Source organism: Adiantum capillus-veneris, chromosome 11 (genome assembly GCF_014529385.1).
Source record: "Adiantum capillus-veneris isolate H3 chromosome 11, ASM1452938v2, whole genome shotgun sequence".
NCBI lineage: Eukaryota > Viridiplantae > Streptophyta > Polypodiopsida > Polypodiales > Pteridaceae > Adiantum > Adiantum capillus-veneris.
The window spans coordinates 136,127,998-136,200,086 of record NC_140941.1 but is presented as its reverse complement, the minus strand read 5'-3'; the positions used below and the strand labels follow the sequence as shown (position 1 = coordinate 136,200,086).

General features: G+C 41.6%; 1 protein-coding gene across 1 annotated transcript; it reads left to right on the top strand.

The window, feature by feature from the left end:
* The first annotated feature begins 55,207 nt into the window (after positions 1-55,207).
* LOC147448075 (uncharacterized) lies at positions 55,208-57,999 on the top strand. Its single transcript, XM_086523948.1, has 2 exons — positions 55,208-55,629; positions 55,711-57,999. Exon 2 carries the CDS (start codon positions 55,843-55,845, stop codon positions 57,466-57,468), a length of 1,626 nt encoding a protein of 541 aa, XP_086380074.1. The 5' UTR covers positions 55,208-55,629; positions 55,711-55,842; the 3' UTR covers positions 57,469-57,999.
* Positions 58,000-72,089: the final 14,090 nt, after the last annotated feature.

Sequence of the window (72,089 nt, the reverse complement as noted above, 5' to 3'; positions counted from 1 at the left end):
GTCACCACAGGATCAATAGAGTTAATATTTGGCTCTGACTGCTCTTCACTTGCATCCATAAAAAAGTTATATATCTGCTATCTCTTGCCACCTTTTTTGGAAAGCTCTTCTCTCAAACGCTTTGCAATTGGAGGCGTCTGAGGATGTTCACATTTCTTACAACTCTTTTTAACGCTACCCAGAAAATGGTCCCTAATACGTGGTGCACTGCCTGATTTTGTTGTGAAGAAAATTTTATTGCCACTCCATATATTGACCGCATATGTTGTGAGCATAATCCCACTCTTTGCTAGGTGCTTTTTTATTCTTTGGCTTCTTCGTACCACTTGTGCTGACATTTTACTCCATTGCTTTTAAACTAAAACTTAAGACAAAAAAACTAGATGTTCAGCTTTTAAAACATTTTTCTTCTTCTCAATGTATATTAAAAAACCAATCAATAAGAAAATAATCAAATTTGCACTATATGAGATTTGCAATGCACGCTAGTCAATGCACATATCGATCACCTATGTTGTGAGCAAAAATACACATTGCAATGCACTCTCTGTACGGCATAATAAATACAACAATGCTATGAATTTCTCAATGCCATTATTATTATGATGATTATGTATACGTCCTCTTTGATTTGCAAACCATAATTTGCACAACATAAAATTTTTCCATGCATTGATTGTGTATGCATAATAGGGCTACATTACAAGTCTTGCATTGGCACAATTTTTAATTGCCCAAGCACAACACATACCCTTGACAATATTTTGTCATCTAGGAGGACTCCAAATAGGAGAGGGGAAGGCATTCTAAATGTAGACCTAATATTATGAATATTAGAAGGTAATGGGCCAAGAGTAAACGTACCGCATGTACTAAAGTGGTGTGCTACTGAAAAAAAATGGACAAACCATGAGACCCACGAATGTTTCTATAATAGAATCTATATTAGAGAAAGAAAATACGGGCCACATTGAGGGCAACAATCACACCCCCCTCAAGGGTACCAAGTAGGACAAGATAACGCAGTCCAAGGGCAAGAAAAACCTCAACCTTTGTTGGGGCATCAGCCTCCTTTACCCCAGGAGAACAGGGCCATGGTAAGAATTTCACAACCTATAGAAGCGTCTTCTAATTAGAGTATGATTCAGGTAGTTTCATATTAAGAAGATTTAGAAAATACTTATGAGAGAGGGTTTGACGGAAATGCATATGCTTCGGAGGGACAAATTCCATGGATGGTTTTTTAGGAGATTCCAGAATTGGCATACATAGCACAACCAACAAAAAACCATTACTTGAGATGAAAATATTCTTATCTTCATGGCAACCCAGAACTACAAACCTAGGGGATATTCTCCTAGAACAAGACAACCGATGGGGGACTCCACAAGCTTCTCCACCACAAGTAGGACCATGCTATGAATGCGGTGATGATCATTGGGCAAGAACTTTTCCACACAAAGGAGAGTGTATCAAACTCTTTGGGTTCTATGAGGGATGTACAAATGACCATCTCATTCCACATTGTCCAAAAAACCCTGATAACAAAGGAAAAGCAACCATGAACAAATTTGGAATTGTGCCAAGCTCAAGTGGATCAAAAACAAAACCAACCATTCCAATAAATGCGGTAACGAGAGCCCAAGCACATGAGGCTACAAGGAATGTCCCAGCCAGCCAAACTGAGATAGAAAAATTTGATGTTAGAACCCTTAGGAAATCTTGGAAGGCAAAATAAGACAAGATAAATTCTAGAAGAGAGAAAGAAAAAATGGCTTTGGGAATCAAATTACTGCAAATAGAGGAACAATTGAGAATGGAAAGAGACTTTAAGGAAAAGGACAATGTAAAAAAACCATCAATAATACGTGAGGAGGATCTATGTTGGTGGACAATGTATTTGAACCCTTGGATGTGATCTTGAAAGCTTATGAAGCTAGATTAAATCCCAACCAAACCCAGGATAATAGGTGGCTAACGTGCCCTCACCTGGGGTATGAAAAAGAGGAGTTAAATATGTGCAAGGAGCTCATCCAGGCCGCTCAAGCCCTTATGGAACCACCAGTTCCGACTGCTCCAAGGACTAAGGTATTAATAAGTGAAAAAATTCAAGAGTTAAAGGAGAAAGGGATCAAAGAAAGAGGCCAAAAAGATTTGAGTTCCTGAAGTGGAAGAACAATGGCCACAAGATATATGGGAGGATATTTGAAACAGAAAAGAGGAAGTGCAACACTTCAGTCAGCCCCTATCACGGATATCCACCTCGAACATGAACTCTACCCAAATATTATTCGATCACTATATGGTGATGTAGGTACGGAAATGTCGGGAGACAACAAACCTCAATCATTGAAGACATTACCTTCGTTCATTGGCAACCATGAAACCAGACCAGAAGTTAAAAAAGTACCATCTCAATGGAAAGCTAATCCTAAGATGATGGATACCAAAACTCTTCATGAGCTGATGTCATCCCCTATCTATTGTACACTAACTCTATCAGAGTTACTGCATATAAGAACTCATCTTTGAGAAGAGGTGGGGAAAATTTTGGAGAAAATAGGGCCGATAATTTTTCCATCAATTGTTTCTCCAAAAACAAAAGTTAATAACCAAACCTAAAAACAAACTAAACATGAGTCAGTGCCAATGAACAAGGTAGGAGACTATTGTGAAGGAGAAGAAGGGAGCGCGACCTTGCCTGTGGAGTACAAAGCAGTAAAATCGGTAGCGATATTGGATAGTGGAGGCGAAATTTCCATAGCCACCAAAGCAATGTGGGAAAAATGGGAAAAGCTTGCTCTAAGGAAAACTAGAATGAAACTTCAATTAGCGGATGGGTACCTAGAGAGACCTATTGGCGTTTTGGAGCAAATCGTAGTAATCTCTTGGGGGATTGCATATGAACACATTTACTATCATGAATTTTGACGAGAGTAGCAATTTTGATATCATATTGGACATACCATTTATGCATCAACTCAAAATGGTACAAGATTGGGGTTACGACTATATCTACCTAAGACACAAGGATGTCACTACTAAGATCAATGTCACGGACCATAGTTATAGAGATGTGGAACAAACCCTTGGAGAGGAATTAAACTCCACAACTGACCAAGAAGGAGAAATACATGCTTGGCTACAGAACAAAGCTCACAATTGGGCATGTGGAGCTTTTGAGGGTGGTAGTTTCAAAAAAGAGGATTTCATTCATGATAGGTCAGTAAAAGACGAGGCATATGTACCAGAGCCTTCTTCAGAAGAGATGTTTGAACCTTTTGGTTGGCAGCAAATACTAGCCACTCTTGATGTGTGTGTGAATGAGGTAACCCTGACCAAATTCTATGATAAGGAAGGATATGATATCATTCCATCCCAGATGATGAGTATCAACCTAAGTCCAAAATCAGAATTGGAAGTCCCTGATAGGGAGGGGTTGCAGATTGCCAACGCATAGTGGATGAGATCTCAGTAAGGGACCTTGACCAAACTGAAGAGGAAGCATTCCAGGACTCCATGGATAAGCTTTTAGAAGATGATGTGGACAACGAGCTTTCTAATAGTTTAGATCAAGACGTCAAATGGGAGAATCGACAAGTGATCTACTATGATTTTCCAAACCAAAATCCTCAAAGACATCGTAGATATCTGAATAAATGCATTAACAAACAAAACAAGACAAAAGAATATTCACTACCTCTATTAACCAACAAAACACAGTATTTAAGGCTGGTTGAAGCAACTAATTTCCTTAAGGATGGGATATCGAAGAGGTACATGAAATTTGATTCAACCAAAACAGAATTGAAGAAGAAGAACAAACAAAAGCCACATACGGAAAGTATTTCTAAAAAGGCAATGAAGTTATCCAAAACTGAGAGCAAACAAAAAAACAATGAATTGAAATGAACTTTGAAAGAATTTTGGACAACAGAGTTGGAAACTAATGATTAATCAAACTAAGTTTGATGCACCTTTCCACTACAAAAAGTACACTATTCAAGATAGAAAAATTGTAGTACAGAAACCCAAAAGAGCTTGGAACTTCATATGATGGGCCTGAAAAAGCCAAATGCATAAACTTAGCAGAACCAAGCGAGGAACCTAAACCGGCATACATCACCACGGACCTCACAAAAGAAGAAGAGTGGCTTCTTATAGATACACTCAGACGGTATAAAGATGTGTTTGCTTGGTCATACAAGGACCTGAAGGGGATAGATCTAGAGATTTGTGAGCACACGATACCCCTTAAAAGTGATGCCAGACCACACAGACAGCGTCCTTATACTTACAATGAGACTTTTGCAAAGAAAATTAAGGAGGAGATAGATAAACTGAAGGATGTGAAGTTAATCTACGAGATTGAACACACCGATTGGGTGTCCCCAATTGTGCTAGTACCCAAAAAGAATGGTAAATTGTGAGTCTATGTGAACCTCAAATAGGTAAATGATGCCATCATCAGGGACAACTATCCACTACCAATAACAGACCATGTAATTGAGAGAGCTGTTGGGAAGGAGGCCTATAGTTTTCTAGATGGGTACTCAGGCTACAACCAGTTGACCATAAAACCAGAAGATCAGCATAAGACAGCTTTTGAAAACAGAGTGGGCATATTTGCATACAGGGTAATGCCTTTCGGCCTGAACAATGCACCTGCCACTTTTCAAAGATTAATGAGTCATGCATTCAAGAAATATCTCAGAAAATCTTTAGAGATATACATGGATGATCTTTGTGTTCATTCTCACTTGAGAAGTGATCACATAATGCACCTAGAGAAAGTCTGCAAAAAGTGCAGAACTTATCGTATTCGCTTAGACCCTGAAAAATGTGTCTTCATGGTAAGACAAGGTAAAATTTTGGGCCGCATTGTGTCCAAAAATGGGATTTCCAATGATCAAGAAAAGATACAAATAATTTTCACACTATCGAGACCAACAAAAATAAAAGAAGTGCAGGCATTATGGGTCATTGTTGGTACTATAGGTGCTTCATATATGTGTATGTTGTAATAGCTAAGCCTTTGTATGCCCTCACTGCTAAGTTTGAGTGGACGGAAGAATGTGCTAGCTTTTCACAAATTGAAATAGAGATTAATTTTTGCTCCAATTTTGCAAACCCCTGATTGGATCAAGATCTTTCACGTTCATGTTGATGCATTGAAGCCTATGCCATAGGGTGCATATTAGCCCAGCCAAGAGAGAAAAAAATGAATTTCTCCATTTGCTACTCTAGTAGGCAGCTGAACAACACGGAGAAAAATTATACCACTACAGAGAGAGAAGGTCTAGGAATGATATATGCTTACCTTCTTGTAAACAAGTTCGTTTTGTTCATGGATCACCAAGCACTGTTATGTCTAGTAAAAAAAACCTTGCAACACTAGAAGGATTGTTCGTTGGTTTATCCTATTGCTTGAGTTTGAGTTCATAGTAGTTGTAAAAAAGGGAACTACACACACATGAGCAGATTATCTTTCGAGACTATTCCATGGGGAAGCACCTGAAGGTATTGATGATGATCTTCTAGATACGTACCTATTTGACATTGAAATGGTTCCAAGGTGAATCCCATCCACCGTTTGGCTTATTTTGAGGGGTATTGGCTTTTTGGAAGTTTGGATTTTCCAAGTAGGAAGATTGATTGAAAAGCATGGCTTTGGGTTCCATATCTGCTTTGGCTTGGTTTCCATGATGGTTGTCTTTATCCAAACTTGCTTGACCTTTCTCCCATGGATGCTTGTAGATTGTTGCGGTTGGATGGCGTTCTTCGGCTCCTCTTGCTTGAACTATACATTCCAGGATGTAATTTTTTTGTGCCAAGGGTGTAACATATGATGTACCCTTGAGATTGTATTTCAGGATGTCATCCTATCAGTCTGGAATTGCTTTGTAAATGCACATCCATGAAATTCCCAAGACACAGGTGCCTGAAATTACATCTACAAAAGTTGAGGCAAGGACCTCAACAGTGCTCAACTTAAGTAGCCTAGCATAATTAGAGCTCAAGACTATGGTGTCAGAGGCAACCGAGCAAATCTGGAAGGAAACCATGCAATGGGAAGAGAGAGTTCTACATTCTCTTGGTGTCACCCTAATCACTCCCAATATGATTAATGAAGAGTGGCATCAACAATCTCTCCCATACTCACTGATAAAGTTTGAGCTACTCTCAGTCAAAGAAAGACTGGTATAGGAGCAGGAAGCCGATTCAGCATTGACACATCCTAACTGGCAAAGAATATGCCTATCAAAGTATTTGAGGTACCTCATACTTCACACCAATGCTCCAAAATATATCAAGGAAGATCCTTCATAGCGCCCTACTACGTTGTCGAGGGATTAAGGGTTCGAAGGTGAGCCGGGTCAACGTCGGGTTGCTAGCTGTGGGAAAGAGAGTAGAAGAAGAAGCACCACACCGTACAGTAGACCAATAGCTTCTTTGAAATGAGATTAAGCACGAAAACAAATGGATTTGCTTACATGAACAAGATAAGTCGCACGTTGCCCAAGCGGCATTGTTAATGGCACCATAATGTAATTTAGTTGTAGATTATGGAGTTTAAACTCCCTTACAACGGGTTGACCCGACTAAAAAATGATACATAGGGAAAATAGTTGAAAGAACTATGTAGAAGAAGTGTAAGCAGATGGGGGCCGATGCGATCTCAGTGACAGCAACGTATGCCACTGTATCGACCTTCCAAAAAATCCCTCCTCTTGATCTCATTGCTCTCCCAAAGCTCTCTGTTTCTTCCTTCCCAAAAGAAACTCTCTTCACAATAAAAACTCTCAACAACACTTCAAAAAATGTCCAAAAATTTGGGTTTTATAGCCTAGCCGCTCCTTTTTTAGTAAACCCAGGAGCACCGAACACTTGTCCTCTTGAACTTCAAGTTTTTTCATGTGGGACTGCCCCTTATAGGGGAGTGTACTCTCTCTCTCATTGCTTTGTGCACCACATGGAGGGGCCCTTAGCACTAGCGATATTGCTAGTGGGGCTCTCATTTTCCGTTCAAAAGAAGTGGCGGGCTTGGGACTGGACCCCACTGGGCACCACGTCATCAACCTGTCGCACAGCCAAAAACCATCATCAAAAGTGGCAACACCACTCAGCACCACCACAGCTCGCCGCACCACCCAGCATAACACCATCACAACGCCCAGTGGGCAGACCCCATGGCCATGGAGCTCCCTGAGCGCCTCTCACCTTCATGCCTTCAAATGGTGCACCCTCTGGCTCTTCTACCCCGCTCCCTTTACCCCGCTCCCTTCATGCCTTCAAATGGTGCACCCTTTCGCTCTTCTACCCCGCTCCCTTTGCCTCGCTACTTGCATGTGGGTTTATCCCCCCCCCATCCTGCCACATGGTGCTCTCGGATCTCTTAGCCTCTTAAGGCTCCACAAATTCACCAAAAACATTTCAAAAAAAAATTACTTTTTGCTCGACTTCATACTCTTGCTAATTGTTGCCTAGTGCTCAGATAGCTGAGTCGTAACATCCCACTAGTAACCTACCATGTCAACTCCAATTTGGGAGAACCCCATTGCCTTCCGAATTCTCCGGGCCCACCAACCAAGCTGCAAAAAAAAACTGAGCAAGACATTTGAGATTGTTTCACCCGCAACTACCGCCACACTTCGAACCGGCATATCTTCCTCACCAAGACTCTGATTCATGAGCTGTCAACTCCCACTGACTCTACACATCACATGCTATCCTTTGAAACCTATTCAAACCTTCAAAATCATCGGATGGCACTATTTCCAATGCAGTCAATTGGGTACATACCCGGCCCCCGGCAAAACTGCAAACCTTTGTATCCTGTCATCTGCAACTCCGATTGATGATCTAGAAAGACCGATGCTCTCTATAAGATGAGCACTTTAAGCCCATGCATTCACTTAAGTCCTAGACCTTCATCTACAATTTCCCAATCTTGCACGGATCTGCAATCTATCCCAACTTCAAACTGCCATAACTTCTTAATCGTAGCTCCAATTACGAGCCGTAAAGACAGGCCTATAGAGAACTTCAAGTACTGCAATTCTAATCAATAAACTCCCAGTTATGACCACTTTGTGCATACTCTCTTTTAGCATTAATAAGAAAACTTTTGGCCCTTTAATCCACATAGCTTTTTATCAAGCCTTGACCACTGATCAATAAATACATAGCCTTCAAAGAAGCTTAATCTGCATCCCTAAATCCCAAACCATCTGAAGTCTCAACATGAATTCAAAGAGTATTTTAATTGAGCAAACTCACTTATACTGCTACCTATAAATGGCAATGGAATAAAATTGAGAATTTATTGGAGGAGAAAATCTCTCATCATTAATGTAATCAACCAATGCATGCCTACCACGTCAATTAAGAATACTAATTTCCCAAGGCAAGAATGAATTGGTGTCTTAATGGCTAGAATAAGAACCACTATACAAAGGGAACACCTCTGCAGCCATGTAGTCTTTCCACACAACATCATCTAGTCACCTTCTTCAACAAACCCGTAGCAGCTCACATTTTTCACCGCCTTGCTTTCAACCACCAGTAGTTCAAGTCATTCGTCATCCTCTCATCAAGCTACACACCAAACTCCATCTATGGCTAAGGGAAAACCTTCCAAGGCTGTCAAGTCTAACACATGGAAAGAAGGATCTATCCTATAAGCCCATTGGTAAATATGTACTAAAAGATGAGGAGAAAGCTTTTCTAACAATATGGGGCATGATTAAGCTGATGGAAGTTTCTAAAGTACCCATAGAGATGCCTATGATCCAACAAGTGGTAGACACATCTGAAGCAAAAACAACAACTATAACCATCAACAACCATCTATTACAATTAAACATGTAACTTATTACTATTGTATTTAAGCTACCCAATCAGAAAAACCCTAAGGTCTCAACTACTCTAGAAGTGAGATTCCTACAAGAAATTGCAAACATGAAGCAAAAGAGGAAGGATGGGGGACAAGGTATTCTAGTAGGAGCTTTACCCCACAAGGAAACATACAAATTTTTTGCAGAGGCCTTAGTATTAAAAAAAATCCACTTATGTGTCTGAGAAAGTATTCAATATGTTGCTTTACACAGGTTAAGGATGAAGCATGTCCTGTTGATTTGAGTACTATCATGTATTTGAGTGTTAAGCACATACAAGAAAAATAAAACATCAAAATTTGTTCAAAGCATTTTACATTTGATAGTTTGCATATTGATAGATGTTTGAACCAATCCACACCAAGGTACTGGCACTATCCCCTTGAAGAGAAAAAAAGACTAAGAGGGTTCTTCTGGGTCAGCTATAAAGAGAAGGGCACATCAGATAAGGATTATTGACCTTAATTTTGGTAGCTTTCATATTGGCAGATGTTTGAACCAATTCACACCGAGGTTCTGACACTATCCCTGAAGAGAAAAGAAGAATAAGACGGTTCTTCTAAGTCAGCTAAAACGGGAAGGGCACATCAAATCAATCTTAAGGACTAGTGATCTAAGGGTTATCAAAACTAGTGGGGAGTTTATGAGACATCAATTTCTTGTCCCATTGATTGGTCATAATGTGGATAACACCAAAACAACAACAAAAAATAGATAAGGACTCTAGAAAACAATTTCAGACTAAAGACACACTGCAAAGAGGAAGCAACTCAAGGAGAAACCAATACTTCCACCACTCTGTTCATAAGATTACCCTAATAAATTACAAGATTTACAGAGAAAGCAGTAGCCTCAAGGAAAATTCACATTGACACTTGTGGTGGACCATATGATTTATTTTTTTATTTTTTATTTTTTATTTTTATTTTTTTTGGGGGGGGGGGGGGGGGGGGGGGGGGGGGGGGGGGGGGGGGGGGGTGGGTCACTATATGTAAACTCTATATACCGCACGCATTCAAGGAATATTTATAAAACCCCTTAGCTGTTAATTTTTCACCAATAAAAGAGGCCCTTTACCAATTCAATCTGGAAAATTTTCACAATATCATTTTTTGAGCACTCTTAAAATCCCTTTTGCTAAACCCACATGATAGGCATTTTATATTGTAGTGATCCCCTCTGAGCTGATGATGCACCTATAATGCAGTTTAATAGTGATATGAATGATGTCGATTCAACAACAGCCAGTTACATTGCTACCATCTAGACAAGGTGGAATACTGTAGTTAATGTTGTAGCCCAACTAACTAAGGCTCAAACCCATTGAGACTTTTGGTGGGATTAATCGCTTGAAAAAATATCTAGAAAAAGAGATCAAGTATATCTCTTAGTCATTGGTGGACATTATTGACTTAGAAGGAAATATGATTTTGAATTTGGAATATGTACAATAGTTAGTGGATAACATGAAGGATAGTCTAGAAATTTTTGCTTCAAAATACATCATTGTGCTAGCCAATTGGTAGATCATTGAGCACCTCCAAACACGACAAGACATTGACAATTTGTTAAATTAGGAGGAGGATAAAGATGACGAGGACAACAATGACAAAGAGTTGATACCGCTGATCTGGGCCTAGATTCCTTCCATAGAAAAGACAACAACAACGTGATGATGATGATAATGATAATCCTGATCAAAGAAGAGCAACTGGTCATACTAAGGAGACTTCAGATCAACCAAAGAACCAACAACAAAAATAACATGTAGACATTGGACAATCAAGCATACCAACCAAATCCGACTCAAAAGCAAAACCAGTTGATTTTAGCAAAGGTAGACATGGGTAAAGCTATTCAGATTGAGAAAGACTCAAATACCTACTCCACCTCATTAATTTTAGATCAATTCCTAAGTCTAATTACTCAGTTGAGGAAGGAAAACAAGCTCCAAATTCAGGCATATTTGAAGTATGATGATGCGTATATAGATCTAGAAAGACATAAGATGTTATATGGAGAGTCAAAAGGATGGTAGCACAATGGAAGGCTCAAATTTTCATGATCAATGAGAATTCCAGCTACCTCCTCATCCCAATTCCATACAAGTTCTGATCAGAGTACCAAAATATGTTCTGCCCAAGGCAGATGTGGATGATAGTCCCCAAATCAAAAAGTTGATCGTTTAAATATGCAAAGATTGTGGCTATAGATAGAATTCATACTAAGAAATAGACTAGCTAACAAATGTATGAAGGTAGTTAGAGATCAAATGAAGACTACTCTTCTAGATGGCTAGGAGAATAATCACAAAGTAGCTACCTTGCTAGAGAAGAGAGCCTCAAGTAGTAAGGGGAAGACTAGAAGGATCACGTCAAGAGAGAAAAAATAGTCCCTCAAACGACTGTTTCATCTGTTCAGAATTACAAGGAAGATGATGATGGCCGAAAATGATATATTCATGCAATATATCAAAACTATTTCAGACTCACGCGTATCAATGTATGCTATAAAAATGCAAGAGGATGAATTGCCCAGATTTTACCATTCTATTTATTCTATGTATAATGAGCCTACTAACAAAATGATATACATAACCATTGCTGACTAGCTTCGCAAGTAGCATGAACACACAAATGCCTTATGAGTGGCCTGGAACACTATGCTAGACATGACTGAGAAGAAGGACAATATCTTTGAACTAAAAGAAGATCTTGTGCATTTTAGAGATTTGATGGGCCAGTGGAAGGATCAACTAGGAAAGCTAGTATGATATGCTAATGATCCTCATCAGCTGTCATCCAATTTAGAGAGATTGTTGAAATTTTGTTTGAGGCCAAAGAACCAACTAGTTGGATGACCATTGCATCTACATGGCATAAGCTGGTAGAGCCAGATTGTCCAGAGGCAAGAAGACAATCTATGATCAAGACACAAGAAAGTATTATTAGCTAACACCTTATGAAAAAGAAATGCTTACCTCCAAAAAAGAGGAATGGGAGCAAGAGGTGGTCTATAGACTGATGATGCAGAGGTGGTCTATAACTTTGGACCAACTACACAAATATGTGGCTCTTTGACAATCTGATTAAGTCCATCATTCATTAGGAAATTTTGGAGGTCATTTGGAGGGCCTTATTGAAGAGAGAGAAAAGAAGGTGCAACCAATGAGCAGCAACCTTACGTAACATAGAAATGCATGGAAGATATCACAAAAATGAAAGAAAGCATTTTAAAATATTGAGATTTGTCCCATTTTCGTAAGGTAACTTCCTCGTCTCACAAAGTAGGGCCCACTGCCGGTAGCCGTCAAGTTGCTGAGATCTGACTACTAATTGATAGCTTTCAAAACTCATTCTCCCTCCATTATAGCTATGGCTTTGTCTTCTTCCCGCCCAAGAAGTTCTAGAGGTTGCTCTACACTATCCCCAACTAACCTCACCATTAGTGTGCCAAGAAGACCATGTAGTAGCATAAGCACTATCTCAATTTCAAAAACTCTCACTACAGATAATAGGTGGCAAGAGTAGAGGATAAGCAAAGGTTCTTGGGTTCTTATGCTGCCAACAAGGAGAAAAAGCTCGAAGGCAACAAATATGTTTCATTCTGCATGGAAAGCAAGAGTTCAAGATTTCAAAGTCGAGGTTGGTAAGAAAACTCGCTTTGATGTGATTGCTAATGGCGGCGATGTCTCCATGGTACATAATCCATGGTGCAACTGTGAGTTAATTATTTAGCACTCCTCTATAAATGTTATCTTACATTTCAAATGTGAATCTGCTTTTTTCTTCTCTTATTACAGATATTTAATTAGGTTATCCAGATGTTTGTATTTATTTATATTCTTTTACATTCACAGATGTTTATCCTTCCTCATATGAGGAATGGGAGCCACTGGAGTGCATTATAGGTCTCATCTCTGTGACCCATGCTCATATTGGGGTCTTGCAGTATGTGGGAAGAACTAGCAAAAGCCTTGCAGATGAGGGTATTTTCTTCTATGACCATTTCTACCAACTCAATCAAAGGAATCAGAGAGGAGTGTTGGTGAAGGTTTCACTACCAACCAACTGAAATTGCATGGATTGGCCCATTCCAAACACAACAATGAGTGAGGCATTGAGGAGCAGGCTCAATAGGGATGTTCAGAGGTCTCTCCGAAACTCTACACCCACTAAATTGGTGAAACTTGCAAATTTCTGTCATGTTGGTCTCTTTGTTGAGTTATTTCATACCTGCAATGTACATGTTGCTAAAATTATGCTTCTCTGCAAATCATTTGATTCCCTCTTGTGTGATAAGCTTCTTGATTAAGGGTGGTATGTGAAAGAAACAGGTGGCATATGTTGCGAGATTGCTCTTCACACTTTCATCATCAAGTATATGCTTCTGACATAGACATTAATAATCTCCTTTTGGTACAAGCGTTCTCACATTGTTGAAGGTTGCTATGTGCCTATGGATCAAGAGGCAGCAAGTTTGGCAAACAATGATGTCATACACGTGGAAGTGTTGGACAAAGACCTAAATCTTATGACAGTAATTAAAATAAGGCAGAAATGCAATCTTTTGCAACTTTGACATGACATAGTGAAGGAGACTACCGACATTGACTCCGTAAACTTTTATTTCTTGTTGGGCGGACGAAGAATAATGCAAAAAAAGGACAAGCATTTTCTGTGTGGCGATCTTTCTGGCCGTATTCAAATTGTGCCCATGTAATCTAGCATGAATGGCTTCAACAAAATGTAACATTTTTGTTAGTTTAATCTTAATATCCAGTGTTTGCTCACATCTCTCTCTCTCTCTCTCTCTCTCTCTCTCTCTCTCTCTCTCTCTCTCTCTCTCTCTCTCTCTCTCTCTCTCTCTCTCTCTCGCTAAGCATTCAAAACACATAGACAGGTAGACAGTATTAATTTAATGTATAAACAATGAGTTATCAAGTACATTTGTAAGTACAAATTTTCATGTGCTCAATGGGTTTAAGTACCTTCCTTGCAAGTATGGGACCAAAATGTCCTCTAGGTAAAAATTGTGAACATGCCCTTCAAATGAAGGTGGGGCTATAGTAGTGTCGGGTGGATTAAGTAAACCCTTATGTGGTGTGTCATCAATCAACAAAGTATTGAGAGCATCATAAAGCACATTAATTTGTTCAAAGGGCTTGTAGAAAAGTGGTACATTAGCTTTAGTTAAGTAGAAATGTCTCGCAATGGTATTACAATTTCTCTTTGACTATACACAAAATAAAAATCCGATTTCTGAATTTTATCCAAACTGCAAACTATGGAAACAAGGGGATTCAAGTTTTGGGGTTGCATTGAAGACCAGATAGCAACCCTAAACCGTGGAATCAAAAAATTCAAAAATTCCTTTGTGCCTGGTCAAATTACTACTCTGAGATTTCCCAAGCGGAAACTACGTAAATCGGAGATCTCTGTGTGTACATTGTACAGCTGTCATAGCAGTAACAATCCATTGAGATCCAAAATAATTAGTCTCTGCAATCATTGTGTGCATTCATATAAGTAGTTAGAAACAAAACAGAGTATATTATTTAAGTACAATGGATATTACCGGAACAACCATATCTACTTGAAGCAAGAGTCCATACTGGTCATTTCTAATATTGACATTCTGTTGTTGAGTGTCGATGTTCCCACCTCTATTGCCAAGGGTATCCACCTCTATGGTTGTGCAATACAGGAATCTTGTGTTTCCATAGCCGAATGGTTAACTTGTTATGTTGTCTGTTCCTGGCTTTGATTTGCAACGTTGGCCTCCTCCTCTACATGGTTTAGACACTCTGTATCTTCTCTCGGCTCTGAAGAGCTCTTCACATCAGCAATTACTAGAGCTTGGACTCCCTCATATTGATCATGTGCCTCATCCTGTGCCACAATAATAGGCACTCCCTTATCCTCCTCTACTTGGCCTAGACCCTCTGTTTCATTCCTTGGCTCTAAAGAGCATTTTACATCAGCATTTTCAAGAGCTTGGTCTACTTCAGATTGATCAACCCCAATTTCCGTTTCAACCGCTCCAACTGCAAAGCAAACCGGTGTCTGTTCCTCTAATATGGGGTCAGTTTTAGGAATTTGGTTTCCAGTGGTGGAAACTGGCATGACTTCCTCATTGCCGGTCATTGTTAAAGTTATTATATGGTCGTCGATAAAACTGTCTTCTGCATCTAAAACTCTTGGAGTTGAAATAGATAGTAGATGTTGAATAATTGATGTGCAGTACCTTTTTAAATATTCCAAGGTATAATTTTTCACAGCATTCTGCAAAATTAGGTTAACTTGTGGTCAATATTTCAATTAATAATAGCACCAAGTTGGTCCAAACCATAGCATGGAAACACCTTAGACATAAATGGATTTAAAGCAAAAAAACTATGTAGTATGTACTCTGCGTGAAGAAGACATCTCTCACCACGGGAATTTAGATATGTTTGATTAGGCACTTTGACAACTTTAAAGGTTTCCCTGTAGAGTTCATGATTTCCACAAAGCCTTCCATAGACGTGAAGTAATATTTTTACACATCTATGAATAGTGAAATTTATTTGTTATTAACAATATTGAGGTCATCATCCATAGCCCAAATAAACACTCAAGGTTATATCAACACTCACACTCTTATCTCTGAATGTGTTCCTCGTATGGAGTTGATAGTCCATACCACTTGTTTGTCTAGTTCAATGCATACAAGGCTCCAATGATTACCAGAGTTGTGACCTGAACCATTGGACAGTGGACAAACCATCTCTCCAATGTGCCATGAGGGGTGTTTTCTATTCAGAGTGGCGCAGACAATTGTGGATCTAAAACATGTATTTCATTATGGGTTTGTTGAGGGAGTTAGCTCTTTATTAAGCTACAATCAATAACAAGGATTTAATTAGAGACCAAATATAAAAGTAAAGGATCTTAAAGGTAGAGAAGGGCACTTACTTTAGACATAAATAAACAATAGAGTCTATAATTTGTGCATTGGGATCTTTCAAAATCCCAATATCAACAGAATCCAGAGCTAATTGCCCAGTACCATCAGCAAGGGGAATGGTTGCTAATAGTCCTTCTTTCATGGAATGTAAAATATCGTTGTTTCTTTCATTTAAGCATGTGGTAACTAGCCAATAATTTCTCCTATGTGCCTCTTCATCAGCATCAAAACAGTTTGTATCCTCTTTAATTTCTCTGCTTCTTGCTCAGCTCTGGCTCTGGTGTTCACATCATGTGTAACCTCATGAATCTTAACCCGTTGCTCCCGTTGGCCTGGTGGTATTAGCAATATATCCTTCATTTTAGGGTCAATAAACTCATTAGGAATGAGGAGCTTATCGTATCTCCAACGTACTCTCTTGAGTGTCTCACTGTCCTTGTCTATTATTGTGACCTGGTGAGCATGAGTAGCAACAATGGTGATATCATTAAAGTACTGTAGTAAATAATCTTCTACTGCTTCTTGAAGACAGAGCAGGGCAACAGGCTTCCATCTCATTGTACCAGCACATGCTTCCTCGCAAATTTGCCTTACTGCTCTTTGGAAAGGAAGTTTAGGGACACAAAGCTCAATACATTTTGAGCTTTTCTGATCTCTCTAAATAAACCCATGTTTCTTTAAATATTCTTCATTCTTGGTCCATTCAATATCTTCATTGGTTTATCTAGTCATTTCTTCTTACTAGCAGACCTTCCACATGCTTTCTTTGCAAGCCCTAGTCCTTTCCCTGCCTACCTTGCTGCACAGCCTTTGTTTTTGCCATTCCACTGTAAGAGAAAAATGTAAGGGATCTCTCTCTCTCTCTCTCTCTCTCTCTCTCTCTCTCTCTCTCTCTCTCTCTCTCTCTCTCTCTCTCTCTCTCTCTCTCTCTCTGTAAGGATCACGGCGCAGGCTGAAAATTGAGAAGGGAACATAGCCTCTCGTGCGCCGTACTCCAATTCTTGTACTCTCTCTCTCTCTCTCTCTCTCTCTCTCTCTCTCTCTCTCTCTCTCTCTCTCTCTCTCTCTCTCTCTCTCTCTCTCTCTCTCTCTCTCTCTCTGTGTGTGTGTGTGTGTGTGTGTGTGTGTGTGTGTGTGTGTGTGTGTGGATCACCTCGTGTGGGCTCAACATTGAGACAGGATAATAGCCTATTGTGCACCGTGCTCCAATTCTTGTATTCTCTCTCTCTCTCTCTCTCTCTCTCTCTCTCTCTCTCTCTCTCTCTCTCTCTCTCTCTCTCTCTCTCTCTCTCTCTCTCTCTCTCTCTCTCTCTCTTCTTTGTATGGATCACGGCGCGCGGGCTCAAAGTTGAGTAAAGAACATAGTCTATCGCGCGCCGTGCTCCAATTCATGTATTCCCCCCCCCCCCCCCCCCCCCTGTGTGTGTGTGTGTGTGTGTGTGTGTGTGTGTGTGTGTGTGTGTGTGTGTGTGTGTGTGTGTGTGTGTGTGTGTGTGTGTGTGTTTCCCTCTTTCAAACACAACAAACACTCAAAAACACTATCTCTCTCTCTCTCTCTCTCTCTCTCTCTCTCTCTCTCTCTCTCTCTCTCTCTCTCTCTCTCTCTCTCTCTCTCTTCTACATCAACAAACACTCTGGAAATACCTCTCTTGGTGGATAGAAGTGGTTTGAAATGAGTATACGAGGCGGATTACCCTATGTGCTGCTTTCAATTGGTTGAAAACGCTTGAAGGATTTCGTTTGCTCTTGACTCTGTGTCTTCGGCAATATCAGCTTTGCGCCTTGGTTGCGGAGGTCATCTCGGAGATTGAGAGATCGTCTCTCTCTCTCTCTCTCTCTCTCTCTCTCTCTCTCTCTCTCTCTCTCTCTCTCTCTCTCTCTCTCTCTTATCATGAATCCGTGTGCATTTGTTACCATAAATAGTACACGTATTATTCGATTGTAAAAAAAAATATTGTGGTCGTACCAGCCATTTATTGCATGTCTTGCTAGCATGTGTAGAATAATATTCAGCGTGCTTTATGAAAAATGCTAACGATAATGTCTATTATTGTATGAAAAGGAGGGAGAGAGAGAGAGAGAGAGAGAGAGAGAATAACTTAGTAAAGGGGAGAAGAGAAATCATTTGCAGAATAAAATACAGACATTCGAGATATATATATATATATATATATATATAGAGAGAGAGAGAGAGAGAGAGAGAGAGAGAGTTAAAAAGGCCTCTGCCTCCTTCAAGGTGCAGGAATCAGAAGTGTGAAGACCAACAACAACATTCCTAGTCATGAATCTCTATTCCAAGAGCAATGTCTAGTCCTAGCAAAGGTAAAGGCAATCTCTTCACGCCTATTGGGTCCATAGTTTAGTTGTGTCTACCAGTTGTGCTACAAAATATGAAAGGCCATTTAACATTGAACCTAGCAAAATTGGATCACGGCGCACAAGTAGTTTTGTGGAGGTTTGTTTATGTACTCCACGCGTCGTGATCCACTTTTTAAAGTATACAAGGTTTTTTTTTCTGGAGCATAAAACTCTTTGTTGTTTTGGTAGCTACTACTGTGTATAAAAGCCAATCAAGTGGATATCACGGCGTCCCAGTACTTTTGTGGAGTTTTGTTTATGTACTCCGTGTGTCGTGATCCACTTGGTTGGCTTTTTCCCTTCACAACTATAGAGCAATTTTGCATTTGATCAATCATTTTGAAGGACAAAAGTTTAGTGACCCTTCACACAAACCATCAAAGGATGCACATATGCTAATCAGCTTGTGTTATTGTCTATATGATTAGTTGGAAATAAATGTGAGATATTGTTTGTTGAAAACTTATATGTGGTGCTCTTCTTTTATTTATGTTTGAAGAAACTTATATTTCTCAATATGAAATAAATGGCAGGATTAAGATCTCATAGGAGGAAGAGGCATAAAATAGATCCCGAGCGCATTGTTGGCCAAGAAAACGTTCCAAGAAGACTTCCGGAACTGTTAAAAACATCAATGAAGAGAAATGTAGACTTCACAGAACCCATTGACATATCTGGTATAGAGCCTTCCATGAGTTTGAGGAGCTTGATACTGATCCATCTGTCGAAATGGAGTCCCCTTCTACTCCAAAATTTACTTTACTGAACTCACTTAAGAAAAATGTGGATTTTTCAGCACCTACTTTGCAGAGTGTCCAACGTGTTGCAACAATCCCAAAGAAAAAAGAGGAAGATATTTATGAAGACCCTACAATGATTGATGAAAGGCTTTTAGATTTTGCAATTTCTTCAAGGCTGGGGATAATTTTAACTTGGTCTCTTGCATTTTTAATGCTCCATTTAATCGTGATGTGTTTATAGATAACAGAGTGAACACTAGAAGCTGGAATGAGGGGAGGTAAGGAAAAGGGGGAGGGGGGTTCCTATCTGAGAGAAGATTGCCCAGATTAGGTGCATTAAGCCAACAAATGACCGGTTTGGAAATAGGGGGGAGTTCGGAGTTTTTTACAAGAAGCTTAGAAAGAGGTTGGTTAATGGAGCGAGCTAGGTTGAGTTTGCGGGTGAAGGGTGAAAAGGGGATTTTGACAATGGAAGGTGGGGCATTCTTGTGGTTATCCTTAAGAAGGAGATTGCACCTCGATGCATAGGTTACATATGGAAAACACGCTTTCAAAAAAGGCGTCGGGTATTCTTTGGCCCTCAGTCGATGGAATAAAAGGTTGCGAATGGAAATAAAGCCCTCAAGCGAGTTTTCCCTAATGATCTACCTCTTGAGCTCTGATAAGATAAAGGAAATTTTCTGGTGGGTGGGGTGCCAAGATTGCCATGGGATGTAGTTGTAGGAGTTAAGAGGTTTTTGGTGACAATGCATGTTTAAAATCCCCTGAGAGAAAAAGGAGGGCCCTTCAAAAAAAATGTATGTCCAAGATAAAAGCTTCCTGCGAAGAGATGAAGGGGGTGATATTTATATGCTCTTGGAGGTGATGCCCATATTCAAGGAGTTGTTTTTCTAGGATGGCGGGGGAGCCTTCCCACACCCCAAAAGCGTCGTCTATGAACCTCTTAAAGTATAGGAGAGAAGGGGAAGAGAAAAGTTTCCCACCTTCTTCCAAAGAGCACACTACCGCAAAATTAGACCCCATAGCGGTTCCTTTGATCTGATGCCAGAATTTACCTTTAAAAGAAATGTAGTGATGGTTGAGAATGAGAGAGGCAAGGGAAGAATGAAGTGGATCTTGGGATAGGGAAAGAAGCCAAGGATAGAGCTTTTCCAAGCGTTAAGCCCCTCCTGGATAGGAATGCTAGGGTACAAGGATTCAACATCAAAGGTAAAGAGAGTAACATGGGGGAGAAGGGGATAGAGGCTAAGTCTAAGATGAGAGAATGAGAGTCCTTGAGGTGCTACTTTTTGGCTAAGAGAATGGGGAAGAGTTGTACATGTAGCCACTTTGAGGCATTTTCTAAGATATAACCCTTGTAGGAACAAATGGGGCGGCCTACAAGGACCGGTTTATGAATTTTAGGTAGAAGGAAGAAGGGACAAGGTTTGGGAGGGGCATGACAAGAGGAGAGGATGAACGCTCTCTCTTTGGAAGGTAGGAGATGAAAGTTCGTAACAATGGCTAAAAGAGTGGATTGCACAAAGGGCAAAGGAGGGGTAGCAATGGGAGAGTAGGTGAGAGGGTCTGAGAGATGGCGTAGTGCCTCTTTAGTGTACCAAGATTGTGAGAGAATGACGGGGCCAAGGTTTTTGTCGGCCGGTTTAATCAAAATTTTATGATCATTTTTTAGAGAAGAGATGGCGTTCAACAAGAGGGTTTTGGGAAGGAAAGGAGAAAGATGACTAAGGAGGGGTTTCAAACGAGAGAAAGTACAATCAAAGGCAAGCCTCAAGGTGGTGGAGTGAGAGGGAGGGTTCCAAGAGGGGTTAGGGAGAGAAAAGGAAGGAGAGAGACGGAGCCCTTCTTTGAAAAAAAGTTTGAGTTGTAAGCTTCTCTCGAGGTTGGAGTATGCCCCGAAGATAGAAGAAGGAGGAGGGGAGGGGGGAATGTAATTTAGTCCTAGGCCTAAAACTCTACGCTCCGAGGATGAGATAGAGCGATTGGCTAGGTTGTGAAAGGAGAGGTTAGTAATCTTATGCTCTAAGGTAAAAAGTGTTTGCTTACCCAAAGCTAAGATTTTGTAGAGACGGGGGTTGGTGAGGGGGAGCCAATATTTAGACCTTTCTCTATAATTATGGCAAGAGAGGGGGAGAAAAGAGAAGTTACATGGAGGAGGGGTCCAAGGATAAGGATAGAGAGGGGTATGGGAGAAGAGCAAGTGGACCCAAGAGGAAGGGTGCTCAAAGCCTATTTCTTCCTCCTCCATTGCAAGTTTTTTGACCGTCTAGGTTTACAAGGGAGACTATGCTTTGGGTGGGGATGTGGAGGGTGAGGGAAAGGGGTGGAGGAGTAATAAGGGCCCAAGGGATAGTTAGGTGTTTTCAAAAGGGGAGGGATATAGGTGGGGTTGGGAGAGGGGGGAGGAGAAAAAAGGGTTTGCTTGGAGGAGGAGCTCAATGGTGGTTTACAAGGGGTGTAGGGGGAAGGGAGGATTCCCGGGGAGGAGGGTTTAGGTTTTTTGAAGGGTTGATGAAAACCCTCTTCATGAGAGGCTCTTGCCAAAGGGAGGGTTTTCTTATTGTGGACTACACGATGGGAGTTTTTAGGGTTAGGAGGCCTCTTTGGCAGACGTGAGAGAAGATTCTTCATTTGAGTGGTCACCTCATAATGCACCAATTCACCAACCGTTTCCTCCTTGGGAAGAGACTCTGCTTCCTCCAAAATGGTAGCTTGAGCCCTCTTCCTTGCATTATGGGCCGCCGTGTTCCTTGAAGAGGCCAAATGGGTTTGGAGGATAGCATTTTGAAGTTGAGCATCAAACTCATGTAGCGAGGAAAGCTTCCAATTAAGGAGTTGATTGGCCCAAGCCGAGGGTTGGACTCTTGGAAAGGAGATGCAGGCAAGTTTCTTGGTGAGGTCAAGAAGCTTCTCTTCAACTATGTCACGGTAAGAATCAAAGTTTTTTTGAAGGTTGGTGACAAGAATACCTTGGGCGTAAATGTAGGCTTGGGTGCAATCCAATTGGAATTGGATGTTGAGCGCTTCTATTTTGGCACTCAAAAGTGCTTGTGCTTGAGAGTCCTCTAGGGAGAGGCGGGGAGGCTTCATACAAAGACTAAGGGGGGCTTTTTGGTTGGCGAGAAGATTTTGCAAATGAGTGAGGTGTGAAGAGGCTTTGTGGAGCTTATGGTTAAGGGTTTTGAACTCCGCTAAAGAAAGGGCAACAATTTTGTCAAATTCCAAGGGTTTGTTGATGGCGGGAAGAATGGGTAGGGTATCAATAGGCGGGTTCAAGGCTAGGGATGGGGCAAAGGCGAAGGAGGAGGAGTTTGTCGAGAGGGAGCCGAAGGTGGTCGGGAAAGTGAGGGAGTGGCTTGATAGAATACCGCTTTGGTTAGACTTGGAGAAGGCATTATTCCGCGATACAAAAGCCACATTAGCGGAGCCAAAGGCTTTGGACAAGGGAAGGGAGAGTTGATCAAGGTCTTCAGGGGTAGGTTGGCCGTGAGGCCTCGTAGTTCCTCCGGGCCAAAAAGAGACTTCTTGGAGGAGGTTAGGGTAGAGAAGGCGGGTAAGCTGGGGGCGTGTTGGCCCCAAGCGGACGGGTTGAGGAGGGCCGCCCCTGAGGTGAATCCCGGGAGAGAAACGGCCCCAGTGGGAGGGCACAAGGATGCGCGGGTGCTCGCGGGGAAAAGAGTTGAAGAAGAAGTAGTATTGGCGGCGGATTGCAAGAAAAGGGAACTTAGCCCGCTCCCGACGAATAGAGGACCAACCAAAGGGGTGGCGGGGGCAGCCTTGTTTGCAATCGTATGCTTGGATTGATCGTTGGGAGAAGCCGTGGCCCTCGCAATTTCCATTGCCAAGGGTTGGAAGGAGCCGGCCGTCGTAGAAGACATGGGAAGGGAGCCCAAAGTATTAGCCTCACCTAATTAGTGAAAGGCAATACCCTGTGTAGCAATTACGCTGGGGTGCTTCAGAGCTGTCGTAGCTGTAGGCTTGGAGGAGTGGCCGGTTGCTTGACTTCGTGGAGTGGTTGTCGTAGCTGTAGGCTTGGTGGAGTGGCTATAGTCGCTGCGGGCGAGAGGCGGATATTGTTATTGCAGTGACATCCACTGCTCATGAGAATATGAAGAAAATGCCTCGCCGAGCCTCCGACCGCAGTAGCTACCTGGCCGTGGTGTTACAGAGCCGTTGCGCGTGAAGGCCGTTGTGTCGCTAAACGCCTTCGGGTATGAAGGCGCCACCCCGTCTCACTTCCAGCTCCGTGGTTACGTGCTGCGAGTTGAATGAGTCGGTGTCAGTAGGGCCTGGTCGGTTCCAGAGCTAAAGCCAGGGGGACGTCGTAGGGGTATACAGCCGGCAGAACCTTCTTGGAGCGTGCAGGCCGGTTCCAGATGCCACAACCAGGGGAACGTCGCAGGGGTGTGCAGCCGGCATAATCCTCTTGGAGTGGAACGCCACGGGTTGGGAGGTGCACCTTGGAGATGAACGTGCGAGCTGGGGGGTGTGCTCTACACAATGAGGTGTCGCTCGCAGTATGACAAAGTAGCTATGGAAAGCTAGGTGCAGTGGGAATGAGAACGCATGTGGCAGTCGGCATCCTAGTAGGCCGCTGCAGCTAGCATGCAACTGTTCTGTGTGTGCAGCCTACTTCGTGGGCTGTGTGTAGAATGTTATGCAGAGATGCAGTGGGTGCAGCACAGAAAAATCGTCAAGAGCTCGGGGCTCGCAAGGGGAAGAGGAGCAGAGGCGCGTTTCGCTGGGAGGAGCTCGGGCAAAAAGCGGAGGTACAAACGTCTACCAAGTACCGCCGCTTGTTTCTGAAAGAGAGAGACCCGTCAAAGTAAATGAAGGTTTACTTCTAAGTAAGGGCGAGCTCCCATGTGTACCGGCGGGGCAGGTAGTGAGGGGAATGTAAGCTTCCAAGGGAAGGGAAGAGAAAGGTAATGATGGGGGATTGGAAAAATTAAGTTGCGCTGTACATTAGAGAATGTGAAGCATTCTTGAAAATCTTTATGAAAGCCAAAAAAGAACTTGACTAGCTAGAAAACTAAGCGAGCGATATGTAAACTTTTCCAAATTAAGAAAGGTGAGAGAGAGGAGAGAGAAGAAATTCTCTAGCGTGTAGAGAAGTGGGGAAGGGGGAGAAGATCTTGCAAACTAGGTTAAACACCAAACGCGTTTCGCAATTAGCTCTTCAGTGGTGTCAACCATACAAGAGGAGTAGCAGGGTTTAAATAGGTATCCACTTGAGAGAAGAGGGGTTCCCAAGGTAGGTACATGGTTTAAAGAGTAGGAGGCCACTTAAATAGAGGGGGATTCGCTCTTTAACTGGGGTAGGAAAAGGAGGGAAAGAGGGAGGTTTAAAGAGTGTTAATTGGGAAGGTACAAAGAGAAAGGGACTTGGACCAAAACTTTATGGAGTAAGAGGAGGGTGGTATGGGGGGATTCTGACCAAAATTTATGGAGTAAGAGGAGGGTGGTATGGGAGGAACAATGACCAAAAGTATGGAGTAAGAGGAGTGTGGTATGGTGGGAACTATGCTCAAAAAAAATGGGGGGGGTGGGGTAGGAAAGTTTTAAGGAATAGAGGGGAGGTAAGGAAAAGGGGGAGGGGGGTTCCTATCTGAGAGAAGATTGCCCAGATTAGGTGCATAAGGCCAACAAATGACCGGTTTGGAAATAGAGGGGAGTTCGGAGTTTTTTACAAGAAGCTCAGAAAGAGGTTGGTTAATGGAGCGGGCTAGGTTGAGTTTGGGGGTGAAGGGTGAAAAGGGGATTTTGACAATGGAAGGTGGGGCATTCTTGTGGTTATCCTTAAGAAGGAGATTGGACCTCGATGCATAGGTTACATACAGAAAACACGCTTTCAAAAAAGGCGTCGGGTATTCTTTGGCCCTCAGTCGATGGAATAAAAGGTTGCGAATGGAAATAAAGCCCTCAAACGAGTTTTCCCTAATGATATACCTCTTGAGCTCTGATAAGATAAAGGAAATTTTCTGCTGGGTGGGGTGCCAAGATTGCCACGGGATGTAGTTGTAGGAGTTAAGAGGTTTTTGGTGACAGTGCGTGTCTAAAATCCCCTTGGAGAAAAAGGAGGGCCCTTTAAAAAAATGTATGTCCAAGATAAAAGCTTCCTCCAAAGAGATGAAGGGGACACAAAGCTCAATAAATTTTTGAGCTTTTGTGATCTCTCTAAATAAACCCATGTTTCTTTGAATATTCTTCATTCTTGGTCCCTTCAATATCTTCATTGGTTTATCTGGTCATTTCTTCTTACTAGCAGACCTTCCACATGCTTTCTTTGCAAGCCCTGGTCCTTTCCCTGCCTTCCTTGCTTTGTTTTTGCCATTCCACTCTAAGAGAAAAATGCAAGGGATCTCTCTCTCTCTCTCTCTCTCTCTCTCTCTCTCTCTCTCTCTCTCTCTCTCTCTCTCTCTCTCTCTCTCTCTCTCTCTCTCTCTGTGTGTGTGTGTGTGTGTGTGTGTGTGTGTGTGTGTGTGTGTGTGTGTGTGTATCACGATGTGCGGGCTAAAAATTGAGAAGGGAACATAGCCTATCGCACGTCGTGGTCCAAATCTTGTATCTTCCCTCTCTCTCTCTCCCTCTCTCTCTCTCTCTCTCTCTCTCTCTCTCTCTCTCTCTGTGTGTCGATCACCTCGCATGGGCTCAACATTGAGATGGGATAATAGCCTATCGCGCACCGTGCTCCAATTCTTGTATAATCTCTCAATCTCTCTCTCTCTCTCTCTCTCTCTCTCTCTCTCTCTCTCTCTCTCTCTCTCTCTCATATTGGGGTCTTGCACTATGAGGGCAGAACTAGCAAAAGCCTTGCAGATGAGGATATTTTCTTCTATGACCATTTCTACCAACTCAATCAAAGGAATCAGAGAGGAGTGTTGGTGAAGGTTTCACTACCAACCAACTGAAACTGCATGGATTGGCCCATTCCCAACACAACAATGAGTGAGGCATTGAGGAGCAGGCTCTATAGGGATGTCCAGAGGTCTCTCCGAAACTCTGCACCCACTAAATTGGTGAAACTTGCAAATTTCTGTCATGTTGGTCTCTTTGTTGAGTTATTTCATACCTGCAATGTACATGTTGCTAAAATTATGCTTCTCTGCAAATCATTTGATTCCCTCTTGTGTGATAAGCTTCTTGATTGAGGGTGGTATGTGAAAGAAACAGGTGGCATATGTTGCGAGATTGCTCTTGACACTTTCATTGTCAAGTATATGCCTGCGACATCGACATTAATAATCTCCTTTTGGTACAAGCGTTCTCACATTGTTGAAGGTTGCTATGTGCCTATGGATCAAGAGGCAGCAAGTTTGGTAAACAATGATGTCATACACGTGGAAGTGGTGGACAAAGACCTAAATCTTATGACAAATTAAAACAAGGCAGCAATGCAATCTTTTGCGACTTTGACATGACATAGTTAAGGAAACTACCGACATTGACTCCGTAAACTTTTATTTCTTGTTGGGCGGACGAAGAATAATGCAAAAAAAGGACAAGCATTTTCTGTGTGGCGATCTTTCTGGCCGTATTCAAATTGTGCCCATGTAATCTAGCATGAATGGCTTCAACAAAATGTAACATTTTTGTTAGTTTAATCTTAATATCCAGTGTTTGCTCACATCTCTCTCTCTCTCTCTCTCTCTCTCTCTCTCTCTCTCTCTCTCTCTCTCTCTCTCTCTCTCTCTCTCGCTAAGCATTCAAAACACATAGACAGGTAGACAGTATTAATTTAATGTATAAACAATGAGTTATCAAGTACATTTGTAAGTACAAATTTTCATGTGCTCAATGGGTTTAAGTACCTTCCTTGCAAGTATGGGACCAAAATGTCCTCTAGGTAAAAATTGTGAACATGCCCTTCAAATGAAGGTGGGGCTATAGTAGTGTCGGGTGGATTAAGTAAACCCTTATGTGGTGTGTCATCAATCAACAAAGTATTGAGAGCATCATAAAGCACATTAATTTGTTCAAAGGGCTTGTAGAAAAGTGGTACATTAGCTTTAGTTAAGTAGAAATGTCTCGCAATGGTATTACAATTTCTCTTTGACTATACACAAAATAAAAATCCGATTTCTGAATTTTATCCAAACTGCAAACTATGGAAACAAGGGGATTCAAGTTTTGGGGTTGCATTGAAGACCAGATAGCAACCCTAAACCGTGGAATCAAAAAATTCAAAAATTCCTTTGTGCCTGGTCAAATTACTACTCTGAGATTTCCCAAGCGGAAACTACGTAAATCGGAGATCTCTGTGTGTACATTGTACAGCTGTCATAGCAGTAACAATCCATTGAGATCCAAAATAATTAGTCTCTGCAATCATTGTGTGCATTCATATAAGTAGTTAGAAACAAAACAGAGTATATTATTTAAGTACAATGGATATTACCGGAACAACCATATCTACTTGAAGCAAGAGTCCATACTGGTCATTTCTAATATTGACATTCTGTTGTTGAGTGTCGATGTTCCCACCTCTATTGCCAAGGGTATCCACCTCTATGGTTGTGCAATACAGGAATCTTGTGTTTCCATAGCCGAATGGTTAACTTGTTATGTTGTCTGTTCCTGGCTTTGATTTGCAACGTTGGCCTCCTCCTCTACATGGTTTAGACACTCTGTATCTTCTCTCGGCTCTGAAGAGCTCTTCACATCAGCAATTACTAGAGCTTGGACTCCCTCATATTGATCATGTGCCTCATCCTGTGCCACAATAATAGGCACTCCCTTATCCTCCTCTACTTGGCCTAGACCCTCTGTTTCATTCCTTGGCTCTAAAGAGCATTTTACATCAGCATTTTCAAGAGCTTGGTCTACTTCAGATTGATCAACCCCAATTTCCGTTTCAACCGCTCCAACTGCAAAGCAAACCGGTGTCTGTTCCTCTAATATGGGGTCAGTTTTAGGAATTTGGTTTCCAGTGGTGGAAACTGGCATGACTTCCTCATTGCCGGTCATTGTTAAAGTTATTATATGGTCGTCGATAAAACTGTCTTCTGCATCTAAAACTCTTGGAGTTGAAATAGATAGTAGATGTTGAATAATTGATGTGCAGTACCTTTTTAAATATTCCAAGGTATAATTTTCCACAGCATTCTGCAAAATTAGGTTAACTTGTGGTCAATATTTCAATTAATAATAGCACCAAGTTGGTCCAAACCATAGCATGGAAACACCTTAGACATAAATGGATTTAAAGCAAAAAAACTATGTAGTATGTACTCTGCGTGAAGAAGACATCTCTCACCACGGGAATTTAGATATGTTTGATTAGGCACTTTGACAACTTTAAAGGTTTCCCTGTAGAGTTCATGATTTCCACAAAGCCTTCCATAGACGTGAAGTAATATTTTTACACATCTATGAATAGTGAAATTTATTTGTTATTAACAATATTGAGGTCATCATCCATAGCCCAAATAAACACTCAAGGTTATATCAACACTCACACTCTTATCTCTGAATGTGTTCCTCGTATGGAGTTGATAGTCCATACCACTTGTTTGTCTAGTTCAATGCATACAAGGCTCCAATGATTACCAGAGTTGTGACCTGAACCATTGGACAGTGGACAAACCATCTCTCCAATGTGCCATGAGGGGTGTTTTCTATTCAGAGTGGCGCAGACAATTGTGGATCTAAAACATGTATTTCAGTATGGGTTTGTTGAGGGAGTTATCTCTTTATTAAGCTACAATCAATAACAAGTATTTAATTAGAGACCAAATATAAAAGTAAAGGATCTTAAAGGTAGAAAAGGGCACTTACTTTAGACATAAATAAACAATAGAGTCTATAATTTGTGCATTGGGATCTTTCAAAATCCCAATATCAACAGAATCCAGAGCTAATTGTCGAGTACCATCAGCAAGGGGAATGGTTGCTAATAGTCCTTCTTTCATGGAATGTAAAATATCGTTGTTTCTTTCATTTAAGCATGTGGTAACTAGCCAATAATTTCTCCTATGTGCCTCTTCATCAGCAGCAACAATTTGTATCCTCTTTAATTTCTCTGCTTCCACGTAACGTCTTTCTTCTTGCTCAGCTCTGGCTCTTGTGTTCACATCATGAGTAACCTCATGAATCTTAACCCCTTGCTCTCGTCGGCCTGGTGGTATTAGCAATATATCCTTCATATTAGGGTCAATAAACTCATTAGGAATGAGGAGCGTATCGTATCTCCAACGTACTCTCTTGAGCGTCTCACTGTCCTTGTCTATTATTGTGACCTGGTGAGCATGAGCAGCAACAATGGTGATATCATTAAAGTACTTTAGTAAATAATCTTCTACTGCTTCTTCAAGACAGAGTAGGGCAACAGCCTTCCATCTCATTGTACCAGCACATGCTTCCTCGCAAATTTGCCGTACTGCTCTTTGGAAAGGAAGTTTAGGGACACAAAGCTCAATATTTTGAGCTTTTTTTATCTCTCTAAATAAACCCATGTTTCTTTAAATATTCTTCATTCTTGGTCCTTCAATATCTTCATTAGTTTATCTGGTCATTTCTTCTTACTAGCAGACCTTCCACATGCTTTCTTTGCAAGCCCTAGTCCTTTCCCTGCCTTCCTTGCTGGTTCCTTTGTTTTTGCCATTCCACTGTAAGAGAAAATTGCAAGGGATCTCTCTCTCTCTCTCTCTCTCTCTCTCTCTCTCTCTCTCTCTCTCTCTCTCTCTCTCTCTCTCTCTCTCTCTCTCTCTCTCTCTCTTTTTCTGTGGATCACGGCGCGGGCTGAAAATTGAGAAGGGAACATAGCCTCTCATGCGCCGTGCTCCAATTCTTGTACTCTGTGTGTGTGTGTGTGTGTGTGTGTGTGTGTGGTGTGTGTGTGTGTGTGTGGTTGTGTGTGTGTGTGTGTGTGTGTGTGTGTGGCTGTGACAAGGGGCCTATCTGCACGTCGTGCTCCCAAAATCTTGTATCCCTCCCCCTCCCCTCTCTCTCTCTCTCTCTCTCTGGATCACCTCGCGTGGGCTCAACATTGAGATGGGATAATAGCCTATTGCGCACCGTGCTCCAATTCTTATATTCCCTCTCTCTCTCTCTCTCTCTCTCTCTCTCTCTCTCTCTCTCTCTCTCTCTCTCTCTCTCTCTCTCTCTCTCTCTCTCTCTCTCTCTCTTCTTTGTATGGATTACGGCGCGCGGGCTCAAAGTTGAGTAAAGAACATAGTCTATCGCGCGCCGTGCTCCAATTCATTTATCCCCCCCCCCCCCTGTGTGTGTGTGTGTGTGTGTGTGTGTGTGTGTGTGTGTGTATGTTTTCCTCTTTCAAACACAACAAACCTCAAAAACACTACCTGTCTCTCTCTCTCTCTCTCTCTCTCTCTCTCTCTCTCTCTCTCTCTCTCTCTCTCTCTCTCTCTCTCTCTCTCTCTCTCGTACATCAACAACCACTCTGGAAATACCTCTCTTGGTGGATAGAAGTGGTTTGAAATGAGTATAGGAGGCGGATTACCCTATGTGCTGCTTTCAATTGGTTGAAAACGCTTGGAGGAGTTCGTTTGCTCTTCACTTTGTGTCTTCGGCAATATCAGCTTTGCGCCTTGGTTGCAGAGGTCGTCTCTCTCTCTCTCTATCTATCTCTATCTCTCTCTCTCTCTCTCTCTCTTATCATGAATCCGTGTGCATTTCTTACCATAAATAGTACACGTATTATTTGATTGTAAAAAAAAAATATTGTGGTCGTACCAGCCATTTATTGCATGTCTTGCTAGCACGTGTAGAATAATATTTGGCGTGCTTTATGAAAAATGCTAACGATAATGTCTATTATTGTATGAAAAGGAGGAGAGAGAGAGAGAGAGAGAGACGAGAGAGAGAGAGAGAGAGAGAGAGAGAGAGAGAGAGAGAGAGAGAGAGAGAGAGAGAGAGATAATATAACTATAGTAAAGGGGATAATATAATCAATTTGCATAAGCAAATACATATATTAGATATATATATATATATATATATATATATATAGAGAGAGAGAGAGAGAGAGAGAGAGAGAGAGAGAGTTAAAAAGGCCTCTCCCTCCTTCAAGGTGTAGGAAGTAGAAGTGTTAAGACCAACAACAACATTCCTAGTCCTGAATCTCTATTCCAAGAGCAATGTCTAGTCCTAGCAAAGGTAAAGGCAATCTCTTCACGCCTATTTGGTCCATAGTTTAGTTGTGTCTACAAATTGTGCTACAAAATATGAAAGGCCATTTAACATTGAACCTAGCAAAATTGGATCACGGCACGCCAATAGTTTTGTGGAGGTTTGTTTATGTACTCCACGCGTCGTGATCCACTTTTTAAAGCGTACAAGGTTTTTTTTTCTGGAGGATAAAGTTCTTTGTTGTTTTGGTAGCTATTACTGTGTATAAAAGCCAATCAAGTGGATATCACGGCGTGCCAGTACTTTTGTGGAGTTTTGTTTATGTACTCCCCGCATCGTGATCCACTTGGTTGGCTTTTTCTCTTCACAACTATAGAGCAATTTTGCATTTGATCAATCATTTTGAAGGACAAAAGTTTAGTGACCCTTCGATCACACAAACCATCAGAGGATGCACATATGCTAATCATCTTGTGTTATTGTCTATATGATTAGTTGGAAATAAATGTGAGATATTGCTTGTTGAAAACTTATATGATCATGTGGTGCTCTTCTTTTTATTTATGTTTGAAGAAACTTATATTTCTCAGTATGAAATAAATGGCACGATTAAGATCTCATAGGAGGAAGAGGCATAAAATAGATCCCGAGCGCATTGTTGGCCAAGAAAACATTCCGAGAAGACTTCCGGAACTGTTAAAAACTTCAATGAAGAGGAATGTAGACTTCATAGAATCCATTGATATATCTGGTACAGAGCCTGCCATGAGTTTGAGGAGCTTGATAATGATCCATCTGTCGAAATGGAGTCCCCTTCTACTCCAAAATTTACTTTACTGAACTCACTTAAGAGAGATGTGGATTTTTCAGCACCTACTTTGCAGAGGGTCCAACGTGTTGCAACAATCCCAAAGAAAAAAGAGGAAGATATTTATGAAGACCCTACAATGATTGATGAAAGGCTTTTAGATTTTGCAATTTCTTCTGGGCTGGGGATAAGTTTAACTTGGTCTCTTGCATTTTTAATGCTCCATTTAATCGTGATGTGTTTATAGATAACAGAGTGAACACTTGAAGCTGGAATGAGATCGGTTTGAGCTTCACACTCAAGAGGGCAGGGTTAATGTTGGTGAAATTGTGGTAGTCCATTTAAAAGAATGAGATCCTAAAAGACTGTCTTACAAGAAGTACAATCAGCTGCCTCTTATGTACAGACCCCATTGGTGTTACGAGACTGGGCACCCTCCTGTTGTAGTGGTTAACTGCAATTGGGATAGCTGGGCGTAATGGTTAATTATGTGCTGTCTATTTATTTTACTAATTGAGTTGATGATGATTTTGTAGAGTGGAATGCGGGGAGTTGATGAAGAGGCGACGGCAATTATTCTTGGCCATTTTATAGTTGCACAGTATCTTAGAATCTCATTTCAATAAGCCACTATGGCTCTGTAAATATTTGTAGTGGGAACTCCCCTTATGGGTCATGCAAGAACTAATGAGCTTCACTCATTTACAAAAGTGAAGTGGTTGTAAAAGAGGGGCCTCAATTTTTGGCACCTCAAACTCAAAAATAATATATTAAATACCAACTCCACAAGAGAGGTGCCGTGGAGTTTGGGGCTAGATTTAGGCCTTTCTCTTGCAGATTCTCTTCTCTACTCTCTTAAGCTATGGTTATTTTGCTGTGTACTCTCTAATATAGTCTCCATCTCTTACACATCTCTTACACCTCCTTACAAGCTTGTCTATATCAATTCTCTGTTTACTGTGTGTGTGTGTGTCATAGTCTAGGTGAGTGTGTGTGCTTGGAAATTGAAAGAAGAGGTGGACAGTTTGATGGTGATGGCTTGAAAGCTTATGTTGAGTACTTTAAGCGGTCGATCTCCCCGTCTTCTCCCAACAGTGGTATCAGAGCCTCAGGTTCGAGGATTAATCGGCACCAGATTTCAGTTTTAAGAAGGAGTTTTCTCTAATCGACAAAACCCCAATTACAATTCATCGACTTTGCAATTCAAGGATTCAAGGGTTCGTGGAAATTCGAAGTATAATTGATCAAGTTCACAGAAGAAAAACTCGATTGTTAATTGGTGGCTAATCGGCAATCAATTTTCAATTTCGGCTTCAAGACGATCAAGAACGGGTATGTTCAACTGTTAAATTTAAGCACTCGCTAAGCTTGCGTATACATGAAGATACGGACGAGAACAATCTGCGAGAACACCCTCCTGCACACAAGAAAAGCTAAATGTCAACCTCATCAAAAGCTGCAGAAAATACTGTCAAAAGTATTGGCTTAGTTTATGCATCAATTCTTGCTTTTGTCTTGTAGCCTGGAAAACTTCTAGAGGTCGCCATCTCAAATTTTTTTGGCTTGAGTTGTTCTTCCACAGAATCCCATGCAAACTTAAAAGTTAAAGTTAACTTCAAAGACTTAAAGTTAAGCTCAAAGAGCTATTTCAGTGGTCAGCCGTCCGTTTCATCTTCAAGCTTAATAACCTTCAAAGAAGACAAACACCCTTTCAATATCCTCAACACTTTGGCTTTGGACACAATTAGTAAGCCTTGCACCCCTTGGTCGGCACCACTACAAACACAACCGTAAAAATCACATACTCCGCCTTCATTAAGAATTCTTGGGCCGCCAACCTTCAAAAAAAAAAATTTAAAAAAAAATCTTCGGCTGTCTTTCGGGATTGCTGATTGCCATTGCTTTTGAGATACGGGAGATCGGGTGCCACGAAATTCAACTGGCTCGGTGACACACCGTCAGACTGTCAATTCTCTGGCGATTTCCTAGCGCATCGCCATTCTGGACTGGACGCCACCGCTCTTTTTCAGCTAAGTACATTACATTTCTGTTATTTATTTTATTTTATTTCGCATATTGCATCTGTGAATATCACCAAATAGCCTTTTTAAGCATTACCATTTAATTATTTATTTTTTAAGAAAAAAAAAGCACGCAATCATGGCACATCTTCCTCATGCACCCACGATTGCAGAGCAACTTCAAAATTTGCAGCAGTCACTCACATATGAACGTATGCGAAGGCAAGAACTTGAAGATAAACTATTACATTCTGCACACACCGAATCTGCACCGGCACCCAAGAAAAACAAAATTAGCAGAAAAGCCTTCACTTTCAAAGATTTTGATGGCACTAAAGATGCTAGCACGGTTCTAACATGGGTTAGTCAGTTAGATGACTACTTTCATGATGAAGACTTTCCCGAACGTGAAATGGTAAAGTGTGCATCCAATCATCTCACTAGCAGCGCTGCATTGTGGTGGAACGCCACCAAACAACATGGAAGAAGACCACGCACCTGGAATGCATTCAAAAAAGTGTTTTTACCCCAATTTTTGCCAACACAGTACAAAGCTAAAGCACGACGTCAATGGGATTTAATTCGACAGGGTAGAAATGAAGATGTACAGGGTTACACTGACCGTTTTTGGAATTGTCTAATTCAATTGCAAGCTATTGAACATGTTAGTCGCAAGAAATTGAAGCGAAAGTACATATCAGGCTTGGCACTACAAATTAGTGCTGAGGTAGATATGTTCGAACCAGATTCTCTGTCAAAGGCCATTAACTTGGCTCTCAACGCAGAAAAGAAGAAAGGTGGACATTCCTCTCACACTGATCAACCTGCTAACACTAACCGCAACAAGAGACCTCCTTTCTCTCCTAACTCTGACAGAAGCAAACACCAAAGCCGTACCTTTTTCAAAAGACGAAGATTTGACAATCCTCCTACCACTGCTCAACCTCATACGAGCAACAACCACAACAACACTCAGCACCGAGGCGACCAACATCCTTTCAACCAGCGTTTTCCTCCAGATTCTAATGGTAACAAAAAGGTGAAGTGTTTTAAATGCTTTCAGTATGGTCACTATGCAGATAAGTGCCCAAATGGTCATGCTAAGGGCAATGGTCAATCCAATGGCCATTCAAATGGAGTCAACAGGAATTCAAGTCAAAAACCCTTCAACAACAACCGCCCCAACGGAGCTACTCTTAACCTCATCGAAGATGCTACACCCGACGACAATGAAGTGGAAGTTAACTACGGTGAGGGATATGATCCTGATTATGATAACGATGACAACCCATCCTCAGGTACTCCTATATCTCCTCACACTTTGTTTAAAGTGCAAGGCACTGTTAAGGGTGAAAATGTCACCATTCTGCTAGATGATGGTAGTAGCCATGATTTCATTTCCACACGATTGGCACAACAACTATCACTCTCTGAAATTTCATCACCCCACAAGGTCAAAACTGTTTTTAATAATCAACGTTTTAATTGTAAAACTCAAGTCACTGTTGAAGTTTGCATTGGTGAATTCACACAAGCACGTACATTTTTGGTAGCACCATTGCATGGACTCGATATGATTTTGGGAATGCCATTTCGTCATGAATTTGACCCGTTGATTAATTATAAAACACGTACAATGTCTCTCACTCATAATAATAAAAAATTCTCCATCCAAGCAACACTGGCACATCAAAAGTTTCCACTCCTCTCTCACACTCAAGCCAAACGAGCAATTCGAAAACATGGGAAAACATATCTAGTATTGGTAAATCAAATTTCTGTTGAAACTGAAACTTCACGTAACTCCACACACGATGAATTTCTCTCACAATTTAAAGATTGTTTCATGCATGATCTCCCACCTGGAATTTCACCATCACGCCCAGAAAACCACCAAATTGACATCATACCGGGTAGTAAATCCTACCGCACACAGGGAAATACAAACTCAAATCACTGATTTACTTGACCGAGGCCTAATCCGACCTAGTAGTTCACCATACGGAGCTCCAGTACTTCTTGTCAAGAAGAAAAATGGAACCTTTCGTATGTGTATCGACTATAGGGCTTTAAACAAGATCACCATTAAGAATAGGTTTCCTATTCCTAGAGTGGATGATCTACTAGACAAACTGAAAGGGGCAAACATCTTTATCAAAATTGACCTTAAATCAGGATATCACCAAGTCAAAATGTTTGAACATGATGTCTACAAAACTGCTTTCAGAACACAAACTGGACACTATGAATTTCTTGTCATGCCATTTGGTTTGACAAATGCACCAGCTACATTCACACGCATGATGAATCGAATTTTCATTGACCATCAAGATTTTGTGATTGTATTTTTTGATGAAATTTTGGTATTCAGTAAATCTGAAGAAGACCATAAGCAACATTTAACACGTGTATTTGATCTGCTTGCACAAAATCACTTGTATTTGAATCCTGAAAAGAGTTCATTTTTCCAATCTGAAATTGAATATTTGGGACATATTGTATCGGGTAAAGGAATTCATGTCGATCCAAAGAAAATTGAAGCCATTCAATCCTGGCCTAGACCCAAAAACTTGCATGAACTACGATCTTTTCTTGGTCATTGCAGCTATTACAGGAAATTTGTTCGTAATTTTGCTTACAAAGCACATTATTTGACTCTCTTGTTGAAGAAAAACACGCCTTATGAATGGACTGATTTGCAAGAAAGCTCATTTAATGCACTTAAACATGCTTTGACTAATGCACCTGTATTGCAATTGCCTGATTTTGAACGACCATTCTTTGTGGTAGTCACTGATGCTAGTGGTAAAGGTATCGGTGCAGTCCTTATGCAAGATAACCATCCCCTTGCTTTCGAAAGTCGTAAATTCAAACCGTCTGAAATAAAGTTCAGTACTTATGATAAATAATTGACTGCTGTGGTACATGCATTGAAAATCTGGAAACACTATGTAATGGGTACTGACTTGATCATTAAAACTGATCAACAAAGTATCAAATATTTACTTTCTCAGCCTTTAATAGATGATAGACATATTAAGTGGGCCGCTTTTATTCAAAGTTTTCAGCCCAACATTCAATACCAACCTAGTAAAGAAAACGTTGTAGCCGATGCTTTGAGTAGACGACCCTCACTTAATCATCTATCAACCATTACGGGAACTTCATTTGACACTATGCCTGACACTTATGCACATGACGATGACTTCAAAACGACATGGTTGCACATGCTTGATAATTCTGTACACACATTTCTCGAATACACTATTCAAGAAAACTTCCTTTATTTCAAACAAAAATTGTGTGTGACTAAATCTTTTCGTACATTAATTATTGAAGAATTGCACAAACCACCTTATGCTGGACATAGAGGATTTGCTGCAACTTTTCAAAATTTATGTCGTGATTTCTATTGGCCTGCTATGAGAATGGATGTTAAACAGTATGTGTCAACTTGTTTGATTTGTCAAAAAATCAAAGCAGCTACAGGTAAGAAATTGGGACTTTTACACCCTCTCCCCATTCCTGAAAGACCTTGGAAACATATTTCAATGGATTTTGTTACTGGTTTCCCACTCACAACGCACAAACATGACATGATATGGACTATTATTGATCGTTTCTCTAAACAAGCGTACTTCGTTCCATGTAAGAAAACACTCACAGCACATCAAGCTGCACTTTTGTTTCTTAAGACTGTTTTCCCACATCATGGTTTGCCTAAAGTGATTATTTCTGATCGAGATTCAAAATTTTGTAGTGCTTTTTGGACTACTGTGTTTGAAAATCTTGGCACTACACTTGACTTCACTTCTGCATTTCATCCTGAATCCAATGGTCAAACTGAAGTCACAAATCACACAATCATTGATTTGCTAAAGGCTTATGTTTCTTCTCAACCTAAGAAATGGGATGATTACATACATATTTTGCAATTTGCATACAACAACACCACTCACACTGCCACGGGTAAGTCTCCATTTGAAATTGTCTATGGTCACTCACTTCCTACTGCTGCTTCACGTCTTTCTAATGTTGTGCCTGCCGTTGATGATTTCACTACTGACTTTCATGATATTTATGCAAGTGTGCATTCTGCCATTAAACACTCACAAGAACTTTACACCAAGCATGCTAACAAGCACCGCAAGGCACACCAGTTCAAAGAAGGTGATCATGTTTTACTTTGCATCGAAAAACGAAGGATCAAAAGTGTTGATACTAATGTCTTTGTTAAGCTTGCTCCTCATTTTTATGGACCTTTCAAAATTTCAGCTGTCATTAATGATGTTTCTTTTCGTTTAGAATTACCTGCACATTGGCACATTCACAATGCATTTCACATTAGTCTTTTACAACCATTCAGAGGACCCCTACCTACACACCACATTTACGAAGACCCACCTTCACTTGTAGACCAAGAAGAGCAACTCATCCTTGACAAAATAGTTGACCATGAGACCACCACTACACGCACTGGAATGGTTTATAACCGTTACCTTTTGACTTTCAAGGGCCACCCTAGAGAGGATGCCAAATGGATGCCTGAAAAGTTTTTTCGCAACTTTCCCAACCTTCTCCACACTTTCCATCACTCACGGTCCAGTTGATTTCTCTATTGAGCAACTGAGGACAGTTGCTATCCCTGGTGGGAGGGATGTTACGAGACTGGGCACCCTCCTGTTGTAGTGGTTAACTGCAATTGGGATAGCTGGGCGTAATGGTTTATTATGTGCTGTCTATTTATTTTACTAATTGAGTTGATGATGATTTTGTAGAGTGGAATGCGGGGAGTTGATGAAGAGGCGACAGCAATTATTCTTGGCCATTTTATAGTTGCACAGTATCTTAGAATCTCATTTCAGTAAGCCACTATGGCTCTGTAAATATTTGTAGTGGGAACTCCCCTTATGGGTCATGCAAGAACTAATGAGCTTCACTCATTTACAAACGTGAAGTGGTTGTAAAAGAGGGGCCTCAATTTTTGGCACCTCAAACTCAAAAATAATATATTAAATACCAACTCCACAAGAGAGGTGCCGTGGAGTTTGGGGCTAGATTTAGGCCTTTCTCTTGCAGATTCTCTTCTCTACTCTCTTAAGCTATGGTTATTTTGCTGTGTACTCTCTAATCTAGTCTCCATCTCTTACACATCTCTTACACCTCCTTACAAGCTTGTCTATATCAATTCTCTGTTTACTGTGTGTGTGTGTCATAGTCTAGGTGAGTGTGTGTGCTTGGAAATTGGAAGAAGAGGTGGACAGTTTGATGGTGATGGCTTGAAAGCTTATGTTGAGTACTTTAAGCGGTCAATCTCCCCCTCTTCTCCCAACAATTGGTGCAGCTTACATGAATGGGAGTGCAAGCTGGTTCAAGAATCCTTTGGATTTCTAATATTTTTAAATGGATTATTTACAAGTCTTATGAAAGATCCTAAGGAGGTCATGGAGGAACACGATTTACCAGCAGATGAAAAAGAGGAAAATGATGAGGAATATATTGAAGTGACGGAGATAGAGGATTCCATTGATCTTGAAGAAGAAGCAAAAGAGGTGGAACGAGGAAATCTTCTCTCAGTAAAAACCTCAGATATCAAGCTACCTCTAGATGTGTCAGGTTTCAATGAGCGACAAGCCACCTTAATGCTACCAGGAGTGCCAAAGTTTAAATTTGGAGATAGGTCATACATTTTCCTTCATGATATACAAAGTATTTTTTGTTTGCGGGAGGACTTTGCACTAGCCACTATCTCCAAGTATCAGGAGTAGAGGAATGGATTTGTTTCAAATGACAATAGTGATGAAGAGGCAATGGAGATCTCCAGTAACCCACTGGACTTCCTTAAACTCTGCTTTGAAAAGGCAAAAAAGTATAAAGAAAGCCTTCCTGCTGAAGCCACATTTCAAACTATTTGAAATAATCTCAAGCCATCAACTAGTAATCAGGATATGGAGGATTGGTTTAAGCGACTAGCACAGGAGTAACCGGATCAGTCAACCTATGGAAGAATGAGCTTTTTTTCAAGATGAGAGTTTCATGGTATAACATCCTCCCCCCCCCCCCCCCCCCCCCCCCCCCCCCCCATCCATCTCTCTCTCTCTCTCTCTCTCTCTCTCTCTCTCTCTCATACACACACACACACACTTCTTTTGTTTACAGTCATGGATTGTTGAAAGGATGATTTTCTTCGTCATCGAAAAAGATAGTTCTGTGGGCAGGGATGCAGCTCTAGGACAATATCTTCCTAGTCTATGTGAGGCACCCATCCTAATCTTCCATAAGGGAATGTCACAAGAGGGGAATACTGCAACCTATGCTTTCAGGACATTATCTCGCTTCTTAGGTGGTCCAATGCTGCCACAAAATGCAGACAAAGTTATCCTTGTCGACAAGGTTTTTGGGAGAGAATGTGTTGGTTACTCACCAGGATATACTGGGGACCGTGCAGCATATTACTACACATACACAACATTGGCATTATCTTTAGGGAAAGAAACCCTACTGAACTCTTAGAGTATGGAAAACATTTAATGATCAGATACAAGGGCAAGGTTCCAAATGATATTTGCAAATCATCAAAAGTTTGAAATAGTTGTGGTACATATTGAATTTAATTCTACATGCATTTGTGGTACATCCGATCATCTAAATACTAATTCTCTTGTTCCACCGATTATTGGCATATTGCATTGTCTCCTTCCACCTCATTTGACTTTAAAGAGCACTTGAGTTGTTGAATGCGTCTGCTCGCTTTCTTTTCTAAAGTTGCAAATGTCTGATTGCATGTATGGTTGCTGAAGAGGCCAATACTTGCTTTTGTTGCATGCGGTGAATGATTCTACGATAAAACGACTGAAATAACTCCTTCATACTGTTTGCCTTATTTCAAGAGCCTCCATGCTACATGTGTCTGAAGTAGGCATTTCTAGCCATGTAATGAGACTTCTCCAAGCCTTGGGTGTTCCATATACCTGGATTCCCATACTTTTGGATGAAGTATGGCAAATGATTAGAAATAAGGTGCTACAAAACAAGAAATTTATTTAGAAATTTACACAAACTTAGTAGTAAGACTATCTGAGGTGCTTTGAATTTACCATGTAATGGGTGATTTGAGTGTCAGTCCATGTTGTCTTGAAGGATTTTTTCAGTAGTTGAAGGTTCTGTTTAAACTTGCTGAGATTATCCTGCGACATATCATCATTCTCACACATTTGAAATAACGTGTCAATGGAATGCCACACATGACCCTTTGCATTGTGAGTTGTTGGCTCTTGGTCTTTCACTGCTAAATGAAGTTTTTTCCAGTGCATATATTCAACTTTGCTAATGTAGGTAGAGTGATATACTCTCCCTCACTTTGTTAGCTTTACATCTTTCATACCTTGAGGTTTAGATAGAAAACAGCGTGCCTTGACCCCACCTATGGATGGTTTGCAGGGTACATCTTTCTCATTGGTTGACCTTTTTTTGTCCCGTTGGATTTTCACATTGCCCCCATGTAGACTAGTATCTGACAAAACTAGTTCCAAAGCCTCTAGAGCAACCTATCATTCAGCTGACTTTTTGATTTTCCAAGCAAACCCAATGTACAGATATACCAACTTCTCTACAATTGGGCAGAGACCATGCATTGTAAAAATATGGACATTAGCAAGTGGTATATCTAGAACTGGTCGAAAATTGGAGTCTTGATTGTGACGAGTAGGAGCGTTTCTCCACCACTTTGGGTCCATCACCTTTGCAGGCTCCATGAAATACAAGCATGGAGACTTGGCCATGGCACCCATTCCACAATTATACATACACTTTAGTGTTTTGAGGTCACCTGCAAGATGCATTGAACTTGAAAGTCTCCTCTCCCATCTACAGCCAGGACCTCTCCTCGATTCATTTGCCTATCAATGATCTCTGGAATAGGGGTTTGATGGAACACCCAAAATAAAATGTCATGGTCTTCTTTCTTTACCTGCAAGATTAATCCTTATGAGATACGAGAAATAAATCTAAAATTTAGGTACAATTGAGGGCTTGCTAGAGCTGCAAAATTGGAAATAAATGGATTACCTGAAATGCACCAAGCCACCGTATGTTTGTTTCTGATTGAACAATGAAGTATGAAGGGTCATCAGTGGGACATTTGGAAAGATCCCTATTCATTAATGTGATTGTAACTCGCTCTAGCTTCTTCTCTTTAAGAATCTCACACTCATCTAGCTTCAAAACAAAATGTAGAACGCCACCTTTCTCTTCGAATGTGATATTGTAGAACTCTACCATTCTAGTTTGCAACAAAGTGAGGTCCGTGAAGATATTGTTGGACTCATCATAAGTGACAATAGTTCCCTGTGAGCTATAAATATCTTGAATATGAAATGGACATCCAATGAAGTCGATTTGTTCATTATTGAGCTGGAGTCTTTCCTTCCAAACACTTGCAATTGTTGGTAAAAGCTTAGACTTTATTCCCTTCTTCACAAACATGGAAGAGATAGACTGTTGAATAGATGAGTAACCTCTTTTACTAACGCCAAGGGAGTCCAATGTACCCTGTATTTGCTTGGCAGGAATTGCATTCTTTGAAATGAATCTGTCTACGACATCCCGTTGCAAAACCTTAACCTTTTTGTCATGCATTATATCCTTTGCAAGACCACTAATTATCAATGGCTTTAACTGCTTTCCTACATTGGCCTTCGGGTCTATGTTTTCTTTGTCTGGATAGATAGAATCTCTACAAAGAAAGCATAACTAACATAAGCAAAAACTTAGGTTAGTTTAAATTATTAGACAGTTTACAATGCTCACCTCAATGCTTGGATTCGTTTCTTAAGGCCGCCAAAGCCTACCTTCAACGTTTCAAGGTTCCGTAGTTTCTTCTTTTGCACATGAGTGCCTAACATTGTCTCTTTGTTTTGTAATGACCGTGCCTTTGTTCGCAAGATCTGTGATTCTTGTGTGTGCTACATTACAATCTTTTGGTCCTCATAATGCAAGTTAGAAAGTCTTTGAATCTCATCTGCTTGGTGCTTCACCATGTCTTTATAAGTTTCCGATTTGCTGTTTAGAGCTTTAAAGTAGCCAAGCAATCCATTCTCTCCATTACCTGCAAAGGTCAATAAGTTAGTGGGATTTGAAAATGCAGGGAAAGCATTGGTCATGGGATTCAATGGATAGTGTGAGCCTTTTGTCCAAATATCTAAGTGTTTTGCTCCCTCTGCTCTGAGTCTCTCTGTCATGTCACTTTGATCTTAGTTTTACCTTGCTTACACAGTGGTGTATATTGGGGATCCAGGTCAATGTGTAGATGATAGAAGGGTCTTTTAAGGAGGACATTTGTGGGGGTGGAAGAAGAAGCCATGTATGCAACAATGCAAGAAAGGGAGGATTTCTTTGAGGTCAGCGCACAAACAGTGAGAGAGTAAGGAGAGAGCAGGTCGGAGAGCAGGTTTGGAAGGATACATCTTTTTTCCTTTAGTCATACATTCCGCGTACAGGAAACTCCCTCCAATTCTAGGACGTTCATTAAATGCAACTGAAAAATATTTATTCTTCCATCATCATCACGGCCGTTATGACACTGTGGCAAGCATCTACTCAAGTTTACAATTGATTTTACCACACCTATTTTCTAGAGAGAGAAAGTCAAAGTTCTATTTTTCTTAGAAGGCTCTCCAAACGACCTCCAAAATTTCCTAATGTGCTCGATAACATACTTGTAGAACTTCACTAGTTTGCACTATTTCTGAGCAGCCTGCTAATTAATATTGTAACCACAATATGCATTGTTGAGATGTCGAGCTCTACATCTTGAGTTGGCATCCACTACGCGTCTTGGCCGCTTACGGCATTTACTCACTGGCACGTTAAGTGACCGACACGGAGGATCTCTGCCAGTGATTCTACAGCTAGACTACACTTATAGTGCCAGCCTAGTACGCTTCTAGCGAGTTCACACTTAGTGACCGCATGTACATATGTGCTACTTTTCAGTTTTAGCACTTAGTCATTTTGTACTCTCTTTTCTGTGAGAAGAAGAAGAAGCTTTCCATCTCTGTGTGCTTTGTGCTTGTCTTTTGTAGCTCTCTTGCATCCTCTTTCTTTACATGGTATCAGAGCTTGGTGTAGGCAAGAGAGGCTAAGAGAGCAAGAGCATCACAATCATACAAGTTTCTGAACAGGTCTCCAAAGTGCAGTACACAGAGATTTACTATACAAGTACATTGGTTGTATGTACACTTGATTGTGGACACTCGTTGAGTGTAGAAAGCGTTACAGGTACCATGATAGCAGGTTCAGCAGATTTGCAGGTTTTTGCAGATTGCAGCTATTTTCTTAGTGCTTCAAGATGTCTGACGGTTTCAGTCAGATTGTTATTGAGAAGCTTGAGAAAAATAACTACCCTGCATGGAAGTTCAGAATAACAAATTTCCTAAAAGGAAAAGGTTATTGGGACTATGTAGAAGGAGACAATGAAAAGGAACCAGAGATTCCCGAGGCAAATGCTACAGCAAAACAAAGGAAAGCTTTGAGCGACTGGCAACAAGGCCAAAGCAAAGTGATGTATTGGCTTTCTATGAGCATCACAGATGGCATGATGGGCTATCTACAGGATGCTGAAACCCCCGCCATTGCATGGAAAAACTTAGGCAGAGTGTTCGAGGTGAACACCAAGGCCAGGAAGCTTCAACTAAAGTCGGAGCTAAATCAGGTTAAGAGGAACAACCTCTCCATCAATGATTATGCCTTGAAGATCAAGAGTATCATTGAGGCTCTTGGATCTATTAAAGTCTCAGTTGAAGACGATGACATTGTCCGTGCATGCTTGGATGGCCTAGGAGATGAGTATGTACATTTCAGGTCTTCCATGAATACAAGAGACGACATCCCCGTGTTCCAAGATTTGATTTCTATGCTTATTCTTGAGGAGAAGAACCTTGACACATCTTCTTCTCATGGAAGAAATAATTCTGAATAGGCCTTCTATTCTAACTCCAATAGAGGTAGAGATAGAGGTCGTGGTCAAGGCCCAAGTGGTTGCAGGGGCCAATTTCGAGAAGGTTAATCAAATCAAAACAATACAGGTGGCAGGGGAAACCAGTCTCAAGGCAGGGGGAGTCAAAGAGGTCGTGGTGCAGGATCAAGCAGGCAGCAACATACTGCAAATAGCAGAGAATGTTGGACTTGTGGTGAAAGAGGTCACATGTCACGTGACTGTCCAAAGGGAAAAGCAAGTGGAAAGAGAGAATAGGGCAACTATGCATCTACTAGCAGAGATGCAGATGACAGCAAAAACGAGCGCATGTTTGTTATGTAGCATGTAATGAATACAATGACTGCAGAGAATTCCACCCAAGATGATGTTTGGTATGTGGATTCAGGTGCCTCTAATCACATGACGTCTCGTGGAGAGTGGTTTAGAGATATGCGCAAACCAGATGTGTCAGGCTATGTGCAGACAGGAGATGACACAGCTCACCCCATTGCTCATGTAGGGGACATACCTCTAAATACGAAGAGTGGGAAATCAAAGTATTTAGCAGATGTACTTCATGTCCCAAACATTACAAAGAATCTTGTTTCTGTTGGACAAATGGTTGAGCAGGGTTTGCAGGTTCGCTTCAATCCAAATGGTTGTTATGTAGAAGATTTCCAGAATGGCTGTAAGCTGATCACAGAGGGCAAATGTGTGGGCAGAATGTTTACGCTGAATGTAGACATGCCTGAGGTAAAAGCTGCATTATTTGCACAGGGCACAGGTGTTGTGGCTGATGTTGACATTTGGCACAAACGCATTGGCCATGTCAATGAGCAGAGATTGCGCAACATGCAATCAAAACAGATTGTAAAAGGTTTGCCCAAATTCAAGGTCGATGGTATACATAAAGTGTGTGCAGCATGCCAGTTTGGAAAACAGTCAAAGGGCTCATTTCCACATGAGCGCAATGTATGTAAAAAGCCACTTGAGGTGGTGCACACAGATGTTTGGGGTCCAACCGATACTGCAAGTATACATGGTTGCAAGTATTATGTCTCTTTCATTGATGACCATACAAGGAAAGTATGGGTCTACTTCATGCGTAACAAAAGTGAAGTGTTTGGTCACTTTCAGGACTTCAAAGTCATGATTGAGAAGGAGACAGATATGCAAATCAAGACATTGAGGTCAGATGGAGGGGGAGAGTACTTCTCCAACGATTTTTCATATTTTCTACGAATGCATGGTATACTCAGGTAGTTTACATGCAGATATACTCCACAGCAGAATGGGGTCGCAGAAAGGAAAAACAGGCACATTGCAGAGGTTGCACGTGCATTGATGAATGAGAAGAACATGCCTCATCATTTCTGGGCTGAAGCTGTAAATACAGCTATGTACATTATGAACAGGACACCTACAGCTGCGGTGCATGATGTAACACCTGAGGAAAAGTTTACAGGTACAAAGCCTGATTTGGCACACTTGAAAGTGTTTGGCTGCATAGCTTACGTGCATGTACGAGATGAGTTGCGTAGGAAATTGGATCCTAAAGCAGAGAAATATATTCTTGTGGGATATTCCCTTGAACAAAAGGGGTACAGGTGCTAATCCTACTACACGAGAATTACAAGTGAGCAAAGATGTAGTCTTTGATGAGATGAGCAGCTGGTACAGTAATGCAGATGGCACTATTGGGGTTGATGTAAAAGATGATGTGGTTGTACAAAATGTGAGGCCACAGTCACAGGTTTTGAGTGGACCACAAGAGTCCTCTTCTCGTGGCTCTATTGAGAAGCCATGGAATGGTAGACTACGTACGCAGGTTACTCCACCAACAGGTACAGGGAATGTATCACGAAAAGGAAAGGAAAAGGTTGATGAACCTCCCTTTATGGCTGATGCATCATCAGCTTTTTCACATGTAGACATGGATTCGGATGGTTCTGAACAAAGTATTGATGAGGAATTTGGAATTCCGGCTGTCAGGACATCTGGTGTAAGAAAAGTACAAGAAGATGCTAGAGGGAAAAGGAGTGACCCAGGACCGCGCAGATCTAACAGAGTCAGAAATCCAGTTCAGAAATTGACTTATGATGGGTATCTAGTGCATCACCAAGCCTACATGGCTAAGGTGATACAGGATGTGGAGCCCACATGTTTTGAGGATGCAGTTGGAAATGTGCATTGGGATGATGCAATGAATGAAGAGATGGATGCATTGGAAGCAAACGACACATGGGAGTTGGTGCCATTGCCAAGTGGCAAGAAAGCTATTGGCTGTAAATGGGTGTATAAAACCAAGCATAAGGCTGATGGTAACATTGAGCGTCACAAGGCAAGGCTGGTTGCAAAGGGTTATGCACAGACGTATGGCATAGACTATGAGGAGACCTTTGCTCCAGTGGCAAAGATGACGACTGTGAGAGATGTCATAGTAGTGGCTGCATCTAGAGGATGGATTATGCATCAAATGGATATAAAGAATGCCTTCTTGAATGGTGAGTTGCAAGAGGAAGTGTATATGGATCAACCACCTAGTTATGTCGATCCAGGTTACCCAGATTATGTATGCAGACTTCTCAAAGCTTTGTATGGTTTGAAGCAGGTCTCTAGAGCATGGTATGACAGGATTGCCAAGTATCTTGTCAGTATTGGGTTTAGGAGAGCTCATGCTGATCATTGACTCTATGTACGTGAGAGTGATGTGGGGATTGTGGTCATTACCATATATGTAGATGACCTTATTATTGTGGGTGACATTGCTATGGAGATTGACCATGTGAAGGGTCTTCTCAAACAGGAGTTTGAAATAAGAGATTTGGGCGAGTTACGCTACTTTCTTGGCATTGAGGTGATCAGGACTCCAGAGGGTGTATGGCTGTCACAGAGACAGTATGCTTTGGACATGTTGTCAAAGTATGGTATGGCTGATTGTAAGCCAATTTCTATTCCCTTGGATGTGAATGCAAAGCTGAGTGTAGATGACCTTATTATTGTGGGTGACAATGCTATGGAGATTGACCATGTGAAGGGTCTTCTCAAACAGGAGTTTGAAATGAAAGATTTGGGCGAGTTGCGCTACTTTCTTGGCATTGAGGTGATCAGGACTCCAGAGGGTGAATGGCTGTCACAGAGACAATATGCTTTGGACATGTTGTCAAAGTATGGTATGGCTGATTGTAAGCCAATTTCTATTCCCTTGGATGTGAATGCAAAGCTGAGCGTAGAGAAGGGTGATGTTGTTGAGGATGTCAAGATGTACAAGAAGATTGTGGGTAGTCTAATCTACTTGACTATCACGAGGCCAGACTTGAGCTACACAGTAGGCTTGGAGAGTCAGTTCATGCAGCTTCCGAGGAAGCCACATTTGGATGGAGTACGATGCACACTTCGGTATGTGCAAGGGACTCTTGACTACGCATTGTTCTATGCAGCAGATGTGCCATTAGCATTGTATGGGTATACAGATGCAGATTGGGCAGGTAGCATTGTTGATAGGAGATCTACGAGTGGCTTCATGTTCTCTTTTTGGAGTGCTACTGTTACTTGGAGCAGCAAAAAGCAGCCTACGGTTGCTTTATCAAGCACAGAGGCCGAGTACAGAGGTGCAACAGTTGCGGCGTGCGAGGTAGCTTGGCTACGCACATTACTTGAGGACTTGGGAATGCAGGTGGACCAGCAGATTGTCATCCATTGTGACAACCTCAGCAGCATGCAGTTGGCTAGGAACCCAGTGTTCCATGCCAGGACCAAGCACATAGAGGTCCATTACCACTACGTTCGAGAGTGAGTGTTGGCGGGCGACATCGACTTGGTCTACGTCAGCACAGAGGAGCAGATAGCGGATATCTTTACCAAGGCCCTCGGAGCTGAGAAGCTTCGACATTTTCGGACTATGCTTGGACTCTACGACATGTAGAGCTCGAGGGGGAGTGTTGAGATGTCGAGCTCTACATCTTGAGCTGGCATCCACTACGGGTCTTGGCCGCTTACGGCATTGACTCACTGGCGCGTTAAGTGACCTACACGGAGGATCTCTGCCAGTGATTCTACAGCTGGACTACACTTATAGTGCCAGCCTAGTACGCTTCTAGCGAGTTCACACTTAGTGACCGCATGTACATATGTGCTACTTTTCAGTTTTAGCACTTAGTCATTTTGTACTCTCTTTTCTGTGAGAAGAAGAAGAAGCTTTCCATCGTTGTGTGCTTTGTGCTTGTCTTGTGTAGCTCTCTTGCATCCTCTTTCTTTACATGCATACATACACATGTTTCATATAGTACTAAATAGTATCTGTAAACATTGCAGCCAAGACAGAGTTTTTGCACCACCAAAATGTAGATCTTTTGAAACTCGAACCTTAGCATTCCTGCATGCGAATGCACTCTAGCTCCAAAATAGGATTGAAATGCACCTGGATCAAAAATGTGGTTGCATAGCTTTAGTCCAAAGGATTAAGAAAACCCAATTTTCACAATCTCCAAAAAGAAGTTCCTTGATCGAAGGTCATTTGCCATGGCTTGCAAGAATCCCAAGGGGATGTAGTACAACATATGAGGGAGGATGGATGGAATTGCAATATGCCCTGCGTAATGGTTTTGTTAGAGGTGGTGACTAGCCTTCCCGAACATGGGGATCCCTTTGAAACAACGTGCAGCTACTATTAGTCCTCCTCATCAAACCCTCGTTATGCCAAGCCCCACTAATTGGCAAATGCTCTCACAAAGGCTTCCTAGAAGTAGTCCAACTTCTTATGTGCTCACTCTTTAATCAAGACCAGTTGGGAACCCTATGATGAACATGCAACAATATCCTTTGGTGATGGGTGAAAGACAGGGGCCTCCTCTCAATAACATCTTTGTGCAACTATTCCCACCTCAAATGCATGCTCAGATAAGTTCCCCACCCTCTGGTCACATTGGGCATTTTTCTGTCATTTCCAATGTCTAGAACAATATTGAAATGCAAGATGAAAAGCTAGACATAGTAGAGATTTGATCACCCATAGCACCTTGGGGAAAGCCCCCATCAAGACCACAATCAAAAGCAGGATGGTGTCAATACCCATAAAACTGATGATAGTCCTAGTCCACCTGTTGATGAGTTTTCTCCTAGTGAGGCAGATTGATTGTGGAGACGGTGGAGCTGGACAAATGGTTTAGGCACTTACAAGATAGGGTGGTCATAGACCTTTGTCATGGTATTTGACCACCTGTAGAGGTTTTAAAGTAATGGAACTCCAAGAGTGGGAAGCCAGAAATCTTTTTCCCTCTTAGGTGTAGTACCTCCCTAATAATTACTTTTTTTTTAGCAACCCTGATAGTGCGTTATAAGTCATTAGTAGAGGGAAATGGATCATTAGAAATACCCCTCTATCAGTGTTCAAATGGTATAAAGGATTTGATCCCAAGGGAAAAAGCCCTCCAAAGTCCCTATCTAAATTGACTTCCCTCATTTGCCTATAAAACTTTTTCCCTAGCTAAAACAGGTTGGTGCTCAAGTTGAAAAGGTTCTAGGACAAAAATCCCTCCAATGGGATAAACCCTAAATGGGACCCCTAACTTCTCATTGAGGTGGAAATTGACCTTCCTCTCAAAGATAAATTCTCCTTAAAGGATCAGTTTGGACAAATCCTACATATCCAAAGAATTGTCTATAGGAATCTCCTCAATGCCTATTTCCATTGTCTCAGGCAGGACCACCTCATCAAGGATTGCCTAGATTTGGATAGCAAGGATAAAAAATAAGCTGACAAAGGAAAGGAATCAAAGGATCACAACCAGGGTTTCCAACAGGTCAACCATAGAGAAAATGCTAGAGGTGGGGCCCCTCCTAGAAACAACAATAATAGATATGTTAACAGATATGGTGCTTCATTGGATGAAGTTTTTGACCCCTCTATAATAGAGAAGGCAGAGGAAGAAGTTGACACAGACTCCACTTCTCAATCTAGCAAAGGTGTCACTAATGAATATCCCTCTCCTCCTAAGAGACTAATAAACCTTTGGAAGATCAGGCCCCTTTGGTGCCTCCATCCAATCCTTCAAGAATGTCAGTGAAGCATCTTCTGATTTTGAAGACTCAATGTTAATGACACTTATATTAATAAGTTTTCTCACTCACCTATTAATTCTATTGACATTCATATGACACAAGTTTAGGAAGAAACTCTCCCCCTCCAGTGAGGTAAAGCAAAGAGAAAGAAGGATAAATCTTTTGATCCCAACAGAGCATCAGTATCTTCTACAAAAACTTTTAAAAATATTAAAAAAACGACTAACTTCATTTCTAGTTTTTCTCTGAACTGTAACGGTCTTATAGACCCAAATAGGGCAGTAAGAATTAAAAAATGGATAATTGACTTACAACTACAATTGGACTTCATTCATTTGCAAGAGGTTAAAGTCAATGACCAACCACTAGATTGAAATATCCAAAGGATATGCAGGTCCCATAAGTGGTTCAGTTCAAAGCATCATGCAGGAAAGGGTGGTGTATCATTGGGTATTGCATTCATCCATGAAAAGAGTATTTCCAATGTACATTATGGTGCTAAAGGGCACTAGGTTGTAGTTTCACTCAAAGCACCGTTCAACTACACTCTGGTATGATCTATGCTTTTAACTATTTGTTTGAAAGAGGTTTCACCTGGTCAAAAAATTTATCTCTGCCTAACCCTCTTATGTTAGTAGGAGACTTTAACATTGTCACATCCTCAACCGACAAATGGAAATCCTTAGGGAAATTTGTTCAAGGTAATGAAAAAACCTCTTGGGAGGAGTTGTATGACAAAGTATACTTTAATGGATGTATCAGGGTCAACTAGTTTTACTTGGTCCAATAACTAGAGTCAACTAGTTTTACTTGGTCCAACATTGTCACATCCTCAACTGACAAATCGAAATCCTTAGGGAAAGTTGTTCAAGGTAATGAAAAAACCTCTTGGGAGGAGTTGTATGACAAGTATACTCTAATGGATGTATCAGAGTCAACTAGTTTTACTTGGTCCAATAACCAAATGGGTAGTTGTTAGAGGTCAGCTAGATTGGACAAAATATACATGACAATGGATTTGGTGCAGGAACATTGGATGGTGAGTTGCAAGTCTTAACTCCTCTTTAATGCTTTCTGACTACAAGCCTGTGTCATTTGAATTGCACAAATGTGAACATAGCTTCAAAGCTGGTTGGCCTCATTTGGATAGTTCTCTATTTAAGCTCCCTTCTGTTAAAGCTAAAGTAAAAAGCTTATTTTAGTATGCATTTTCACATCATGTTAATGCTTTTGCTGCATGGGATTTTTCCACGAAACAAACTCAGCTAGCCCTGACACAGTTCAAAAGAAAGGCTAAAGAGATTATATCACATAGAAGATGATTATTAACAAGCAAATCTCTTTTCTTGAAGCTTCCCTGTCTGACTTCCCCTCCCTTGAGCTCTTTTCCTTAAAAGATGACCTGAGAAAGGAGGAGCTCCTTGAAGCCCATGGTGCCCTTGCTTGGACCAGACAGTTCTGGGTTGGAAAGATTGATAAGCCCAATTCTTAGACGTTTCCTCTGTTGAAAAGAAAAGTGTTGGGATTTTATTCCCATGCTACTCGATAAGGATGGTATTTGAGATCATTCTCATAAAGAGAATATTAAGACTACCGGGGTTTTTTCTTCAAAATTTTCTCTAACCCCCCCCTGAGAAATAAGGAAATAACTAATGCTAGAGCAAAGATTGCATCTATGAGGGAAAAAACTATTTCTAGAGGCTGCTAAAATCCTGGACTCACCTTTGATAGAGGGGGAATTAAGAGAGACAATTGGAAAAATAAAGAAGGGTCTCTTTGGAAGAATTGTTGACTTCTAATGCTAGCTTTACCCCAAAGGGTTCTGAACTTGTTTGCAAGTTTTGGAAATCTTGGAACAGTAGGAAATCCAGTTGGTCTCCTCCAAAAGCTTGGTAGACACTCTCTCATTTTGGTTGTAGGACTCCTTTTGGTTTGGTTGGATGTCTAAAGATAATAATGTGCTTTAAAGTAGGGCTAAGAAGCTGGAAGGACATTTACAAAGATGGGGTGTGGATCTCTAAAGAGTAATTGCTACATCAATTTTCAATCTCTCAAGGATGTGCTGATTTGGTGTTGCTCAGAATGCATACTATGCATGTTCAATTGCACAGTTGTTTTAAGGGACACCCTCCTTCCCTTCTCAAAGTATGCACTAACATTTATGTTCACAAAGGAGTAATTGAGCTGATGGACTCCACCTTGGTGGACAAGCTTAATAGGAAGTGGAGACTAGCTTGGACTGGGAAGCAATGGTCTTACATATTTTTGTGTATATGGGCATATCCTGTGTCTATAAAGTAGAGCTACCTGATGTGGATTTATTTTACGCCAAGGGCTGTGGACAGGTGCCAAAGTTAAGCAAATTGGTATTTCTGATGGCATCAGCCTAAGCTGTAAAGTGCATGAAGAATCTTTGCGCCACTTGTTCAAAGCTGAACTCCTCAAAACCTATTCTATACACCCTTCCAAGCTTACTTGGAGAGCTATTTTGTTGGGAGAATGTAGTTTCACCGATGTCCCACTTGGACTTGTCTCAAAGGTACCTTCTTATGGCATATTTGGCTAGAAAGAAACAAGGTAGTCTTTGGGTTCCCCTTGTCTTCTTCTGCTATCCCCCTATCTCAGAGTTTTAGGAATGTCATGTTAGAGAATGCAAGTTTCAAGATGCATCTTCAACTGATGTCAAGCGGGTGCCAAGCTAATGCAAAAATGTTTGAGGTGGCAAAGATGGAGGCCTGTTATTTTTTCCTTCTATGAACCTTGGAGATTACAAGCCATTGTTAATTATGTCTACTGTTGTAACTCCCCTTGATGTCCCCTTTTTGGTTTTTTGGCCATTCCTCTCATGGTTAAGATAGCCCTTGACCTTCCTTAAGGGCTTTTGTACTTTTTCATTTTATCTAATTTACTCTTCTCACTGTTCTTTAAAAAAAAAAAAAAACATACGAGGGAGGACAATGGGGAGATCCTTACTCTCAACTGCTTCTTATGATGCTCCTGCTTGTTGTTCCAAGCTCCTCAGACACAACCAAGCTTTTGATGCCATGTTAAGAGACAGAGAAGGAGAGAGCTTAAGCTCTTGCAAGTGTGCATGTGCACGTGCACACACACACACACACACACACACACACACACACACACACACACACACACACACACACACACACACACACACACACACACACACACACACACACACACACACACACACGTGCGCGCGCACACACACACACACACACACACACGCACACATGGAGGCTGAACCTTCTTCTTCTTCCTTCTTCACTAATAAAAGATAAAGAAGTCTACAATGTACGAAAGAGATAATACATCATATAAGAGGGAACAAGTACAATGGTCCATGTGTGAACTCCTAGTGCGTGAGCTGGTTGGATAAGTTTATTATCACTCCGATAGGTGGATCAAGTCGGTGTAGCCCTGTAATATCACTAGTGAAGATATGGGTATCCACCAAGGTGAGCCAATGATGCTGATTGTCGATGATATTCATCTAGGAGTAGCACATGTTGAGCTTAACATCTCAAAATCAAGTTAATGCAAAGTCACAAGAGAATATCCATTGTAGACAAGTCCAAACTAAAAACAAAGTTGCAAGCAAACCCCTTGAAGGGATCTTCAACCTTCTCTACGAGATATAGATAGACTAGGCTCATATCTATATAAAATCAGCCCCCTGCGCACAAAACACTCCTATTGGTTGGTTGAAGATGAGTAAAGGTATTGGGCGGTTATCACGTAGGAGCCACCATACACGAGCCCCATCTTACCTTCAAATTACACCCAAAAATGCGTTCAACTCCTTGTTAAAAATAGTAGCACTCTTCATCATCTATTGACTAAAAAACATACTACAACCTAATCAATCTAGCCCCTTCACAGAGTCCTAATTGCAAGGCTGGGACCATCAATTCGTGGCTCAGATACAATGTCAAGGTGCAATAGAGGGTGTGGTGACACAGGAGCATGGGGAGGGGAGGGAAGAATGCTCATTGGCTTGCAAGGTCTGAAGAGGTCTACAATTGATGATGCCCCTTACTTCACAACACTCACTTCACCAACTCGTGATGCATGTGCACATGATTGGTTGATTGAAGGCCTCACTGGGCGTGGACACAAGCTTCATAATCAGCACGCGAGGGTTGTCCGTCCGTCTCATGCCAGATATATTCCTGTGTCAAGAATGTTGTTTCTTGACCGTGGGCACAAGCTTCATAATCAGCACGCGAGGGTTGTCCGTCCGCGTCTGATATAGTCACTAGTGCATGTGGCCAAGATTAAATTTTTGAATCATGGCATGGCTTTGTTCATCATTGGTACAGGAAAGCATTTGTGGCAGGGCTTGGCTTGATGCTTGAAGGAACCTCAAGGCTCTCAAGCTGCGTACGGGCTTGCAGCAGAGTTTAACCCTAGATTTGCTTTCGCTCAATCAGTCCGAACCCACAACATCTCTCTCTCTCTCTCTCTCTCTCTCTCTCTCGCACACACATCCCGCGCGCGTCTCGAATGCTTAGTTTGGCAACGGTTATTTTTCTGCAAGCGGAGGCAGACCTTCAGGCTGTTGTATGCGTTTATCAGCAATGAAATGCGTGCAAGCTTTGCAAGGAGGGCGAAGAGGAAGAGGAAAGAGGGCGTACTCGGCCGTCATGTGAGAAGTGTAGGGCTTCTACGCTTGAAGCTTTACCTGCACGAGATCGCAGCGACCGACTTTGAGGTAAGGTTTTCACAGCCGATTATAGGGTGCCATGTGAACGGATCGTATTTGCAGATTGCTGATTTAGTGGAGTATTTGTAGGATGTTCTGCAGAAGACGTGAGATTGTATGCGGATACGAATGAATCTCAACTACAAAGGTCTGATGGCTCTAGCATATTAGGTCTTCGCACTGAGCCTACTTTCATGTCTTTGAAGATTGAACTTCTGCATAATGGGAAGCTCTCCCTCAAAGCAGCAGTCCAGGCAGGATGGTCATGATGTGTCGTTATTGCATAGTATGTCTTTGCCAAACAGGAATCGACTAGAGTCTCGTGAGGATGGGAGAAAGTTCTCATGGAAGTCCAGGTTATCAAGCATGCCTACACTAGTAGGTAGAGAAAGCTCTCTTGGAAGCATTTTTGGGCTATCATCCACCCTTAGACAGGTACCTGAGGAAGATGTTGATGCATGCCAGCCATCAGTGTTGGTTCAGGAGCAGCTTAGCTCTGTGGGAGTCCCCAATAAAATGAATGAGAAGTCACTTAGGCGAACGGTTTCCTTCCAGCCAACATGGGATTCAAGCCCTGATGCCAAGCGCTCTTTTTCTCAAAAACCTATGAAAAAAGAAGCTTCGGGGGCAGAAGGAACATTGGCTTTGAGTATGAAGCTTGATTCTGTTTGTGATTTCCTGCCACACAAAGATGAAAGAAGTGCAGGGTTAAGGTCTCTTCTAAATCCTGTTCTCATGCCATCTCATAGCTTTGCATCTCCAACAAGGCCTGCAAGTGATCCCAGTAAAGCAGTGGCCTCCTGGATGAGCTTCAAGCCTCGAGCTAATGATTGCAGTCCTGGCAAGAGCAGTACTTTTGCTAGGTCTAATAGCTTCCGTGGCTCGTCATTCGGCAACAGTTTCCAGGCAAAGTTGGAGCTGAGCCCTGGCAAGAGCAGTTTTTCTGCAAGATCTAGCAGCTTCCGTGACTTGTCAATACGCAGCAATTCTCAGGCAAAGGTGGATTTGGAGTCTGGTTCAGACATTGTAAACGAATCTGTTGGTAGCCCACTTTTTGATCCCTTGATTTTAGCCACCTTTGAGAAAGCCCTTGAAAGCCTATCCGATGACAGCAATCACAGCTCAGACTTGAATACGAACGATAACAGTTCGTCAGCTTCAGAGTCTGAATCCAGCTCAGATTCGGAAAGTCTTGCTCTACATCAAGAAGGCATGGTGCACCTCGAGGATTTTGATTCTGGAAGCTGCCCCGATGTCAGGATTTTGAGGAGTCCTTCTACACTGAGAGCAAGTGCTTTCTTGAACAGGAAAGTCTCCTTCTCAAGAGTCTTTTCCCTCAAGAATGATGAAAGCTGGACTGGAAGAGACTACCTTGACAGATTTGAAATGATGTGTCCTCCTGGTGGCGAGAATAAGGTCATTCTTTACTTCACCAGCTTGCGGGTTGTGAGGAAGACATTTGAAGATTGCTGTATGCTTAGATTGATATTGAAGGGATTGAGAGTACATGTTGATGAGAGAGATGTGTGGATGCATTCCAACTTCAGGAAGGAGCTAACAGAGGTCATGGGTGCAGCTCTTTCAGTTCCCAGATTGTTCATTCGAGGCAGGTACATTGGGGGAGCTGTAGAAGTCGAACAGCTCCATGAGGAGGGCATTCTTGGAAAAATGCTTGAAGGCTTGTGTAATGATTCAAGACAAGAGTGTGAAGTTTGTGGGGACGTGCGATTCATACCTTGCATAACTTGCTTTGGGAGCTGCAAGTTTGTTTCTCAGGAGGATGTCCTAGAGCGATGTCCTGATTGCAATGAAAACGGACTTATAATGTGTCCCCATTGCGATCGATAACTCAAGTTCGGGCATGGCTTGCAGTCTCAGTTTCACATGTATTGAAAATGAATGTGGAGAACTTTGGGTTTGCTAACCAATCACTTGATTTTAACTAATGCTCAAGGCATTTCAGAGCTTCGTTTCTGCTTAACACTGAGCTTTGAGTTCAAAAAGATCAGGAAAAGACCAGAATGTTGCAGTAAGAGGCCCGACTATGTAATATTACTACTAGTTCTGATTTTGATTGGGTTTGTGTTGTGAGGTTGGGTTTTGTTTTGTACAAAGAAAGTTCAGAGTTCTGGACTTCTAGTGCTGTTGTCTGTTCCTGTTGTAAGATTCCCTGGTTTACCTCATCCAAAGCCTCACCCTCTTTGGCAGCAGCCTTTTTACTTGTCTTCAACAAGAGTGCTTGAAATGCACTCTCATGCTTTCTCTTGGATATGTTAGAAGGCTTTGAAGGGTGGTAGGAGCCTTGGATGTAACTTGTTTCCAAAAATGTATATACAATTGTGTATTGAAGCATGTATAATTATGGTTGAGGCTGCTCTAGCAGGGTCTTTTGCAGTTGTCAGATTGTGAAGTTTTCGTCCGAGTTACGACCAGTTGATATTGTGCTAATTCTTTCTATCTTTTGTGGTGCGTATGCCCTATCAACTACCTCATTTTTGTGCTAATTTTTTTGATTTAATGCTTCTTTTAGTGCTAGGCTTCATTATGGCTGAGTCTGCCCTTGATCTCCGGAGTCGTGACAGAAACTCAGTACGCTGAACTTTGTGTTGAAGTATGCTCATGTGTGTGTGCGTGTGGTGTGTGTCGTGTTGGGGAGCATATGTTAGTATGTAGTTCTACACCCACTATTGGGCACTGACGACGTTAGTGGGGATGTCGTGGTATTTAGTCAATACTATGCATGATGGAGCTGATGGTTATATTGTCTTGTGGGTGGACTACCTTGGGTCTATACCTTGCACTTTCCTTCAAGGGTGAATCTGGGCTTATCCTGGATTCATCTAGGTATATGTATGGTCCATTTCTGTGGATTGATGAATCATGCCAGGGAGCAAGTTATTGAATGAGCTCTTGTCTTTTGTGTTGAGGAGTGTTCATTGCAGTGGGATGTCTTTGCAGCTTGGTTTCAAAAGGTGGTGAATTGAAAGTTGGTGTCGAGCAAATGTTTCTATGGGCTTCTTGCCTGTTTTGTTTGTGGGTTTTATCTCCTGGAACGTGTAGAGACTTTTCTCTATGTTAGGGCTCAGAGGTTTGTAGGCACTTGTTGTAACAACTGATAATTAATCTTTCTGTGACCACTGCCTTACTGTCAAAATGAAGGTGAAGTGTAATGTTATGTTAGGGCAAATTGTAATGATATGGTCTGTGGCCATGCATACTGACAGCCCACAAAACGGTGGGGAGTGAGTTGGGAGTTAAATCTCCATCTTTCTGAATTTTGAAGGATGATGAAAGGATGAACGATGTAATGAACATGCCATGATGTCATCCCACTTTGGGCCTACATAAGGGGCTCCATTTTACACATACAAGTCTGGAGGCCCCGCCTCCAGTGACGGCACCTCTCTCTCTCTCTCTCTCTCTCTCTCTCTCTCTGTGTGTGTTGCATGCAGGGGATACTTGCCTAAAGTTGCGAGACTTGGGACGTTTTGACACATGCCCCCACGGGGGGCGGGAGGTCCCTCTCCCTATTATAGATAATTTACACACGTTTGGAGTTAATCAATTAGTTTTCTGTTTTGGTCCTGAATGGTCCTTTTCTATATCGTTCTAATCCCAACAAGCGGCACCAGTTATGTGATTAGCATTTTCAATTAATGGTACTATATCCTAATAAGCCGCTTTAGTGCCTCTCTTCTATGCTAATCTCTTGCTTAAGCAGTCCTCCGATGGAGGTATGTTCTTGGTTTAGGTTGGTTAAGCACTTAAATGGCGTTTGCGCATTCCTCTAGTAAGCTTTCTAGTTGAGCATTTAGTTGTGCACATGGTTAATCTTAATTGCACGCAGATGTAATTGAATATTTTGTTATATGCTGCAATAATTGGTTGGAGCTCACTACAATCTCCAAGTTCTTCATTGAGCCTATGTGTTTGAGTTGGGCTCCCGCGGAGCTCTCAACTTCATCGTTTTAGTCCCATTTTATCTCTATTGCTCAAGATGATATAAGTGCACTCAAGATCTCGGCGATGCGTAAGATTTATGTGTGTTTTTTCTCATTGAGAGCTAATTGGGTGGTTTCATTTGCTCATCCAATAAGCCAGTCAATTATGAAGCAACCAAGCTTGCAAAAGCTTTGTTCACTTTTCATTAAGCAAGTTGAGTAAGTGGCTGATTTACACACTTATCTTTGGCAAGGCTCAGTTTGCTTTTATTAGTAAGCTTTGATGAGCCGGAGGTAGTTGAAATATTCTTTAGGTTGGTGAGCGTATAATGAAGAGTTGGCTTTAACAATGACATGGTTTTTGTCTTCCAAGCACCAAAAGTAGTTAGCACAACCAAAGAAACCCTAAGTGGAGAAAGAGGATACTAATGAGAAGAATAAAATCAATCAAATGCACATGATACTGGTGGACTAGGTGAGATGGTTGCCTTCTTGGATTAGGATAACTCGCATAATAACTCGCGGTGGTGTGATGTTTTCCCTCTCCTGGATTTTGAAAGTTTTCACTTCTCATGAAGTTTCAACTTGGATTTTTTTGTGCATTAGTCTTAGGGGTCCTCCACACGGAAGGGGAAAGGAACCGCCCGCGGGGGGGGGGGGGGGGGGGCATCTTGGACTCATCTAAATCTAAGTCCTCTGGTTTCATGGTTCCTTGAATTTATCTACTTCAACTGAGATGCTGGACTTTTAGAAGGAGTAATATCACTTTCTAACATTGTTCACTTCATACACTTTTTGTGTTCCATGTTGATTGTCCACCAAGCAACAACATAAATTATTTTGTGTTTTCTTTGAACTTGTTAACCAATTTAAGTTAACAATATTAGAATAAAATTTTAATATCCCAAAACAATGCATGTCAAACACACACTTTTTTGGAGTCCCCAAAAGATAGCTTACGTGCACACATAAGGTATGAAAAATTGTGATAGACATTGCCTTAGTATAGGCATGCAAATTTGTTTGCATCATCTATACTATATATAAAGGGAGGAGGGATTCTGGGCTCCCCCCTACCGCGTGTCTCTCTCTCTCTCTCTCTCTCTCTCTCTCTCTCTCTCTCTCTCAGAGAGAGAGAGAGAGAGAGAGAGAGAGAGAGAGAGAGAGAGAGAGCCTCCATCAGAGGCAGCACCTATGCACTAGTTAGGGAGTAATATTCCCTCCTCATGGGCAAAAGGGCCCATTAATCACTTCTCTCTTTGCGTCGCAAATTGTGATGGAAGCTTACACAAGAAGATTTAGAAATTTTCTCATGTAGGAAAACCGAGTCTTTTCCCGTTGTTTTCATACAATGAATAACATCATGAGCTTCTGCTCGAGAGGCACCGCATACCTAGCTAGGTACAATTGGGGGCAGGGGGACGGGCCGGTGGTCCCCTACCCCAATCGTACCTAGCTAGGTATGCGGTGCCTCCCTCACAGAAGCTCATGATGTTGAGGTAAGTCACAATGTGGGAATTATTGTGAGAATTTGTTCAAAACGGGGCTGGTGGTCCCCCTGCCCCCAATCGTACCTAGCTGGGAATTATTGTGAGAATTTGTCCAAAACTTGTGTTATGCTCCTTATGTGGTAAGTTATGCGTCCAAAGGAAATTTTCTAGTTCAACGTAGTGTAAATTTCTCGGTTGTAATTTCTTATTGGGCCTTAATTTCCAACGATAAAAATTGGGCATTTTTTGTAAATCACCGTACATACCTTTGATTTTGGTATAAATCTCGATTGGTCTCCTTGAAAAACAAGATCAAGAAAGTGTTTTTGTAGTAACTAGTATGTGATCCGCGCGTTGCTGTGGCCAAGGAAACAATACCTTTATTCTCATAGGGCTATCTTCTCTTCCAAGTGGAACACTATCAATACTCTCTTCCTAAGAGTATAGTCTATCACATTTATAAAAGTGATGCATGACACGACCTCTTAATAGATGCTGCCAAGCATTCTTTGATACCAAGATTGGAAGCTTCTCATAGACATTATTTTTCATGAGGTGCTAGCCTTTGTTCAACAAACTTATGAGTGCTCCAGTTCTATTGGTGTGTGTGTGTGTGTGTGTGGAGAGAGAGAGAGAGAGAGAGAGAGAGAGATTCCTCCTTTTAGTCTATCTTGATCTAGCAATGCTACCAAGCTTGATTATAGAGATTAGATAAGTTAGCATGGTGTGAATAGATGAAAGCTAAGAGAAGTCAATGTAATAATAAAACGTTTTTTTATAAGTGCGTTCTAAAATTGGTTTCAATGATAGGAATGTAGTTAGATTCAATGTCTCTGCTCCACTCTCTTACTTGCTTCTATCCTTGTATGTATGTATGGATGTATGTATACATATATATCTATATGTACACATAGCGCGTGCGCACACGCACACGCACACACACACACACACACACACACACACACACACACACACACACACACACACACACACATATTGAAGAGAAGATTTGTCACATAGGTCTTAAGGCATCTTGATATGTTCCAACTATGTCTATATGTACACATAGCACGCACACACACACACACACACACACACACACACACACACACATATATATACATATACATACATACATATATATATATATATATATATATATATATATATTTATTTATTTATTTATTCTTGAAGGAAAGATTTGTCACATAGGTCTTGAGGCATCTTGCTATTGTTCCAATACAATAACTATGACATTTAAAGTTTCTATGCTCCCCTCGTCCCCCTCCCCCTCCCCCTCAAAACCTCTAGTTGAAGTGACAATGCCAGGTGGACATTTAAAAAGGAGAAGCAAACTCCTTTTTCTCGTTTTTTTGAAAAGAAAAGTATAGATAGCTATAATTGGTCTCTCTCTCTCTCTCTCTCTCTCTCTCTCTCTCTCTCTCTCTCTCTATCATCGGATGAATCTTTGAGATCTCATTGGATGTTCCTACAATATTTCAAATTCTCCTTTTATCAAGACGTGTGTGTGTGTGTGTGTGTGTGTGTGTGTGTGACACACACAGAGAGAGAGAGAGAGACAAGATGAAACAAAAATAACTTTATTCTTACCCATATTGTGAGATATATCTTTTGGGATTGTTCCAATGACATTAAATTTTTCTTCTTCTTTATCTTCTCTCTCTCTCTCTCTCTCTCTCTCTCTCTCTCTCCTCCTCCTCTCCTTCCCATAGATATTCACTTTTGTTGAAGACTTGTCTTGTAACTTTTAAAGTCACTTTAGATTGTTCCTATGCGCGAACATTTTGTTCTGTCTTCCTCTCTCTTCCTGCGTCATATGTTGGACTTTGCACTTCAACACATTAAATACGGCACTAAAAAATTATCCTCCCTCTCCCTCTCTCTCTCTCTCTCTCTCTCTCTCTCTCTCTCTCTCTCTCTTGCGTTGATTTCAGATTGGCATCCTTGCCTGCCAAAATTTAAGGAATTTATAAATTTTTAAGCATGGCCCACATGTTAGCTCTTAAAAATTAAAAGAACAAAACATTCGAATTGGTAAGAGGTCCATCAACTGGGAAGTCTCTCTATCCATTTGGGGTGTTCTCTCTCGTTGATTTTAAATTGACACCCTTGCCTGCCAAAATTTAAGGAATTTATAGATTTTTAAGCATGGCCTACATGTTAACTCTTAAAAATAAAAAGAACAAAATATCCAAGAATTGGTAAAAGGTCCATCAACTGGAAATCTCTCTACCGATTTGGGGTGTTAATATGAGGGTTGGTCTTTGTTGGGCATTTAATCCATTTTCTATGGGTGAAAAACTTTAGCTATCCTTTTAAAAACACACTAATGCCAAAAAATGATATCTTGAAAATTTGAAAAGTGCGTGAACTCAACGGTAAAATCTTTCTTTCTCTCTCTCCCCCTCATAAATGTACATGTGTATGCACAGGCAATGTGGTGCTCTCTCTCTCTCTCTCTCTGCCTCTCCACACTAAAGTTATCCCCTTTTTGTTATGTGCAATCAAATTTCAACATTTATTTTATGTAGAATAGAAAGTCTTTTGACTTTACATTTGAAAAGGCTTGTCAGTTCTTACATCTGCGAAAAGGCTGTCATTTCTTACAATCTTACCTTTTACTTTTGCATTTTAAATTAGATGTTTTGTAAGGTGTTTTTTGAAATGAACCAGGGAGTGACATGTGGATGCCCTCTCCTTCCTTGAAAATTTTAAGGTGCATTATAAAGAGTATAGATTTATACACGAGTGGGCTTGTTAATTGTTATCCCACTCGTGAATTGTTATTAGACCAAGAAAAGAGCATTAAGGAGGACTCCAAAATGGTGTGTGTTAACACACACCTTTTGAGTGGCAGTTTACCACAAATATCTTGCTTGCATGTGACTAGTAAAGACACTTGGAAAAACTACTCAAAAAGGTGGGTGTCAACACGCTTGATATCATGAGGGTCCTATGTGGACTTCTATCCTCCATGCTTGCACTTTTGTAGCTCTGCGTGCGAAAAGTATCAGAGACATGGGAGACGGAGGGAGCTTCCAAAGTTGAGAGAGAGAAACGGTTGGCATGAATTCGATCTCTAGCCTAGCATCGCTTCTAAGATGGCATTCCCGTTACGCATTGCCATGCTAAATATTGGACGAGTCTTGAGGAGGTGGCTTCCTCAAGAGTTTGCCATGTGTCATTTGCGGTGACCTGTTGTTCCGGTTAGTAGGTAGAGAGAGAGAGAGAGAGAGAGAGAGAGAGAGAGAGAGAGAGAGAGAGAGAGATTCATTATCATCTAGGGAGGTTACATATGACCCATGGGACCAACAAAGCATACAAAGCAATGTCTCCTCTCTAAGAGGGGAGGGTTGGGATCATTGATACAAATAGTAATGGCACTGGGAGGTCTACAAGATGGGGAGATGCATAGGGACTAAGTATGGCAAGCTTAAAGAGGAAGAAGGGGGGGGGGGGGGGGGGGGGGGGGGGGGGGGGGGGTTGATAGAAAACTATGGGGGGTGAGCCGTGTCGAGTGGTGGGCTTGAAGACCTAGGGCTTTGAAACTCTTGGATGATAGCTCGTCCGCCACGATATACTACCTACTTACCCTTTGGCACGAACCTCTATGACTTTCTTGAGCTCTCCTCCTTTGTTTCGTAATTGTGAGATGGTAAGCTCCTTCACAAACCATAACTTGGTATCCTTGAGAAGATGGGATTTTTGTAGCAATCGAAGAGGATCTTCACTATTCTTGAAGTAGAGAATGACATGGCCATTTGGAATGCGCTTGTTGGGTCGATGGTCGCTCTTGGTGCGGATACTTGACACAGTGCTATCGTCGAGTCGGATTTGTGGGAGTGTGTGTAGGATTACCATAATCAATTTGTAGAGGTTGTCACTGGAGTCGAGTGTTGAAGGGAGCCCTCCAATGCGGACCTTGAGTGAGTTTTATTGTTGAAGATGTTGTTCTCGAAGCTCCATTGACACACACGTCTCCATTGAGGAGGAGATACGTGCGGTCACATTTTTGATTTGTTTATCAATCTTCACCTCCACTGCTTCGGCTTTTGCGACGATGGAGTTTGCCATCATCTTGATCTTGGTCTCAAGTGCATTGATGCGTGCTTTGAGGTCTTGATTTTCCTCAAGTACCTAGTCGAGGGTGGCTTGGAGCCTCTCGAGTCAATTATGCTTGCTTGGAACGGCAAGGATTGAAGAGAACGATGGTCTGTTGACAAGTGGGGGTGGCCGTGTGAGGACCTTTGCCCTTCATTTTGAATCTTGGTGTCTCTATGTAGTGGGAGCCTCATTGTGTGCTGTATTAAAGGGTGACCCGAAGAGCTTGGAAACTTATGAGGCTCATTGATTAAGGTTGGATTGTTGTCGCTCACGTGCTCTATAGAGCTCACAGCTACACTCAAACTCCACGTGGTCACGAGTTAGATGATAGGTAGGTTGTTGTGGTCTTGATGTACCCCCCTTGGAGGGCAACCCATCACCCAAGGGGGAGACCTCAGAAAGTCGTAGGGGTTTCTTCTTCGACTCTAGGGTTTGTGTGTGTGTGTGTGTGTGTATGTGTGTGTGTGTGTGTGTGTGTGTGTGTGTGTGAGAGAGAGAGAGAGAGAGAGAGAGAGAGAGAGAGAGAGAGAGAGAGAGAGAGAGAGAGATTGGAGGCTGCACCATGCCTAGGGCCCTGCAATTACAGGGCATACTGCTCCAACATTGCCCTCAAAATGGCTGCAATTTCATCTCCAGTGTCCGATCACTTGAAAAGTATCAATGCCAAATCTGCTTTCCAATCTTTGAATCAACCATAATATTATAGCCAATGTGTGCGCCTTTCACAGATTTTGGGTCATGCACAACCATCTGCATGACCCAAAATTTGTAAAACTACATGGACCAACCATAGTCGGTTGGAACAAAACCAACCCTCTTTCTTCATAAACTTGTAACTTTTTTTAGAAATTGAATTAAAATGCCCCTCTTGTAAGTGTAAATCTATAACTGATATGAACTATTATATACCCTCCTGTCGAACACACATGATACACCTTCATACCCTACAAGGTATACCCCCGAGAGGAGGAGGAGAGCAATTTTAGCATCAGAGGCTATAAAGCATAAAGGTTGTGCCATATTTAGTCGGCTTCTAATGCATACATATGTAGAACATGAAGTACTACTTTGTTTGTAATACAATTATGGACGTGTGAGACTTGCAAGGCCATGGGGTGTGTGTGTGTGTGTGTGTGCATGAGAGAGAGAGAGAGAGAGAGAGAGAGAGAGAGAGAGAGAGAGAGAGAGAGAGAGAGAGAGAAGAAGAAGAAGAAGGAGGAGGAGGAGAGAAATTTTAATGTTGTAGGAACGAGAGAGAGAGAGAGAGAGAGAGAGAGAGAGAGAGAGAGAGCTCATGCACATGTTTGATGATGTTCTCGATGAGGTTGAATGACTTCCATTAGAATGAGGTAAAGCGCACATATTGCAATGTTAAAGACAACGACCATCAACATTTGAGGTCACATTGAAATGTTTTGACAATCCACAATTCAAAGAGAAGGCTATGGTGGCTCAGATTCACTTGTTATAGCCTTTTGCAGGTGTGTAGGATACACAACTAGTTTCCTGCCTCGTGAACAATAGACAATAATCTTCAACGTGTTTGAAGGGAGGGCGTCATTACGTTGCATTGTGAATTGATAGGGGTATGGTGGGGCATCTGTCACTCCCTGAATGAACAGGCTATTGAACATGCTCTTGTGGCCAGAGAGAGAGAGAGAGAGAGAGAGAGAGCTTTTCTAAACAAAGAAAGAGAAAGCAGTGTTCCTCTTTTCCATGAATTGAAGAAGTATTGGCTAGGGAGACCAAAAACATTAGAATCAAAACCATTTAAAATGTATTTAATAACAATATTTGCAAATCTCAATTCGCTTTTTTTTTTTGGACTACAGATAAAGTCCTTAGTGAAGGGTGGATTTTTGGGTGCAAATCTGGGCCATTGAAAAAGCTTGTCGATTAATGCCACATGACAAGTGAAAATTTTTAATTTTTTTTTAGGCCCTTGTGAGAGGTGTTGACATTTGTGTACCATTGTCTTTAAAGAGGGGCATTGAGTTTTGTCAAACATTACTTTTTAGGCCTTTGGAATATATTGTAATGAAAATAGTTCATTGTTACACTTTAAAAAAAATTAATAATATTGTATTGTGACACTACATGTTTAAAATTAATAGTGTCACTTTCTTTTTATTAGGAAATTTTCCAAAATAGCCTTATGTAGGCCATAGTGAATTTTCACCTTGTTTAATTTGGGCAATACCCTCCTATATGAGGGTGGAAGACATAAAAATAAAAGATATAAATAAAAAAACTCGGTGAAAATTCACTATGGCCTACGTAAGGCTAATTACAAAGATTTCTAATAAAAAGCTTCTTTGTGAAAAATAGAAAGTGATTATTATTTCTACAATGTAGTATCACAATACAATATTGTGTTTTTTTTTAAAAATTGTAACAATGAACTATTTACATTACAATATATTTCAAAGGAATAAAAAATAATGTTTGACATAAAACTCAATGCCTCTCTTTAAAGACAGAGGTACACAAATGTCGACACGCTCTCACAAGACCCTATAAAATATAATTTAAGATTATCATTAGCTTGTCATGTGGCATTAATCGATAAGCTTTTTTCAATGGTCCAAATTTAGACGCAAAAATCCACCCTTCACTAAGGACTCCTTATGTCATCCAAAAAGATACATGTAAATCACCCTCACCTATCTAATGCAAGGCTACAAAAAGTATATATTGGCTCTAAGGGAGCCACCCATCCACATAAGCTAAATCAAGGAGGATCTACCCTCTAGAACAATCCAAGAACCCCCCTTTGCCACCAAGACGAGCCTCTATTGCCACCACAAAAGTCACCTCCTGAACGGTGGTATTGCACCAACAAGCCCTCGGATTTCCCCCTTTGAAGAGGAGTGGGAGGGAGGGCCACTCCCAAGGGCCAAAAATAGAAGTGGAGGGCATGGGGGTTGGAGCAAGGAAAACACACCTGACACTGCCCAACTCCACCCACTCTTTGCTTCGCCCGTAGCCCTTCGGGGAGAACCCACCATGCAACCAAGAGTTTCACAATCTACGGCCTTGGCCTGTCATAGGAAACCCTGAGCTTTCATGCTATGTTGCCTCATAGCTTAGTGCACGAGGCACATACCTCCCTGGTGACACAAAAGGAACATACCTCTGTGGTGACTTCCAAAAGATGTTATTTAACTTAGAATATGGTTATATGGTATCCACGTTGTGCAAAGTCATGCACCAATTAGGATGGGTTTAGACGCTCTAAATCCAAATCTTAGCATTTATGTTTGCATTCGAGAAACTTTTACATTATAAAAGAAGTGGCATGAATGAATATGAAATAATGCGGCAAAGGCACTTTTTGTGAGCAATGACAGAGCTCCTTATTTTGAATCTTGAAATTCCAGGTGGGGTTCTTATTAGCACCAAGAAAAAATGAGTCACAAAGTATGTGGCCCTAATCCTTTTTTCATTTCTTTTTGCAAGAATCTAGGGAGATACGTCGGAGCTTGGGAGAGGGAAAAACAAACCAGGACACGGATATTTTAAAGCTAAAACCAAGGGCATGCCGCGTGTAAGGGTGACGGTTTTTTGGGGCGCCTCCCTCCCTCCCTCTCTCTCTCTCTCTCTCTCTCTCTCTCTATTTGCCACCGCGGAGGCGTGTACTGGAGCACCGAGGTCGATGGGAGGAGGTTGAAGCACTGTCGCGATGAGCATGAACTAGTGTCGCGATGAGCATGAGCAAGTTTGGGTGATACGTGCGGTGCTGAGAGTTGGTGATATTTTTTAGCTTGAGGAGTGAGGAGCATGGTCATCAGACTCCTTTTTTTTTGCCATGCTTCGCTTTGGACTAACTGACTGTCGGGAGTGGAAGACATTTGAGATGCAGGCGTGAGTGTGGGAGACCATTGACAATGTGTGCCCTGCTTGATTTTGTCTGCATTCTGTCACTGGACGAGGCTCGTGAGCACTGCGTGTGTGTGTGTGTGTGTGTGTGTGTGTGTGTGTGTGTGTGTGAGAGAGAGAGAGAGAGAGAGAGAGAGAGAGAGAGAGAGAGAGAGAGAGAGAGAGAGAGAGAGAGAGAGAGAGCCTGCGATGGGCGAGAGCAGCATTGAGCCACTACGTTGGATAGGCTGGGAACACGGGACATGGAGGCACTGACGCGAATAGGGACGCGGGAACTGGGGCGAAAGTTCGGCTCTTAATTTGGGAAGGCTGGCATAACGAATCTCCAGGACTAATTAATTAATGAAAAGTGAGTTTAGACCCAGTATGACCTTGAAATGTGATGTACCATAAAAAATAATCTATCTTTACTATATATTAAGGAGACTGCTTTTTCAATGCCACATGTCAAAGTTTGCTGCATCCGGTGAGTTTCGGTTTATATGAGTGAGGGGGAGAGGGGGAGAGAGAGAGGCCGTTGAAGGTGTCCGGCCGTACTAGTACTATTATAAAAGGGAGACGGATCTTCGTGAAACATGTGACAAGAGCTCCTTCAAGCGTTGAGTGTTCTTTGCAACCCCCTGCCACACAACAACACATACAAAGAGAGACAAAGAGAGAGAGAGAGAGAGAGAGAGAGAGAGGACCGAAGGTCACCGGCTGTACTCGTGCTATTTAATGAACCAGGACTAATGAGATCTCTTTACTTGCCATTACAAGTTTTGAGGCATGCAAATCAATCAGTAGACTTTTAAGTCTCTCTAGTAAGCGAGTCCAATTTTGAGTTTTGGGGCTTATTAGAGGGTATCTCACTAGATACCCTCCTTTTGGAAAAGTGAAGAGAAAAAACGGGAGGAAGGCACGTGGAGGAGAGAGGCACTAAGGGAGATATATTTTTGGAAAACCCCAATTTTTTTGTTCAGACAATCGTGGCGAGGGTGTGTCAATGCAGACCCCATGATCTACATTGTGTCGGCATTGTCAGAAAGCAAGCCTTAGAATGATGAGACAAGAGCAACAACACATGTAAACAAATAGGGCCGATCACAAGTGTACGCCCAAACAGGGGGGAATGGCCTGGTCCTCAAATGGTTTAAGCAGGACAAAAGGGACGGATGGCACGTGGAGAGAGAGAGAGAAAGAGGGAGAGCAGGACAGATGCCATGAGAGAGAGAGAGAGAGAGAGAGAGAGAGAGAGAGAGATAGATTTTTAGAAGCATGATTGTGGCGGACATGGACCATTTGATGCTCCACAGGAGAATAGCATGCTTGCGTAAAATTCCAGTTCCATCGTCCAGGCTTAGGCAGTGGGCGACCAAGATGATGCAAGCGCTTCATGCCTGCTACTGCAATCGATCGTGCATGCTACCAGGATGACGCCCCTAGGCTAGTGCAAGTGTTAGATTTTTTGTTGCGGATATCAAGTAGATGGAGGGCAGGTTCTGGACAGTTGAGGCTAGAGGGTGCAACATGGAAGAGGGAGCGATAATTTTTGGACCGATTGTAATCGCAAGCAGGCAGGTCATCGAGAGACGGCATGCGTGCGTGCGTGCATGCGTGTGTGTCATAGGGCACGTAGGAAGGTTGCACAGGCGGCTGCCTCGGGTTGTAGCATGCAAGAAGGCTGCAAAGGGAAATGGGTCAAGCAGGGCGAGAGCGAAGCAAGTGTGCACCTCAATCTGCAAGTCTGCAGTCTTGATGACGTCGAGCTCACGATAGTGTTACCGAGTGGGAGGCAAGGGTATCTGAAGAGATTCTTGTTAATGTTTTTTCCATTATCTCACCCACACAAATTATGTTTCAAGACATTTCTCACTCCTCGTTTTATTGAAAGTTGAACAATGACTCCAAAATCTATGCAAATCACTTATCAAATACGAGCCCCTTTCTAGTGGACATGATAATAAGTTTTGTTACAATGTTGTTATGTGACCTCAAAGCTCACATGATATTGAGATTCCCCAAGCCTATTCTAGGTGCAAAAGATGTCAATTTTTTGTAATGAGGAAACCTTTTGTGGAAATTAATGGTGTTGAGCAAGGATTTTGACTCGATGGAGTTTTTCTCTCAATCTCTTTACATGTTGTTCACTTAAGTGCTCTCAATGTCAAAAAGGTTCTCTCAATGTCCTGCTTACAAAATCAGGGACACATACTTACAGCCTAAGATGCATAGGTCTTGTATAAGCCTTAGTATTAGTGATGCAAGGTATGAATAATTGTTTGATGGAAAGGTATGAGTGGAGGATAAAACATGCACACAAGCTAATGCTGTTGACATGATAATTAGATTGAGCAAATTGTTCATTCTTTCAAACAATAAGCTATGTAATGAATAAAATGGAAGGTGTCAAAGCGTGGGTCCTCTGACTAATTAGAATGGTAGTTTGTCTTGCAAACATTCCTCTTTATGGGACCTTTTGGCATTGGATGTGCAACCCTCATTTGCACATCCAATGTGAGACTAGTTCATCATTGACAAAAATATTGAGAATGTCTTCATATGTTGCCGTGCATGGGTATATCATACACCTCCACAATGCTTTGATTTTTGCAAGATGCATTCCACGGCCCTGATAAGGAGTTATCCAGCATGATGATGGACAGTAGTTTCCGCTCTTCACCATTTTATGCAGTGTAGATAGAAAGTCGTTGTCTGCTGGATGTCGAAGCTTAAATTTCCAATACATTAGGGCCCTATTGAAGATGTTTGTTGGTGTTAAGCAGACCCTATTATTCAATTCATCCTCACCATATAGGCTGTACAATTCTACATCGGCATTCACGTCATTACTACTTATATAGTGGACAACCTTTTGAAAGTGTGGTTCATCCTGGTCTTTCAAACAATACCCCACCATGCCCTCGAACGTATGCATCTTCTGTTGTTTCAGGCCAGGGCACAAAACCATTCCGCCTGCAGGTGCTAACTTAGCCCAACCTAAGTACGCTTTTATCTTCCTATTCACTGCAATCAACGAGGTTGCCCAAATATG

Excerpts from the sequence above, each read along its gene's own strand:
- LOC147448075 (XM_086523948.1), top strand. The coding sequence starts at position 55,843 with ATGGGAAGCTCTCCCTCAAAGCAGCAGTCCAGGCAGGATGGTCATGAT.